Raw genomic sequence first — 70,633 nt, forward strand, 5'->3', positions numbered from 1 at the left:
TACTGCAAAGCTATGCACATGTAGAAATAGATGTTGGGTCCGGTACACAAAATGCTAGCGTGTGCATGGATCAGTGGGATGGATCTCGACTGGGCTTCAGTGGTGGAAGCTGAGCGGGTAACGGACTCAGATTGCTGCCTGTCAGCGCACTGGCCTTCCACACGCAGTTACGAGGGCCAAGTGGCAAATGGGCCCGAGGAGTGCAGGGAGACGTGGAAGCTTGGTGGAGAGGGATCTCCGGAGACAGCTGCACGGCACGAAAACAGCAGCGTTGGGTTTCGCACAGCCTGGAGAATATGTCAGGCCCTGATACTCATCACTCGGACATGTTATTTGCTTTAAACCTCCTCAAAGCCACCCAAGATGATTTTAACTCACTATTTATGTCAAAATGTACCTGCACTTTAGATTTTAGACCATTAATTATTTTTTTGAGCCACAAGATATTTTGTAATTTCATCTTACAGATGTTTAAGTATAAAATATAAATGCATTTGTGTGATATATAATTCAATACTGATATAATCTATTTGTGTTATTATATTATATATTGTTATCTTCCATAACCACTTAGCTGTTTCTGTCGGGTTATTTTGCTGTAAAAGATATTGGTAAACATGCTGATCTTCACATCTTTGCCACGTCACTTGTTTCAGGAACTGATCTGAATTTCCTATCACAGCAGGACTAAACGCTATGAATAGAAGTCATTTCTGAGAAGCTTGGGCATTGAAGAGCAGGCTTAGAGATTCCCTGCAGGATCCCACAGTCATGAAACAGCCAATCAGATCGGGAATTTTGTTATACGTGATTCCGGGGCATGTGCTGTTTTGGTGAAATGTTTTAAATGCCATTTAAGTGACTTGATTTCTGTTGGCTGTTCCTAGCGATGCACACCACGTGCATGGTACAGATTTGTGGTATTGACTGCACGACACGATGCTCCATTCGATGTAAAATGGATCACATCCCCGGCCTTGCGGCAGCTCCGAGGGAGCGGGTGGCGCTGTGCTGTCACGGGTTTGTCGAATCTCATCCTGCGTGCTGCCTTAATGGGGGCTGACGCCGTACCTGCCCGAGGAGCCGACGTCCTCGCCGCCATACCCCAGTGCGGCTTGGCAATGCTGTTCCACCGCCCACAGTGTGAAGTAAAACGGAGGAGCTGCCAGCTTTGCCCTGCCTGTTTGTGGGCATGTTCACTGTACCCTGCCGAGGAAGGTCACTATGCCCAGACACCCCCCGGGTACTGCCCCCCAAACTCCATTATTAGGCAACTGGCAACTTGTGGAATAACATGAGTTTCCATCTGAGCGGAAATTGACCCCCCGCCCCCCCACACCCCCCTTGGCATAGCAACAGGTGTTTTCGGGCTTATTTTAGAAGGGGGCTCTCATCCCTGCATGCCCCCTGCTCCCTCTTTAGATTTAATCACCAACCTTTACCCTACTTCTTTTTACACCCTTCTCTGTTTTTCTCAGTCGTTCCACCCTTTTCTCTATCCTCCCTTCCTGATTTCATTAAAGTTCTAGATTTCTCCCTTTGTCTGCTTTATCTAGGTTCAGTACGGTATTGTAGGTCATAAGTTTAAAATAAAAAAAACACAGATGGTCATGAATGTGTCGCCAGATTTTTGACAATTGAGTAACACTTTCTTGCAGCTTGACAGATGGTCAGTTCTGCATCTTACTGGGTATTACTGGAAACGGTCGATTCATATATTGTTCTAAAATGTGTCATAAATATAAAATGTTTACTGTTGATTTAGTCATATCATTGTACATAGTATACATTCTCACATCTGTTGATATTCTCATATCATATATTTATCACTAAACAGCATGGAAAACAATAATATAAAGAATAATGTAAAATAAAATGAATAAAATCCTACCAATTGTTATCTCAACTCTGGTGCCTCTGATTTTCTTTAGAAACCACACAAACTGAGTCCACCTGTGTGCAATAAATGTGTCCTACAGATATTCAGGTTCAAAGACACACATGTGCATTTTACCATAAATGGAAAATACCGTTGCAATCCAGGTTGTGGAACAAGTCAGACTCACAAAGTAAGTAATTTGGTAAGAACGTGGTAAGAATGTGGTAAGAACTAGCTAGAAAAGCCAAGAAAAACGGAATGACAGTTCTAAAGAATCTGTATTCTGTAACGAGAACAGTGGTAACAATTAAATACATGCCTTCACGGAGTAATCAAAAGCCACAAATGACAGTTAGTCAGAGCCAAGCCGGACAGTAACAGTGGAATCTACACTTGGATTAGACCAAAGATACTTGGCATTGACTCTAAGTTCTGTTTGGCAGAGGTATAAATGCCATAGCAACCATGCAACTTAGTGCAGCTAGCATGAGGTTTAGAGGGCAAAATGGTTGCAGCAAAGCACAGGGTATCCAGGAAGCAAATCTGCTGCACTCCACAATAGGCCTGGGACTTAGGAAAATATCCCGCTGTTCCAGCAGGACAATGACTCAAACAATCAGGAATGGCTTACAGATGACTGTTCCGGAGTGACCTAGTCCAATACGGGGGTGTAATTGATAACTGTTCCTCATCAGCTGTGGTAAAAATCTCCTACAAAGAATCATGGCTGTAATCTCCGTCAGTGGTACCAAATATTTGCTTAAAGGATCAACTACTCACATAATCTTTTTTTTTAACGGTCATTTACAATGTTGAGTAGAGGCTTGTTTTCTTTGACTTTGTTATGTTGATCAATGGTGGAAACGCCTAAAATAGGACATTATGATTCCATGTTGCAATAGAATGAAATGTGAGTCCAAAGGGGTTTAGCACCTTTTATAGCCATTAGACATGATGTTCCCAGTGTACAGTCCAGGGGCGAGTGGAATGGGGGGGTCTAATATGCTTCATTTTCACTCTGCGGGCCACGATGATGGAGCATACAATCTCTCAGCGGCAAACGACAAGTCAAAGGCTCCTGGCAAGTCTCCCAGATGTAGCCGTCAGAACCTGCTGAGATACCTTAAGTAATGCCAGTTTGGCCTTTGTGGGATTTGTGCTACATTCAACCAAAACATGCACTGAGGAGGCGTGCATGTCAGCCACCTGTAAGAAAGATCAGAATTACAGGCTTAAGTTTCGTCAAGTACGTTTCTGCACGAATGCTTTCCATGAACAGATACAGCAACTGCACGAAATACATGAACCATCATGGTTGATTAATGATGAACGAATATGGGATCAATTTGTAACTATCGCTTAGTTTCTGGTTAATTAATACATTAAGTAAGCATGAACTACTACATTATTTGTGCCTCCCAGTAAAGTGTTAGCAGACGTCATTGTGTGGACATCATGGTAGCTGCCTTCTGCTCTGAAGACAGGAATACAGGACAGACTTCAGCACACATATCTTGTCCTTCACCATCAGAATAGAAAACATGCATTAGAAATTTAGTTTTTTTGTGGGAATAAACTGAAATGTGAACTACAGCATGCACAATTTTGAGAGTGATTTTCTTAAGGTCGGCATGGTGGTCTCCCCACCCCCTCCGAGGGCTTTAGGATCCAGTCCCACCTTGAATTTGTGGGTGTGTAGATTGCAAGTTTCTTCTAAGTAGACGACCCTTCCACATGGTGGAAGTGAGGGGTGCAGCCCTCCCTCTGCGATCTGGAAAAACCACGTAGCGTTTTTCGGCTCCATTAGTCCGCTTGGCCAGCAAAGGGAAATGTTTCAGATCTAAATACAAATTAAAGTACTAAAAAGGCACAAAAAGATACGAGAAACACGTGCTAGAAAGATCGCTGCGAGAATCTGTTCCGTTCTTTATCACGTGAGAGGCTGGCAGAAACACGCTCGGCGTCCTCTAAACCGGCACTGCTCATACATTTCATGCATTTATGAGTCACTAAACTTATGTGTTCCGTCTCCGGCTTTTGCAAAACTCCCAAAAATGTTTACGTGTTACGCAGGCCACGCGAAGTATCAAAACCGTCACGGGCAAAGTTCTGATGCAACTGGGTCGACTGTACTCCAGTTTCCTCCCACAGCCCAAAAACATGCAGTTGGGTGGGGGGGTTCTGAATTGCGAATGCGCGTGCCCAGTGAAGACCTGGCAGCCCATTCAGGGTGTCCCCCGCCTTGTGCCCTCCGCTTCCTGGGACACAGGCCAGGTTCACTGTGACTCTGTACAAATTTTCCAAATTGCTGCAAGTAAGAATAACACCACAGCCAGTACTACAGAAAAAAAAAGAAGTTTATTTATTACCATGTATAGAAAATCAACCCATGGGGTTTCATAAAAAAATAACATTTTGCATTTTATTTATAAAATAAAAAATAAATTATCTGCCAGTATCATTAATTTGCCCAAATATGCGGGGGAAAAACAACGTCTTCTATATTTGTCCCAAAACTGAAATGTTCTCTACGAAAAGCCCATGGAATACAAATATCAAATATAAGCTGTTCATCCTACATCCCTAGATGCCAAATATAATAATCTCAAGGCAACTTTTAATTGTAAGAAATTTAGACTGGCATTCTTCCCTTTCTGATGTAAATAAACAGCGTATTAGTCATTTTTGTTCTACAGCTACTGGGTTTACAACTGTAACATCATGTAACATATCTTTCCAAATCAGTCCAAATCTTTGGAAGACTAGAAATGTCCTTCACACAGCATCACAGATAAGAAAGTGCATATATATTTTTAAGTCACAATAACTTTTACACACAAGTTTAAACCAAAGATGCATTGTGCTGTCTAAAAAAAGGACACAAAAATCAACATGCAATAAATTAACAAAAACTTTACATTTTCATAAAGTGTTTTTACTGCTTGTTTTCTTAAATGGTTTTAACAAAACCCTGAATCTTGCCAGAATGCAAGATTCACATGGAATGACTCAGTGGGCATTAACAGGGACAGGCAAGATAGAGAAGGCAAGGTTACAGTCTTCAGGCTTTGAGACATTTTTAAAAATTAAACACTGTTCTGCATGAAAATAAACTTTGAGGTATCAATATGGCAAGAAATTGCTTATGATCTACAGAGAAAGTCTTACGCTGCAGCTTTCGCTAACAAGATATATGTATGCCAACTCTGTCTCCACAAACAGAACTGTTAAAGCCCACCAATACTTCATATAAATGCACTGCTCTATCCTCGGCCTTTACAGGACGGTCACAGACATGGTCATCCCAAGACCACTCTGGCTATTCCAGTATACCAGCTTCCTCCTCTGTCCATCGGGAGCGACTCGGACCATCAGCACAATGCTCCCACTCTTGTGCCCAAACGTGACGGACTACTGCTGAAGTTCCAGGAGGATGCAGCAGTTCAGCAAACTTGCAGCAGACAGCCACTGGTGGGACGTTCCTCAGCAATCTATGGAAGGAGAAACATGGAAACCAAGTTAGGGCACATGCAGGATCTGCTAACGGGGAACCTCCTAAAGTGCGCATGCAGGATCTGCTAACGGGGAACCTCCTAAAGTGCGCATGCAGGATCTGCTAACGGGGAACCTCCTAAAGTGCGCATGCAGGATCTGCTAACGGGGAACCTCCTAAAGTGCGCATGCAGGATCTGCTAACGGGGAACCTCCTAAAGTGCGCATGCAGGATCTGCTAACGGGGAACCTCCTAAAGTGCTGCACGTACCTCAGAGTAAGCGGGTGGGGGGGCTAAGTGGACCCGCGGGGCGTGAATGAAGATAGGGCTGTCACTGCCGTCGTAGTCGTCCAGCAGGGGGACGAGGGGCGTGTCAAGCAACTCGTCACGGATGATGTCACTGTAGCTGGGTGGCTGGGAGGACATGGAGTGAGTACTGGCCCCCTGGCTGCTCATGCTGCTGCAACGGCTGCTGAAGCCACTGTAAGGGATGGTCCCGATGACCAGAGGTAACTCAAGGGACAGCTTGTCACTGCCGGGGATGTGGACGTAGATCTGAGGAACAGAAGCAGAGCGGCAATGTCAAAGACAGAAATCTGAAGTCTAATCTAGTACAGGAAATATATAGAGCTTCTCCACACAGCTGTCAACAGTTTCTTCGAAGGCACGGAATATGAGCTCACCATGAGGGTATACTCCACTCGGATGATGTCGCAGCCCAGGATGGAGGGCCTGATCTTGGGCACGCGGATGCTCTTTCCTTCCCAGGCATCACACATGCCAGAGATGATGTGGTTCCCCCGCACGGAGGATAGCTTCTGCCGCCAGACCTTGGTGCGCCCGTTGGCCTGGTACATGTGCTTGGCGATGATGGCGGCCTTGGGGATCACAATGCGTGAGCACGTGTTCTCAAACTTGGCATTGACGTTGATGTACTCGCCCTCGCAGAAGCCTCTGCGGTCTATCTTGGCCTGAAGGGCAACCTGTCCATCTGGAATGAACATGCAGGTCACCTTCTTTTCTTTCACACCACCTACGGGAGACTGCAGGAGGGAGAGAGGGACACACGTCACATGATATACCATGCATACTTCACACACTGTTTCATGTCTGTCATAACAACTAAGGAAGTCATCCAATATCTTTATCAAAGACACACAAAGTCTCACCAGGAGGTCAGGTGTGTTAATATCCAAGGGCTCTTCAACCTCAAATTCTTTTTTACACTCCAGGGAAGTTTGGGATGGTCTCTCCATTACAGCCTTCACATAATACTGAACAGAACCAAACTTCCCGTTGTAGGATGAAACCAAACTCCTGTAGGAACATGACAAGAGGACACACTGTATTTAACACTGACCCAGACAGAAAAACACAGTTCAATTACAGCTCTTGGTCAGATCTCAGTGATACCTACCCCTGTTGAGGAAGCTCAAATCCAAACATGAATTCGTATTTGTTTCCTGGTCTGAAAGTAACGGATCCATCTGTATCTATTGATGGAGAACAGAAGCATGTTTATTTGCACGTTTTCTATTCAGCTTTGCAAAGCATGAGTGAGTTAAGCTGGCTCTGTTGCTAAGCCAAGTTCCTAGGAAAAATTAGGCCAAAGAGTCCCCTCCATCCACTGCCAATTCCGTTGCTCGCAGTCCCCCCACTAGCACACATATATATACATGCGTAATGGCCAGTAACTGTATCCATTCTGGCAGCGTTCAAAATGCCATCTTCTATTCTTAACAGGTTTGATCGCATCCCAAAAGGCTTACCTCTGGGCTGGCCGTCCAGGTAGAGGGCTTCTTCGTATCTGAGGTAGTCGACCTCTTCCCGGCAGCGCTGTTTTCCTTTGGTATAGTCCACTTTAGCGCATCCGATGCCGAGGACTCTGACTGCCGAGACTTTGGTCACCTCGCACACCTCCACCACGATCCTCCCAGCCACTTTGTCCCCGCTCGAATAGCAGGACTTGCTAGCGTCGCTGAAAACGATCTCGAATGTCTTCACTTTCTTTGTCATGACAACCATAATTACCTTCAGTGAAATGTATGTAAATCTAAAAAGAGGAGAATTTTCAGACAACTCGTCTTTCACGGAACTTTATTTCTAGAAAATTGATGCCAGATAGTCTACTGCATTTGAATGGCGTTCTGGGGACTTTGTTTTGTTTTCTACGGTGATAATAAAACAAAAACAGTGCGTTTTTAAATGTTATCCCACTGCTACATGTGAACTCGCTTTGAACGCTGTAAACACCAGCGGTTTTTATATGCTCAGGCTCTTCCAGGGAACCATCGCGATTGTTGACCACTTTCAGCCGTGCATGTGCAGTTCGAATGCACGGTGTGGCTCGCCGCATGCACAGCGCTGCCATTGGCCAAAAGGCGTTGTTTGTGTCATTCTCGACCAATCTGCAGGCGAGTGCGGCGCGTGGACACCTCATGCCTGAAAACAAGCACGGGCTGGAATGTTACAATCAAAAGGAGGGGGTAGAAAGTCATTGCCAGCAAAGAAGGAGTAATAAATCAAGGAGTGCAGATTACCACGTGGCGAAAACTCTCCCCGTGATATGCTCCGGTTGGCAACTTCCCAGCTTCTTCAAAAACATCGCGTGCTTTTCGGAAGCGATCCAAAAAAAGCGGATGGATGTTATTGTTTGATTACCTATGAGGTGTGGATGCTGACCGCTATAGGAGAACTTCTTGTTTTAGGGCAGTTAGGAACAATTCGTTTTCTATGTACGATCTCACGAGATCTGCGCTTTTGGTCAAAACAAGCAACGTTTGTCTGGTGCGAACGATGGTCATGGGATAATAAGAAAGGCGAAATTATGACAGCTTCTTTTGGTACTTTTGAGTGGATAGCAATATGGGTAATCCAGAATACGCGCAAAAATCATTTGAAATGTTTGTTCTTTTAAGAAAATCTTGTCCCGTTCTTTTTCGAATAACGGCATTTCCCTCGGAATTATCATCTGCTGTGTATATTCGCCTGTGTACACAAATGCTTGACAATGCAAAGTTTAGAGATTCGTAAATGAAATGATTCCAGGGCTGCCAGCTTCGGTCAGCTGGCTGGCGTGAGACTTTCGAGGCACAACTGCACACTCATTTACGCATGTGTGTAACAGATTTATATCCTTGTAAATAGTCTGTAGGGTTTGCGAACTGCTTTTGATGTAGCTAATCTGAGCTTTATAATGGAATAATATAGATTTGCCGTAAGATTTCTTGCGTGAGCGTGAGAGTCTGAAAGCGTGACCGTCACATTTGGCAGCCAACACTGAACCCCCCTAAATCGGTAGAGACCTCAAACCTCCCCCCCCATGTTCAAGTCAAATTTACGCCCTTGGGAACACTGTCAACACAATGACAAAATTAAAACTAAAAATACCTCAAATTTATATTTTACTTGTATTGCAGCAATTAATTGACATCTTAAAGGAAAGTAATACTGTTTTTGAAGTTATAATGAAAGAATGTGTAATGTATAAGCCATATAATATTGTGTTTGCAGTAATAACTTTTACAATAAAAAAATTCTCTTTTAAAGATATGTTGTGAACGTCGTTATGGGCTCTCAGGCCACTATGCACTAGGGAGACTCATCGCATGTCTGCGGTGCAGGGAATTTTTGTGAGGACGCCCTCTAGTGCTCGGCCGTGGAAGGCTACAGATGAAATACGCTAAGATTGGTTCATTGCACTGTTGTCTTGTGGCAGGGTTCAGATCTAAACGTGTCTTTGTACTTTTCCTGCCAACTCAACATACGGAAAAGTCATAATAGACAAAACACTCTGTTGCCATTTATTAATAAACACAGACATATATAATATGCTTTTGAGTAAACTCATTTTAAAACTGGTCTCTCTTTTCACAGAATAATATAAATATTCTCATCAGCTATCACCAGAGTTTATTGGTATAATCGAAGTACATTTTATATAATATTTAGACATGGATGCTGAAAGTTTCAGTGAGTCACATCACATATATTGGATTTAGACACAGCCGTAGTTTCACCATTTACTGTGTCTCACAGGTAGATTGTGACCACAGAAGCCTAATAGACATAAACAATATCAAAACGATCCAGTACAGGTTCAAAATGATTCCCTGGGGGTTGAGGGCCAGACACAAAAGCCAGATTTATTCTGTATATACCAAAATTGCTTACATTTGTATAAAATCTTAAATACACACAAACATGCATAAAAGACGAGGCTGCAAAATGATACTGTACACACTTTATGTATTTACACCATCAAATGCTGTACTTTTGACACCTTTTTCACTCAAGGCCGAGTAAATCCAGAGGCAGAACTTTTCATTCCTGTGGCACTTAAAACTGCCATTCGGTCAAAAGGAACAGAGTCTACTTCACGTTGACCTTTTAAGATGCCCAAGGGCTGACCTGAGAACAGAGGCATGCTGTAGAAATACTGTGTGTACCTGTGTCCCAGCCTTACAGTGACTAAACTGCTACATATAATATGTACAATACTGTGAAAAAGTCTTAGGCAGGCAAAGAAAATGATGTTTAGATTATCCTCGTGTTGGTGTAAAGCTACGATATTATGCACTGTCAAAGGTCCGCTTAGCCATTTCAGAACCTCTGCTAAAATCACCCCAGTATTTGCAGTGACCGTCCAGTGCAGCCATGTATGTTTTGACTTGGCCACTAGCACACCTCATACAGCTAGTCAATCTGTCACAGACTTTTTAAACCAATTTATTTAATTATTTAATTGAGCCGTTGGTGAAATTTAACAAAATCGTGGAACGGCTGTGGTGCCCCTGAGGAGAGGTTTGGGAACTGAAGCGATGTTCATCTAGCCATCCAACTAGATATCAGTAACTCTTTAGAAAACAGAAGAAATTATTACTAGTTTTTATTGTGTTACTCTTAATTTGCACATGTTCTAATGTTAAACTATGTTTTTTGTTCTAAGCCAAAGTACACTTGCTACTCAGCTTTAAACATTTTTACAGCTTTAAACATTTCTTTGGACTGCCTAAGACTTTTGCACAGTACTGTACGCGACACAGAAACTACAGTTGAGACCTCGTGGACTTTTCTTAGGGAGCTTGAGCAAACTCCTGTTTCTTCTGCGTCTCCTTTTCTTGCACAAGCTCTCTGCTGTTCCCAAGGGACTGCAGGCAAATCTGCAATTCTCAAGTTTTTTTAACAGGACCAGAGTAGGTTGATCCATCCATCTTCCAACCATTTAACTAGTAGGGGGGGGGGGGGCAGGAACAGATCTTTGGCAGTGTAACAGTGGAGCACCCTGACTGAGATGCCTCACACTGGCAGTGTAGAGCAGTGGAGCACCCTGACTGAGATGCCTCACACTGGCAGTGTAGAGCAGTGGAGCACCCTGACTGAGATGCCTCACACTAAGCTGACTGCAAGTAACAATAATATTAATATTAATAAATAATACAAATGCAAAGAAGAAGAACAACAAAAATAGCTTTGATGAAATCTCTTGTTGGCAGAAAGTGGTGGAGGAAAAACCCTCTGCTAGCAAGTGAATTTGGTTTAGTGGGAGATTATGCACAACGCAAAGACAGCAGAGTTACCATGTTCCCCATGAAAACAGCCAGAGTGAGAGTCACTGAAATGGGACTCCGGTGTCTGTCAGCCCCACCGAGGAGCAGATGCACCTTCTCAGGGTTTGAGATCATGCTGCGGGCGTCCTCCAGCGCAGCCACAGCAGCGGCACTCGCGTTAAGGTCACCGGTCACCAGGAGGTCGAACAAGCACGCCTGGAAGTATATATCCTGTTTGGGGAGGAGGGCGGAGCAGTGGGCGTGTGCGGCTCCGGGTGCAGAGAGCTGGGGGGCCGGGAGCCGCTGGGAAGTGGGACAGCCCCAGACACACAGCTGCAGGTCCTGCTCTGACGTGAAGGAGTTTACGATGGCCAGGGGGGCGCGCACTGACAGGCCCAGCGAGCGCCCGCTCTGCCTGACCACCAGGGTGGTTCCGATGTGGGCGGCCCAGATCTCAGCGTGACGCCCGGGGTCCAGGCTGCTCACCTGCAGGCTGTGGTGACCCAGGCGCTCACCATCGCTCACCGAGCCGTCCACGAAGGCCAGCGGCACATTGTCCAGCTCAGCCTGGTAGATCTGCTGCTCGATGCACTCGCGCCAGTTCTTGAAGATGATGGTGATCTGTCGTGGGGGTTGGGGTGGGGGGGGGGTTTGATAAATCATTGTACAGATATTAACACGTCAAATCATTTCCACACATAAATGACGTGTCTGACACTTTTCCTCACTTGAAAAGAAACAGGTATTTTCTTCATGATGACACGTAAAATGTGTGTAGTTTTTTTTGTACCTATCAAAAGTGTGAGTATGTCTTCTATAAAGTAAGATTTTTCTTGTTTAAGGTCACATGTTTTTTCTGTAAATGCTTCAAAATGAAAATGTAATACCAAAGGACTACCACAACAGTATTCAGAAAAACTGAAAATCCTAATTCATTTAGCAAACCCTCTAAGTCCCATGCAGATGATGGGATTTGAACTAGCAATCAAAGGCAGAGCATCTTAACCACAGAGCCACTCGCTGCCACCACTCTCAGGTTTGGATTCCTCAAAACAGCCATCATTTGCCTTCACTGAAGCATCCAGTTAAGAATTTTCAGCTGGAAATCACTCTCTTCTGTCGGGTCCCTTACAGATAGGGGCATTAGGTTAACTGTCCTTCGCCATCATTCTTCACTAGATGGCTCTTGAGTCATTTAGAGGTGTATTTTGGTAATTATCTTACTGAAGAATAAAGACTGCTGTAATCCTGATGGAAAGGCATGCTATGATAACCAAGCTAGATGAGATTGCATTTGATTTAGCAATCTATCCATCAGTCCATCCATATATCCATTCATCCATCCATCCATCCATCTTCAAAGAACAGGTAACGAAAGCATAAAGTAATCAGTAAATGCCATCACAGCCCATCTCTTGGACCTAACCAGCACCAGTTCTTAAGTTGTTCCATATTTTCGAGGGCGGGTATTCAACTGGAAGGGGCAAGGGCTCCGCCTTGGTAAATTTCACCAAACAGGGGGGAGGGGTAAAGCAGTTTAAGGGCAGAGGAGGGTACCACACACCTTAGTGAGCGCTGTGGCGTACATCCTGCCTGCCATGGGGACGCTGGTGGCCTGGACATACAGGAACTCGTTATCCATCAAGGGCCAGGCGCCTTGCACAGCGCAGGTCTGGAAGTCATCCAGGAAGGTGCGCACGTGCGGGTCCCCAAACACGCCGCAGTGCAGGTACTCAGGGGGGCGGCCTTCCCGCAGCCGGAAGGTCCTCTCGTAGAGGCAGGCGTCCCCAGACAGAGGCGACTGCGGCGGGGGGCGGGGTTGAGCGGTGGGGCCACTCCTGGGGCAGTTGTGCTGCATGAGGAGGTCCTCGATGCCCTGCACGGCCGAGTGGTAGGCCAGGTCACCCCGACACGCCCGCGCCGTCCGACGGGTGCACAGGGCGTAGGAGCGCAGGGCGCTGCAGTAACCCGCGCTGCCTCCCTCTCGGCCTCCGTCAGGCCCGAGAGCAGCTACAAAGTCCGAGTTGCACCTCAGGATTCGACATTGGGCAGCGGCTGCGAAAAAGACAGCAGGGTCTGGTCATCTTAAGTTAAACTCACTCTCCATTTCCCAGCATCCACAGCAACACGGCCGGATCAGGCGTAGGCAACCTGGGCAGCTGTCTAACGACCTACTGGCACCGGGGGGCCCCACACAAGGTGATGGAAAAATATACATATATATTCTCAGTGACAAAAAAAAAGTTAAGCACCCAGAAGAAATGGTCCGATTTGGATTTCATTTGGTACACATGCAGACCCGTGATGGGGAAGAAAAATGATTAGATTTGCAAGGTGCTGGCAGGTCTAGTCACCGGACACAGAGGATTCCTCGTAGACACATTAGACAGCATTACCAGCACTTGTCGGAGTCTGATAGGGGCCGGATTGTGGGTTTGCATGAGGCTGGGTGGTCGTATCGTGCAGTTTCCTGGCATGTGGGGCATGCAGATGTCACAGTCGCCCCCTGTTGGATCCAGGGGGCATGTTAGGGCACCCACACATGTCATGAAGGTTCCGGTCACCCAAGACAGACCACACCAAGGGAGGATTGTCGCATTGTGCACCAAGCATTGCAGGACCCCATGACATCTGCGCCTGGCATCCGGACACAGGTATTGGACTCTCTACAGCACCGCGTGTCATCCCGCACAGTATCTCGACGACTAGCATCAGCTGGACTATGAGTTCACCATCCCATGCGTAGGCTGCCGTTAACACCAGCACAGAGACGGCTGCGTTTGGCGTGGTGCGGTAACCGGGAGGCATGGACTGATGACGAGTGGCGTCGTACCATGTTCAGCGATGAATCTCGGTTCTGCATTACCACGGGTGACCACTGTGTGCGTATGGCAGCACTGAGGGGAGAGGACCAATCCTGCCAATGTTGTGGAGAGACACACGGGCTATACTCTTATAAGAAACGATTATTAGCATCATGTTGGGGGGAGACATTGGCTATGATATCAGGTCATCTCTGGTAGTGATTCGGGGGACCCTGGGGGGGGGGGGGGGGGGGGGGGCACACCCTACTGACATGGGATCAGCAGTGTGCCCACACTGCCAACTCTGTTGTCTGTTTGATCTGATATTATAATCATTGCGATACAGTCACATGACCTTTCACCACGTGCAGATTCATTTCATTTCCACCACTACGTCTGGGCGCTTAACTTTTTTTGGACACCGAGTGTGTGTATATATATATATATATATATTTAAGGATAATTAAATAAAATTAAAGATAATAATAATAAAAACATACATCAAATTAAATTGTTTATGTCCAGGCAGAAAATAGTTACAGCGCATCCTCAGTCAGTGCTCAGGATCCAAATTCATCTGTATTCCTCTATTCATCTTTGCTTAATACAAATATGACAGGTAAAGGGGAGCAGAAAATATTGTTTGCCTAATGTTCTGTGGTGACTTAATCCAGCCCTGTACACTAACACTTGAAAAAGAATAAGAAAATGTAGTCATGAATCTCCAAGTTGATTTTCTATATTATTTTTATTCAGTTCCTCTCATAAGATTTCAAATGTTTACCTTGGGAACGGCACACGTGATCAAGCAGGAGTGTTCCAATGATAACCCACTTCCACGACAGCTGTGTGTCCCTATTACCGGCAGCTGGCTTCCCCATTCCCATCCATACAGATCCAGCCCGAGACGGTTACTAGCTCTCGCCGAAGAAAGCCTGCAAAATTGACGCAAAACGTCAATGAGCCAATTGTCCACAAGGGGGAGACAAACCCAGACGGAAACAAAGTCTCGGCAGGCTGATCTTTGCTCATGTTACCTAATACCATTTCACAGTATCCTTTTTCAGAAGTATTTATGCATTTCAAATCAAACAATTTAGTTTATTCATTAACTATCGTGATGTCTTGATTTAAAAATATCTATGAAAAAGGCCTTAGAAACAGTAATGGATAATTTCTTAAATGAATTCCTAAATAAATGAATATGGAGTTTTACCGTTAGTGTCTGTGCAGACGTGTGTCTGGGAGTTTCGCGGCCATCAACAGGACTCAGGCATCATCTCTTCATCCTCTTCACAGCGGGGAGGGCAGGGAGGAAGGCAGAGCGGAAACCAAAGGTCAGCGACACACATCCCCGCGTTTTGTTCCCAAACGATGTTGTAAATGATTCCATGGACAGCAGAAACATCAAGCTAGATTAGCCTTCAGCTATGGACTATTAAATGTATTATCTATTGTAAAAACTTCACAATTGGGTGTCATGGGGCATATTAGCTAAATGATTATATTCTGTGTAATACAATGTGCAGGATTACAAAATAAACAATAAATAGTAAAAATAAATTATAAATCAGGATTCAGTATATAGAACTGTTTTTTGTGCAAAAGATATAATTGGGAACTTAACATCATAACTTATTTGAAAATATCAGTGTCTAAACATTTTTTATCAGTAGATCATATACAGAGTCATGTGACATGCGCAATTTGCCTGTGAACGTCTTTCCATTCTGAAGGCCCTGGCGTGCAGTCACTAGGAATCAAGGAAACCCAACGAGCTCACCTCCCACAACACAACATATCAACCACACTTCATGCAGTCCACTCCAAGGTTCTCGAAACCACGCGAGATGCCAGCTGTCTCCATATATGTTTCTTCAGGATTCAGCAATACAAGGTAAGTGAATTTCCAGCACAATGGATGGATTTGGGAAGGGATAGTAATTTTGCAATTTGGACTCTCTCCCTGTCTGTTTGCCGAACTGCAAAATGCAAACAAAAAGCCGAAAGTGGGCACACCGCTCGACTCTGGTGCTCAGTGTCATCCCTCTTTGTTTTTCATGGACTGTTCTGTGAAAGTCAACATTACATAGCAAAAAACTGCGGTAATGCGGACTATTTAGATTTCAGTAAGTTGCATGGAAAAGGTACAGTCAGGTCTTACGGAGCTCGCAAGACAAGAAAAAACTGTTCAGAAAAATCGAATATGAAAGACTCCATCGGTTCTCGGATAATCCTTCCTTTCAGTGACAGTGACTACATAGACAGACGGCCGTGCGTTGCTGAATTGACAGGAATGCCAGTGAGCCTTGAATCAACAGCAGCATCCTGTAGGGCTGTCCTTAGGTCCAATGTGTTTACATATGACCTATATTCCACTTTACAGAAACTAAGCCCATGTATTAGCGAAAGCTACCTTCGGTAGCAGAGTTGCAGGGCAGAAATAGTGGACTCTAAATATATTCCTTTAGCCAGACACCCCCCCAGGCCAGCCCCTCCCCACCATGTGTTCTGGTCTGAAATACTTTCTACTCGTATGGCAGAGAGATGGACTCTGGGGTTAGGGAGGCAACCCAGTGAAGGTATCGGCATGCATGGAGACATCCTTAGAGTGTCATTTTTCCATTGTCCAGTTACAGATCCTCAGAACCACTCCTTAATGGTTTCCATCAGCATACAGAAACATCTCCCAGCTGGAATGTAACTGTTTGTCACTGGTGCAGAAGGGAGTTTGATATTGGGGGAGGGGGCGTTGGAGATGCAGGGCATAACTTAATAATTTAATTGCAAAAGTCTGTTTCCTAATGGGATGAATGAAGCTGAATTAAATACTGGGGGGTACACGCCCCCCCCCCCCCGGGTTCCAATACCCCTGATCATACACATGCCATACAGCAGATATGCCCACTGTTTGCAGGCATGTGAGGTGGCCCGGAATGCGCGGAATGCAGGTGTGACAACACCTCAGACTGACACATACATTTGTCACCCTTGGTACCGCTGTTAAAAACAGGTGACACCTCCCAACCATATCAGACAATACGGACACCCTACGTCCCCCCAGCTGACTGCTGAGCCGCTGACAATGATGTCATATATAAAGTATAACTGTACTTTTAGAGCCTTTACACTCATACCCCCCCCCCCCCCCAGGATGCCACATGCAAATTCACCCCCCCTGCCATCAATCAGTCATGATTTGCCATACTTGCTGACACGCGTGAGGAGGGATATGCAGTGACATTACAATGAGGTTGGACACGCGTGAAGCAGGGATCTGTTTACTGCCTGTCTCACATGTCCAAGTCCTGTCTACATGCCAGTACTGAAAAACAAAACAAAGAAACGGTTTCACTGACCTGATCAATATGACTTACTCTCCGTGACCGAAATGAATCCTAATTAGGAATCAAATCAATTTTTCCAGGACTTCCAGGACTGTGATCTCCACAGCAAATAATATTTTGGAAAATATAAACTGATTTAAATGTACTTTCAATACCTTCCGTCTTCTACAGTCTATTTAGTCCAGATCATAAATGATTATTTGCATCTAATTAGTGCATCCATTTTTTTTAACAAGGGGAAATGACTTTTTTATTTATCCTAGTAATTTAATTTAGATCAGGTAAACAAGAATCATCCCACAAATAGTAATTCTCTGGGCCCAATATATCAAAGGATGCTTAAAGTTATAAAATAATTTTTATTCTACAACTTTTCATTGTATCTCAGCCCTCGCATGACTCACGAAGAATAACACAATCTGCTTCCCTCGTAAAAACCAGCCATTCAATGGAAACTGGTCCAATCAGTGAAGTATTGGTACCTAAAATGGTCAGGAAATGTTTCTTTTAACTGGATCCGTAGACGTTGCATCTTTCCTAAGGCAGTAATACTCACCTTTAGAATATTTTCTCTAACAATAAAAATGTTAATTCGACACCACTACAATTTGCCGCATTTAAACGGTTAGTCTTTTACTGTGAATATATGACATCGTCAAAATACTTGAACTATATAGCAGGCAGCAAGTAAGTAAGCAGTATATATATGAACTATAAATGAAAAAAGAAGAATGCAGAGAGTGTTAGTTCCTCTATGAACCAGAGTCACTTAAAACGCTACGCATGGGTAGTTGGATGGAAAGTTCATGATGCCGTAACGGCATGTTTCTAAAATAAAAACAGGCAAGATAACGGAGTGGTTTTATACCAATTTTTAGACAACTAATACAAAACATACCTTAACTGCATTAAATGTAAGGCTTTCATCCAATTTGCCCACAGCTGATCTCGGAGGCAGATCACGTGACACCCAGAACAGCGTAATAATCAGGTTTTTGTCGTCATTTTCTCTTAGTTAAATCTAGGGAGTGAATGAAAATCACACACGTAGTTCACATTTTGCTCTTACCTCAGTAAAGAAACAGATCCGATAACCAGTCTGCACTTCTCGTTTGTTTACGACTGGAAAATGACAGAATTCCTATAGGGCAGCCGATCTTAACAGGCAGACGCGCAACACGCAAAGAACGATCATTCAGATGGTAACACAGGTGTCAGTCACAAATCGGACCTTTTCACCAGCCGTTTTCTCCCCCCCACCACTCCCCGACACCGGCTCTCAAATGACTGAGATTTTTGACAGAGTACTTCTACGAGGGGTATAAATCAGCCTCAGCGGACACCTGCTGCTCCAGCAACTGCTCACATGCGCACACACTCGCAAAGAGGAGCTATTTTAAGCTGTCAGAGTGACAGACCCTGTGCTATTTGCACCTCCTTGTTGTCAGTATATTTTCTTATATACATGACCGCACATGCTGAGTGTCCAGCTTTTAGCCGATAACGGGAATTTCTGAAAAAAAAATCTTTATAGTCAAAAACTTAACAGACTGTCTTATTTCCTGGTGTCAAACGCCTACAAAACAATCGAAATGTAGATTCATGTTACAAATTCCTCTTCGTGCCTTTTCGGCACTGTCTGTGCAAACAAATGAGAAAATCAGGAAGGTCAAGAACACACAAGCAGTGTTTGTTCTGTTATCAGTACGGATGCTAATTGGATTTGTCAGGAAAACTACAAAAGCACGTGTAGCTCGTCCTGTGGTTGGTCGGTGTCAGTGGGCTGTTACTTTTATCTATTTAAAGCCGAAACTCCTTCAGTATAGTAGCAATGTGGACGTTGCATAAATTTGTATAATTAAATGCCAATTGTTAATAAAACAATATTACTGGGCTACACAATAACATCAACAATATTAATAATTAATGATTACATCTTAATGTAAATGCATAATTAAAATGTATTTTTAGCAAGTCACATGTGTTATTAAGCAGCCCACACTTTTATTTGTTAAGATTGAATGACCATATCGATTTTAAGTGTCCACCACTATCTATTGTTACGAAAAGCTTCTTCAAAATTATTTCTGGTGGAGATTCTATTGGAGATTCCAAGAGTTACTTTACAGTCCATACACACAGACTACAGACCCGTCGTCATATGATGTATGTTTTTATATTGTAATTTCCCGAGCTTATTCAAATCACAGTTCTTTGTATCTATATATTTTTTATTCCTAGTAAAATTTTACAGTCTATTTATTTAACAATAACTAAGATTCTTCAAATAATATGTTTCATTTATATTGTTGGCATTAATGAGATTTAAAGTGCATGTGAAACCTGTCGACACGGAATATTCAATAACAGCAAATTGCAAAGTTTGATTCACGATTCTTGCTACTAGATCGAGGTTCATTTGTCGAAAGCTGGAATTATATATACTTGTACCAAATGACAACTAGTGATATCAGAAACCGCGAGTATTATCTTCCCCGTTAACTGTAATTAGGAAAAATCCGTCCTGGTGAAACGCTGAAAATGGCAAAACAAGCAAAACGGCCATTATATTAGGCTAAATATATCTAGATTTGAGAGGGTTTTTTTGTGTATCATCACACAAATTTTATTGGTTTTTGGTTAAAGCCGTGGCCTAAATAAAAAAAAGCCCCTTAATTATTAGCAACTTGCGGAGGTTGTGTTTGCGTGAGGAATTAGCCGAGATGCGAGACGCTCAGATACCTGTAATTCACCGGGGAAACGACAGATGGACCTAAAACTTAATTAAAAGTCGGAAGAACAATTTTATATTGAGAAGTCCAACAAATAACATTTTGCGTATCATTTTTAAAAAGTTTATATTCGCAATTACTATATAGCTTAATGTTTTATTTCATTTAAGATAATGTCACTGGCCCACTGGTAATAATTTCTCCCACGTCTGCTCCATATTGTTGATCTACAGTATTGAATGTTCTAAAAAAAAAAAAAGAAGTAGTGCGCTCGCGAGATTACGTCAAAATGGAATGTGGCAGGGCGCTATTGTTTTCATTTAAACAACTCATTTCGGTGGAAATAAAATAATAATTTTGTTTATAAGTGTTTAATTAACACGTTGCAAGTTGGTTTGGTGCAACAAAGTTGCAGACACGTAAAGCAAATAATATTTAAATGTATTGTAGGATGAACCGCGGGAAATGCCCGGGAATCATAGTCCTTTTAAGAGGGGCACCGTGCATGCATCAGTAAGCATTACATTGTGGCCTTTGTTTATTGTGGCAGCGGGGGCGGAGCCCACCGCCGACCAGGCAGAAGCTATTCAGAACGAGGGGTCTATTGTGAGGAAGATTTGGGAAAAGCGAGGAACGCTGTGTCCTCTGTGCTGCAGATTGCCTTGCTGGTCTGGTGCAAGTGCTGGAGTATGGCAAGACAAGTTAACTATAAAGGGAGCCAGATTGATAACGTCCGATTTTTCGTTTTGGCAATTTAGAGGCAGATTTGCAAAGTTCACGCTTCTCTTTTTACCTCTTACATTGCACTTGAGTATCACACGAGCAACGGGTAGCTGTGCTCATAAATGGACGATAGTGGAAGGGTAATTAGTTTAAGGTAAGTGCTAAATGGCTGCATAAACTTTTTAGTCAATGCCTATTAAATCAACAGCAAACTGAAGGAAAGACTGGCTGAAGCACGCGCGCGCCTTTATGAAAACCGATGTGCCCAATTATTATATGGGACGTATTGATAATTTCTACTAGATGTTTTGTCGCTTGTATAATAGTCTGTGGTTTGGACTTTTACTGTGTTGTATTCTTTGCAAAGTTTAGAATTCTCTTTAGAGAATTTTCTTGTCATACTCAACAGATTACTGGTGTCGCTAGGAGACCGTTTCCGTAGAAACAGTTTAATGTCGCTGAGTTATTCATTAGCTTGCTCATGTTTGTTCTGGGAGAGGAATACGAAAGTGTACTACACCACCAGAAAACATTTACGCGTCTTTCTGGAAATATCACAAATAATAGTAATAATAAACAAAAAACTGTTGTTATATTGAGCTCGATAAAAAAAAATTACTTGGGAAGTTGGTAGATGAATCAGGAGTATAGATATCTATATATCAATAGGCGAATGTATAAAGCATGCACAGTAAAATAACACTTAGAAGGTTCTTGTTGATTCTGTTTGACTGCAGGTACCAGTTGATGCTGTTTTTCGTAACGTACTTTCATGATTCTTATTACGCACATCCACATTGTGACCCATGTGCTACGATTTGTCTTTCCTAGCAGGGAGGTGCCTCTCAGTGGCTGCGCCTTGGGAATCATGGGAAGGATGGAGTCTGGCTGTTTCTGGATGCTTCCGTGGCTCTTTCTGCTCTACTCTCCCAGGGCCAGGCAGGTGCGGGACGCAGTGCATTGTTGTACCATCTCCTCCCAATATTGCACTCGTCCCGGCCTCCCGGACCTTTGGGAAACCCCTTCACCTCTGCAGGGGTGAAGAAGGGCAACTTTTTTTTTCTTTTTTTTTTGAGACGTTTCCTGGAACACCTGCCATGAAACGAGTGGTTTGAATAGCAGAACTGAGGAGTCATTACGTCATTGTGGGGGGGGGGGGGGGGGCACAGATGGTTCAGTCCTGTAAACAAGTGAATTGAATGAACTTTTGCAGTTCGTTTATTTAATAATCCGATTTTAACATAGATTGGACAGTAAGTCAGGTATGGTTTTAAATTCAGGATCTGTTTATCTATTACAGTATGAAGTGGTTCTCAATTAAACAGGTAACACAGGAAAACGTTGCACATAAAGTAAAAAAAAGAACAACAACAAACTATATCATCATGTAATGTAGAATGCAGTGTAGACAATGTTAAATTTGGTTTAGTAAACGTACCAATGATATGCTACTAGGATATCATTGAGACTGTTTTAGCACAGAAATTATAGCCATAATTATTTTGTCTTGATGAAGACGGATTATTATCGTAGGATGAATGCAAACTTAATAGTGCAGTAAATATGTTTTTAAATCCATTATGATTATCATCATTTCTCTTAGGAGGCCGTTTCCATGATCTGAGAAACACTAATGCTGTCCAGTTCCAACGTCCCACAAAGCAACAGGTATTTGTTTCATTGTGATCCTACGCTGTTGTGGACAGGCACCGTCAGGCTAGTCCAGCAAACTCATCAATAACTGTGGGTGATTCTGCCAACTCCCACTGTCCCTGTGTGACTGCTGGTTGGCAGACTGCCACAGCTGTGGGCCTCTGCCAGCTCCACCAGAGCTCTTCTCTGTGGCCTTCAAACCCTGGATGAGGTGACTGGGCTTTACGGGTAACTGTGGAATCAGTCCGGAACAGAAGGTGCCTTTTGGGGTCTTAGTCCTAATGATCTCCAATGAGAAATACAAAAATGGCATACATACATTTTTCTGCTGTTACAGGAAGCAGATTATCTGAACATTGAACATTCTTTTCCCTGTAGATTTCATCCTATAAACAACCTGGGGCAGAATTTCCTAATCCTGTCTGGGGCAACTACTAAAAATTCTGTTTTTTTCTTTCCAAAACCACTCCTTTATCTTTAAAAATAGTGTAAATAAAATTTGACCTATATGTCACTTTTGATTGACTTTGGGATTGTGACATATGTGTGTTTCTGCCAGCTAAGTATATTATCTGGCTAATTTTTGGCCCTCAAATAATAAAAAAAAAACAATTAAAATGCCGTCTAAATGGGACAGCATAGTGGTGTGGTGGTCAGCGCTGCTGCCGTACGCCTGTGAGACCTGGGTTTGAGTCTCCACCAGAGTTCTGTGTGTAGAGTTTGCATGTTGTTCTTGTGTTGTTGGGTTTCCACAGTTTAAAAACATGCTGAGAGTAATTGGAGTTACCAGAGTGTATATTGTGAGTGTATATTGTGAGTGTATATTGTGAGTGTATGATGTGAGTGTATGATGTGAGTGTATGATGTGAGTGTATGATGTCAGTGTATGATGTCAGTGTATATTGTGAGTGTATGATGTCAGTGTATATTGTGAGTGTATGATGTCAGTGTATATTGTGAGTGTATGATGTCAGTGTATGATGTCAGTGTGCCCTGCAATGGGTTATCGTCCCCATCCTGGGTTGTTCCCTGCCTTGTGCCTGTAGGCTCCAGACCCCTTGTGACCCCAAATAGGACAAGCAGTTACAGAAAATGGATGGATGGATGGATACAGCCTAAATATGATCAGCTGCACTCTGACATTGAGCAAATATAATTAATCACTTTGTTTTCTTTAAAAAAAAAAATGTAGTATTCAAAAGGAAGAACAAATAAAAGAGGTAATATCAGCTTCCAAGATGGATCCTGAGGTTCAGGGTGAAAGAAACTCACATCCAAGTTAACTGTGGAACTCAGATCAGATATGGTGCTTATGTGGTGTTTTGCAGGCATGCTGACCAAAGACGTTTTTCTTTCTTTCTACAGCTGTTTGTGCATGTAAAGTATCACTTCTCACTGTGCATTTGCTAAAGGGCGGCCAGAATGTAAGAAACTTGATACCAAACTTGCAGTTAGTTATTGTATTTATCTGCCTGGATGTTGGTAAATTAAAAGAGAATAATCTAGAACATAATCCACTCTATGAACTTTTTGTCAATGACATGCGATTTATACAATGAGTATAGCATCACATTGTAGTTTTACATTAAAAACTCCAGTTCAGAAATGGTCCTACTGGTTATTGGGGCTTTATTTCATATTTGATTATTAGCTGATGACTCACAAGCTTAAATACAGAATGCATGTGCACCAAAATTCATAAAAATATATCAAACTACAGCAACAGACGGGATCAACTGGACAATGTGTATTTGTATGTTTTATCTTGACTTTCAAAATAAATGCATATTTAATATTTTAAAGCACTTCTTTATGTAATTTTTAACTACTCAACATTTATACAAAGCAATTCCTGAAGTTATTTTAGAACCATCAGCCGGAACCATACTCTTCATTTCCAGAAACATGCTAGCTTATATCTTTGCATTTATCTGTTTGTTTATTGGTAGAGCTGAGATGAAAGAGACAACCTGACTGGGAGTTAAAACTCAAATAAGTTACTTTGTTTTAGTGGCGTCAGAATGACAGCACCCCATTATCTGTATGGTCACGCTGAGCTATGCGTGTGCGCTGGCCACACACACGCACCTGGACTCCCAGAAACAGACAAATATCCAAAAAATGTTCTGCTAATCGGGTGTGCGCAGTGCTACCTTCACATCGTGGCCACGCAGCCTGAGGAAATGCCTGTAATTTTCCAGTCATTCTGTCCTTTTCCATACCACACCCAGTACAGTGAGCCTAGAGTCTCTGTTATAAAACAAGGCTAAGGACACCCCTACATCCCAGGGCACACGTTACATACATAATTATCTATTTAATTCAGCTGTTACCATTCAGAACAACAGATGAGTCTGCTTACAAAGGGTCTGGTTTCCGTCCCAAGTAACACACACACACACAAACGCACACAGCAGTTGGCAGAGACACAAGTTGTGCTGCGGTCTCTGGGTCAACACTCTTTGTCTTCTGATTCACGCTCCTCACACCATGAGGTTCATCTGCACTTGTTGGCGGTAGTGATTGAAGTCATCTGGCAGAGTGTCTGGTGAAAAAAGACAGGTTTGGGAGTTCTAGTTAGATCGAGATTAACGGGCTGACAGGTTAAGTCCAGGGGAAGCCAAGTGACAGGGGGAGGTTGTGTGTACGTGCGTCATGTACCGTTGCAGCGATAGCGCAGGTTAGACCAGATGACGTTCTCCTGTGAGAAGCAGAACACACCCAGACGTCCTCCCCTCATGGAAGTGTCAAAGACGACACCAGAGTCCGCCACCAGTACTGGTCCCTCGTACAGCTTCACCCTGTGTAGCACCAGCAGAACAGACTTCAAGACGTTACACGGCCACTAACGGGAGTTTTCATGGTTGACCATCAGATGCAGTGCATACTTGCCAGGCTGGACACATGGATACCCAATCAAGGCCTTGACATTCAGCAAGGCATTATGGGAATAGTGACTCCCACTAGCTGTCTTTGGAAGAGAGGGCCCGGGGATAGCAGACCTTCGGAGTATGTGGGCCGCACTCGGAAAACACCGTCCCGCGATGACGCAATGCTAGGAGGGGGGCGGTACCGGCCGCGCTGGAGCTCCGCTGCGGCTGTTCACCCCTCTTTGCAGAATACAAAGCAGGTGCCTTTCTGTTGCCGTCTCAAAGGGCCTCGTTGCCTCGACAAAGGCCTGGCTCACAGCTCCGCTCGCCCCAGTGGGGACCCCCCCTCTTTCTCTACATGCTAATGGGAAGAATGTGGAAGAGGCTCCTCTCAGGGAAAAAGGGACAGCTCACCGTGTTCGAGTAAAAAGAATCCGTTTTTGAAATCTGAAGGGCAGCCATGCTTTTAGTTCTGCCTCGTAGCCCCATAATGTCGGTCTCTTTCGTGATTGACTTATGTTTTTCTTCATCCAGCATCCATCTCTACTGGAATTATTTATACTCTGTCTTGGATGGATAAACTTCTTAAGATTTGAGCCTCTTATAAGGAATGCCCTCATAGGGCTTTATCTCGACCTACAGCTGCCTTTCCTGTCCATCTTCACTTTCCCCGTGTTTTTTCTTATTGCCTGTTTCTCTTGCTTCCAGATGCTCCTTCACCATCTTCCCTGCTCTTGATCTCCCCCCTCTTCGTTTTCCTCTCCCTCTCAGACCCCCCACTCTGCAGTAGTTTCCTCTGGATCTGCATATGAACGGGTGCCCAGAAAATTCCTGCCAAGGATTTGGTCGACATAGCAACAAGGACAATAGGTGATCTGGGGGCCAGGCGTCTGTAAAGTCACAGAGGTTTAATCCCCCCCCCCCAAAAGAAAATAAATAAATTAATTAATTATATTAAATTTTGGGAGCAGTTCCTGCACATAATTATCCTGTTTTGCCACCCAATGTCCTCGATTGCATCAATTTTTCAGACCCTGAATTTAGCAAAACTTAGGCTAGCAATGTCAATAAGAATCATAGCGTGCTTCACACTGCAGTTACACTTTTCCATTTCCCCACAAACAGTTACTGCTGCCGCAACAGGCAAGTCTGCAGTGCAACCTACAGTGAGTTCACATTGTTCCCTGTGAAGAAGCAAGGCCCCAGTTATCCAGGCAACCTTGAAATAAAGGAACACGAACATAACAAAGCGTGAAAAGGCATTCTTGTGTTTTTTTTTGTCCAGAATGAAGTAACGCATTTATACAAAACTTATTTTCAATATGATCTTATTTTTTAAAATTGAAGAGTTCCAACTGAATGGAGGAGAACGCTTCCAATATCTGGATGGCAATGAGGGTTGGGCTTACCGGATGGGGGTTGGGCTTATCGGATGGGGGTTGGGCTTACCGGATGGAGGTTGGTCTTATCGGATGGGGGTTGGGCTTACCGGATGGGGGTTGGGCTTATCGGATGGGGGTTGGGCTTACCGGATGGAGGTTGGGCTTATCGGATGGGGGTTGGGCTTATCGGATGGGGGTTGGGCTTACCGGATGGGGGTTGGGCTTACCGGATGGGGGTTGGGCTTATCGGATGGGGGTTGGGCTTATCGGGTGGGGGTTGGGCTTATCGGATGGGGGTTGGGCTTACCGGATGGGGGTTGGGCTTATCGGATGGGGGTTGGGCTTATCGGATGGGGGTTGGGCTTATCGGATGGGGGTTGGGCTTACCGGATGTACCCCACCTGGGGCCGGTGACTGAGATGCCAGCGGTATGAAGTCTTGTCCTTCCACCCCACGTTTCGGGGGTCCTTCCACAGCAGCTTGACCTCGCCCGACGTGTCCCCTGTGTTCCACAGGGCATTGCGCAGGAACTCCCCTGGGCCGGTCCGCGACTTCACCGCCTGGGTCAAGATAGTCGTAAACATCACCAAACAGCTGTCGGAGTGACCTGCTGTCACACGTTCACTCAGAAGCCATCTGTGTCCAATTTAAATTAAGAGCAGGTGTACAGCTGGCCATACATATCAGTTTCACATGTGGACAGCAGGTGTACAGGGACAAAATGACAGCTAAGATAGCCAAAAAAACTGACAATTCAGGGTAAAACTGAATGGGCCCACTGAACAGCAATAATAACATTAGTGACAGGGTTTGAGCTGTCTATACTGGAGACCTAGATATCTCAATATCAAGTTTCATGGATGTTTCTGAGAATTCTGTTAATTCTAAATTGAGTGACTGCTCTCATACTTTGCAGAAGAGTAGTGCTTTACTTAGAGTCATCATTGATTATGGGCATAACACAGGTAACACAGGTACAGGTATTATGACAACAGACACTGGCTAACAGGTGGCCACCTTGAGCTGCAGTCCCGGCTCGGCTGTTGCCTTGAAGGGCACCGACTGCCAGTAGACCTGCTCCGTCTGCTTCCACATGACCACGTAGAAGCTGGAGGAGTCCTGGTAGCCAAAGATGAAGCCGGCGTAGTCGTCGTCCGTCACCGTGTTGATGTGGAAGGTGCCCTCGAAGTCTACTCCATTGAAGGCCGTGTAGCCTGGGCAGAGGGAAGAAGCAGAGATTAACCAGGGGCCTCGGTGATTGGAGAACCAGTACAGATGAAGGTGACAAGGACCAAAAGATGATGTAGGGTTAGAGAAGTTAGCACAGACGTACCCACAGCCAAACCAGGGTCACTGTTCATGGTCTGTACGATCTCCATACCCTAGAACCAAGAGTGGACAATCAGTAACAGACATTCTAATTCATCTGCTTCGCCCTTTTTTAAAAGCAAAAGAATTTGAGGTACAGAACAGGAAGTGGTGACCTCTCACCTGATTGAGCACCACCCAGTTGGGGTCGATCTGGACGTCTCCTTCAGGGTCCAGGATGACCGTCTGATAAGCTCTGAAGTCGGTCAGCGTGACCTCCGCACTCTCCGGGCACACGTCGACGAGATCCATCACGGTGTCGTTGTCAAAGTCATTCTCACATACATCTCCAACCCCATTACCTGGTGAGATGAACAGTAAACATCCAGACTGTACATGTACAATATTAACTGAACTATTCATATAATATCTACAATATAGTCACGTCTTTAACAACAACCTGGCCAAACAGTGTTTAGCATACAGTTTATTAATAGTTTATTACTTGTTTATTGGCTTGCTTTGGCCAGTACAATATTCTATATTCGATTAATACAATATAATATAATACTTTACAGAACGTCATGAAGGTGTTTTGCTGCTTTTGGTTCAAAATGCAATAAAACATAATGTAAATCTGTCTGAAAGAAGCATAACCAGCCATTTCATACGCCTACAGATTAATATGCAAATGAAGGTTTACCATCCGAATCCTTCTGATTGGGATTGGGAATAAGCCGGCAATTGTCCGGTCCAGGACCTTCAAAGTCCGGGATCCCATCATTGTCATCATCGTCGTCACAATCGTCACCGATGCCATCATTGTCAGAGTCAAGCTGTGACCCGTTGGGGATGTCTGGACAGTTATCTCGCGAGTCTTGGTGACCATCCCCGTCTCTTTATGGGTAGAAACAAGCCAGTCACAACACGACTACTGTCATGTGACCACATTCTCACGTAGCCATGGCAACAGGTATCAAACAGGTGTCAAGGCTCTGCACCACATTATGGTTTAGTCTTAACTTGATCTGTTTGTACAGTGACCTGGGACAGAGTGTATGTGTCTCTATTTAAGGAAAATACCGAAAGCCACACACCTCCACTGAGTTCAATAAAAATTCAAGGGCCATAAAGCATTCAGTTTTGTGTAAGAGAACCTGTGAGCAGTCCAGTCGACCATCTGTTGAGAAGCAGAGTGTGTGTGTGAATGAGTGAATGAGCTGTGTGTGTGTGTGTGTGTGTGTGGTCCAAGTATACATTACATTGTGAGGACCAAATATACACTATGTAATAAAAACCTGTTATTTTGACATTGTAGGGGGCATGTTTTCAATGACTGCAATCAAGAAACTAAAAATGGCAATAGACTTGTATTCTGTTCGGTTACTTATGATTAAGGTTAGGGCTGGGTAGGGGTTAAGGTTGTCATAGTTAGCGTTAGCATTTTTCCCATTGAAATGAATGAGCGGTCCCCATAAGGATATGTTTACCCTACATGTGTGTGTGTGTGTGTGTGTGTGTGTGTGAGAGTCAGCTTGGACAAATGGAACAGGTGTGCTGCCATGTGGCACACAGACTTACTTGTCTTGGTTGGTGTCACAGACGTCTCCCACCAAGTCATTGTCTATATCTGTCTGAGGAGAGAGAGGCGCCAGACAATGTTCAAAACAGGGCCCTTAAATTCCTGTCATGAGAAACTCATCCCATCTTTCTTTCACTTCATTGTTAGTTGTAATGTTACTGAATAATGCTGAGTCGTATTCCGTTGTTAGATCAAATGTGATTTGTCATGTTATACTGCTGTTTAGTTACTTCCTAACATTAATCTGTGCTCTAGTTCTGCACTATATATCTGTAGAGGCTGAGAAAGGCCCCCTTTCAGGAAATAAATGTGTGTGATGCATTACAATGAGAGGTATGATGCATTACAATGAGATGTGTGATGCATTACAGTGAGAGGTATAATGCATTACAGTGAGAGGTGTAATACATTACAGTGAGAGGTATGATGCATTACAGTGAGGGGTATAATGCATTACAGTGAGAGGTATAATAATATAATACATTACAGTGAGAGGTATGATGCATTACAGTGAGAGGTGTAATACATTACAGTGAGAGGTATAATACATTACAGTGAGAGGTATAACACTATAATACATTACAGTGAGAGCTATGATGCATTACAGTGAGAGGTATGATGCATTACAGTGAGAGGTATAATACATTACAGTGAGAGGTATGATGCATTACAGTGAGAGGTATAATGCATTACAGTGAGAGGTATAATACATTACAGTGAGAGGTATAACACTATAATACATTACAGTGAGAGCTATGATGCATTACAGTGAGAGGTATGATGCATTACAGTGAGAGGTATAATACATTACAGTGAGAGGTATGATGCATTACAGTGAGAGGTATGATGCATTACAGTGAGAGGTATAATACATTACAGTGAGAGGTATGATGCATTACAGTGAGAGGTATAATACATTACAGTGAGAGGTATGATGCATTACAGTGAGAGGTATAATGCATTACAGTGAGAGGTATAATGCATTACAGTGAGAGGTATAATACATTTAATGACCGTGAATGATTGATCTAAAAAAACTGATCTATATACAGTACTGCAGTCCCTAATATAAGTTAATAACTGGTTCATACCTTTGGTAAATAGCCATATTTAGGCAATGCAAATGGGAATCCATCTTCATGGATTTAAGAGTCTACAGTATCTGCACACCACACTGTCTGTTCTCACCAGCAGTGTTCACAGCGCCCCCCCCCCCCCCAGCCACTCCCCCCTGACCTGCATGGGGTTACTGATTTCGGGGCAGCTGTCACAGGCATCGCCGACCCCATCGCCATCCCGATCTGTCTGCATAGGGTTGGGGACCTTGGGGCAGTTGTCCAGCACGTTGGGGATGCCTGACAGAGAGGGGCAGAGAGGGGTGGAGATTCCTTGAAGGGTGTGTGGGGGGGGGGGGGGTTTAAAGGGGAAGCGACAGAGCAGGAGACTCTTACCATCTCCATCGATGTCATTGTCACATGCGTCACCCTCGCCATTGTTGTCCGTGTCTTTCTGGTCGATATTGGGAACATTGGGGCAATTATCGCAGGCGTCACCAAAAGAGTCCGTGTCAGTGTTCTGCTGGTCTTTGTTGGCCACAAGCCGGCAGTTGTCCTGTAAAGACAGAGATAAGCAGGTACTGACACTAACGAAAACCAGACAAGATGTGCACATCACGCTACAACCAGTCCTCGTTTAGTGGCTAAGTTCCATTCCAACAGCCAGGGCGTTAAGCAAAATGGTTGCTGAGGGAAAATCACGGTAGCCTAGGCGTGAGAGCGACCGTGCCTACGACTTTACTTCAGCCCTCCATACATTTTAAAAACATTTTGTACATTCTGCTTGAAAGATCTCTCTCTGGCGTGCATTGTTGTTAGGTGTACAAAATTTGGTCGTGGATTTGTTGGAAAATTATATTTTTATTCCCATCGTATTCGCGGATGGACACTAACGAAGGTAGTCGTTAAAGAAGGAGTTGTTGTGTTCACTTGATTTTTGCATTATACAGTTCTATGAATTAACGATAGGACAGAATAAAGATAAAATAAAGATAAAAATCTCTTTATTGCCGGGGTACATATACAACAAAACTCTGGGTCAGGACGGACACAGACACCTCCACGTTCTTGATTCCATCCCCATCGGCATCGTCGTCACACTGGTCCCCAATACCGTCATTGTCTGCATCCTCCTGCCCAGAGTTGGGTGTGTAAACACAGTTGTCCTGTTAGGGGAACACGAGGAATGTTAAAAGAGTAACGAACTTCCTCATGACTGTGTCAAGAGACCCACCACACACCACTATGGGCCTCCAGAGTGTGCATCGAGCAGGTAGGTGTGAGGGAACGAGGGCTTGACACACCGCTTTGCAGTGCTTGTCGTTGTCTATGCAGGGCAGATTCTCATCCGGGTAGCCGTCGATGTCGATGTCTGGGCCACAGGTGTTGCCATTCCCAGCCCAGCCCACATTGCACTGGATGAGGGAGGAAAAACTTGCGTTCATTACCAGCATGTAGCTAACCACGTGGCCGTAAGTGTCCCACCACGCCACACACACAGGGCCGTGTCATGTGGTACACGCTAATGCTAGCCCCTCCCCCACTCGAAGGCTCATCACTGGCTCGATTTAAATAGCATACCAGCGCACCCCCCACTCACCGCACAGAACACATCCCCATTCCTCTCAATGATGCAGTGCGCATTGACATCACAGGGGTTGAAGCTCAACGTGGCACAAGACCTCCGAGGGAGGCAGCCGGCCGTCTGGTTCCCCACAAAGCCCGCTCTGCAGTGCCCGCACTTGAAGGAGCCCTTGGGTGTGAACAGGAATACAGGGAGACAGACAGAGTAAGAGGAAGGCAACAAGCAAAGCTTCTGACACTCCGCAGTTACCCTCTCTAATCACACCATTTATTTCTGACACTGCAGATTGCTGGTGGGAGTTCTACTTACGCAATAATGTGTAAGGGCAGAGCAAAGAATGATTGGTTTGAAGAGATAACCAGTCAGATTGTAGAGGAGGTGGGTCCAAGCAACTAGGCAGGATCAACCAATCAGATGTCTTGGTCCCGCCTCCTCTAGCTGCTTACACCCACCTCCTCTACAATCCGATTGGTTATAACCAATCATTTTTTGTTCTGCCCTCAGAACATTTTTGTGCAAGTAAAACTCCCACGATCCTGCAGTTCCACCCCATATTTTTAGAAACTAAAGGATACAAAAACAGAAGGTAGAAATTTGAGCCACCTTTGATTTATCAAACAGTGTCGCAAGAACTCACCACTGTGTTGGTGCACACAGAGTTGGGGGCACAAGCGTTGTCCACCTCAACACACTCATCGATGTCTCTGCACTCCTACAGCAATCCGAAGGCACAAAGTCACAGATTCACCTGCTTTTCATGGTTTAAAAGTCTGCGTTACACCTTGCGAACAACAGTCATGTGATAATATGTGCAGCCAATGTCGAGATGCTCATCTATACTACAGGTGAGCATGTATGTCTGTAACTAAGCCAGCATGAATGTGGTTAAACAGACATGTTACAGAAGGATCTCTGGAGTGTGTGTGAGAGCCTGCACTCGTGCTCCTTACTTGCTTTTTACTTTTGGCGTACTCCACGCCTACTCCGCTCAGAGGTGGTCCCGCAAACCCGGGGGGGCAGGGCTCACAGGAGAAGCCTTTGGCTGTGTTGACGCACCCCAAGGGCAGAAAACACGGCTGTGCAAGAGCACACTGTGGGAGGGACAACAGCTTTTTCACACGAGCTGGTCTGGTGCTCGGGCCACAGCTGCACATCAGTCATAGTGGCCGCATGCAAATACGCCCACCCAGATGAACTGCAGCTGACTGAACAGAAGGAGCTTGACCTAAGGGACTTTATACAGGTGAAGATGGTACCTCATCAATATCCTGGCAGTGAGTTCCATTGCCGGTCATGCCCTCGGGGCAGGGCCCACAGCGGTACCCTGGGAACTGCGCGGACTCCATGCAGGACACGCCTTTGTAACACGGGTTGGGTGAGCAGCGGGATCGGGGGTCATGGAAGCCTGAGGATGACCCAGATTTCACTCTCCGCACAAGCCCACCCCGCCTTACTTCTGCCAAGGGCGTTGTGTTACATACAGCTATGTTGACTAGAGAAGGCGCATGCAATGGACGTCAAAGACGTGTCAAGAAACTGCTCACCGCACACTTGACACTCCAGTATGGTGTTCCTGATCAAAGCCATCTCCTTCACCTACACAGAAGCATGAAGGTCAAGGAGGGTCACACAGGTGTATGTATGGACACACACACACAGCCATACAAACACACACAGACATACAAACATGGCAAGAAGAACAAACACACACCCAGCAAAAACCTCTCTCAGATGGTCAAAAATCATCTACCATACTCGTGTTCCTCAGGGCATTCCACAATGTCACTCTCTGTTTCCCATCTCCCAGTCCTTTACCTGTTCTCTAATGTCCTGCCGTAACTCCCCCAGAATCTGGTTGAAGATAATTAGCTGCCCAATCAGAGCCTTTGTGTGGTCACCTGACAGGACGGCCAAGTGACATATCACACAATTGATTTGTACACAGAAAACACAGTGTTGGAAAAAGAGGGCAATGTTACATTTTTGATAAGCAGGGGACTTATAAGGTAGCTACTCACCAAGAACAGAGTTCACTTCTCCTGTCACTGAAATAGGATTGAGGCACATACATGACTTCTATACACGACATAAATAACATCATATTAATGGTTAGTTTGACGTTATACGCAGCGCTCACAGAAAGTCTTGGGACATTTGCTTAATTATGTCAGAATGTTGCAAATGTATTGGTTTTATAACAAAAGTCCATTGACAAGTAACGTTTAACGTATTTACACATATCTTCAGTACAAACATTTTCTTTTTTATTGAATTTAAATTTTTTGACTGACTCATTAAGCTCTGTCTTGCCATTTTGCTATTAAACTATGCAGTTATAGTCACTGGTTCCCAAAAGGATACTAAACACAAATGTTTGGTGTTTTATGGTATTGCAGAGATGTTACTAATTAAAAAGCACTCAACTTTTTAAACTCAGAATAGCTCTTTCAGAACTATAATTTGGGTTTCAATTTATTACTACTTGAAATGAATGCTTGACTTAAAACTAGTAGTTGTTTCTAATGCGAAATATATATTTGTAAAAAGAATGTAGTAATGGTTTTTGTTTTAAAGCCAATAAATTTGCAATATTTTTACTGAATTAAACAAATGTCCCAAGACTTTCTGTGAGCACTGCATGTAATCAGACGAAACCATTAACATGTAATAAAAATGATAGCATATAAAAATCATATAATTAGGAATTCTAAAGGAAAATCTTTAGAAGTTTTGTAGTGTAGTGTAAAACAACAGCAAACCAAATCAGTAAAAAATTAAATAAAATACGTATTTTTGGGGAGCTGAAAAATTACAGCCACGCAATGAGTAACTGAATATGTAATTATGAATCATAATCTAATATTATAACTGAAATAGTAGATTATTAAATGCTTTACCGTTAACCCAAGTTTTTCCCAGCTTTGACCACAACAACGACAATTCGCTAGGGCGACACCGAGGTACGTCTCTGTTCAGTAGATATACATACGTGCTATACTACTACGTCGCCACAAGATGGGGGTGTTGGAGAGTACAAATAACGATCTATAAGCCCCGAGATAATCGCGACTTGTAAAGTATTATTTACTGACCGCAGAAAATGTCCCTATCTGAACAAAGTATGCCTCTCCTCTTTCATGTTCATCATATATCAATATATAAACTTAACGTTGTGTAATTTTGGCTACCACGCTATGTTTACAAAACTGGCTAAGTTTGCTTGTTACTGGCTTAACAGGAAGAGAGTGATTACACACCACATAAAACTTTATTCAGCTTGGCCTACTAAATCCCTCTTAATCAATGCCAATAAAGAGCTTTGTACACTATATGGTTGACCCGAATTTACGTGACGAGTAAATTTTGACAATAGTGACATTAAAGACCGTATATATAAAAATGGCTGATTACCTGTGTTGTGCAAAGAGGAGGAATCACCCTGGAAGGGGCAGTCAGTCAGAACGCCAGCTTTGGCTACAGACCCCCCCACAGCCAATTTCAGAGACTCTACGGCACCCTGAAATGTCACAGAGTTACGTCTGATGAAAAACAGATTAATGGTTTGACAAATAGACTGATAATTTGCAATCCTGTTGTAAATCCAGTACAATTTAAGCAAAGGAGAGTGCAGTGTATTTTCCTTACAAAACTGGCTAGTTCTGAAGAAATAATGAGAATGTAACACTTTATGACACTTAAGCACAAGGATACTTTGCTCGTGTAAGTTTAACTTATATAAAAATGTCAGAAGGAAAAATGAATCTAACCAATTAGATTGTAGAGAAGGTAGGTTCAAGCAACTAGAGATGGTGGAACCAAGACCCGCCTCCTGTAGTTGCTTGGGCTCACCTTCTCTGCAATCCGATTGGTTATCTCTGAACCAATCATTTTTCCTGCTCTCCTCAGAACATTTTTTTTTGTGTAAGTAAAACTCCCATGAGCAGATACTTTGAACCACAATATTTATCTATTAAAAATGGATACACAAAGTAAATTCAAGAGAACTTAGTGTACATCACCTGCAGCCTAGCATATGCCTTGTGCCCATTACGAATATCCACAAGCTCTGGGTCAGCCGGCAACTGCACCAAGGGGGGTAGACCCTGGCTGGAATCGGCCAATCGGCAGTTGATGTATAACTCTAATTGGAGGTTGTCCCTGCGGAGTCCTGCTACGCGCAGTATGACGGACTGGGTCCGTCCGTCTGCCAGGTTGGCGTTCTGGAGGTTGACAGTATGGAGTTTCCCGTCCTCCCGCACGTAACGCACGAGAACTGGAAGACAAGGGGCAATTGAAAGATGGAAGATGAAGAAGGGAGGGTGTGAGGAGGGAGAGAAAACAGGAGAGAAGCCTCCAGGGAATGGGGGTGAAGGTCAACACATCTACAGCGTGTTTCCTGAATGTTCCGGTCATTGAATATTCTCTTTATTAGGTTCTTGCTTTGTTAGTTCTGGGTGTTTATCTCCTGCCATAATTGTTAGCTGTCTATTCTCATGGTGTCTCCATCAGTAACAAGCTGTGCAAAACAAAATTTCTTCTGGCCTTGGCTGCATGATCGTAAAGAGTCTGAATCTGATTCCAAGTGCATGAGTGAATTCCCTGTAATAGCCTGGCATCCCATCCAGTGCGGGCCCTGGTTTGTGCCCTGTGTTTCCCAGAAAAGGTTCCAGGTTTACAGTGACCCTGCACAGGACAAACATTTGAGGATGGATATGAAATAACTGAGAAGATCCCCCCCCGAACACAGCGCCAGTCCCGAGTTCCGCACCTTTGTTGATCTTCCCCATGATGGCTACCTCCAGGTACTTCTTGTTGTCCTGCTTGTTGTAGAGGCCCAGCAGGACGCCCCCCAGCTTCGGCGGCAGGCGGAAGGTGGAGGCGACGTACATGTCGCTGACGGTACCGAGGGCCGTGGTCACCTTCCCCACCGCCGCTGTGATCTGCTTGGCATCCTGCAGCGTCAGCACGTCGATCACTGGGCAACAAGACAGAGCAAGGATGTGGGGGGTGAGGGAGCGAGGATGAGAGCCGGGGGTGGGGGGGGGGGGCGGATGCCAAAGGTAGACAAGGCAGGAGCGAGAACAACATTGGCACGGGGTGCTCCAGGAAGGTGTGTGGCTCAGTGTCTCATAATTCTGTGCCCGTCATCGGAAGGTCGTCAGTTCAAAGCCCTGGTTGGCAGACTAATTTCACTTTTGGGCCCTAGAGCAGGACCCCCGTCGCCCCAGGGACTGACTGACCCAGATGTCTCGGTTGTACATTACTTAAGACAAAAGCATCTGCTAAACAAATGTAATTGCAATGGAGAAGGACAACATTCACGATGAACATAGAATGTCAATCACAACAATGGAGGGAAAGAGTCCTACGAACCTAAGATTTCCTTAGTAAAAATAACTCAATATTTATACCAATCATTATCACTCACTATGATCTATATTGGTTAAAGGAGCCCATTTCAGGATAATTAAAAGTTTAATATTGTTGATGACTGTTTATACTGTCAAATACTGCTTCTTAAGTTGGAGGTTGCAGTTCCACACACAAAAATGATTTGCGCATTAATTGCATGGTGCAATGTTTAAAAAATTCCAGACACTTTGCCTTAGGCTATGAGAGGCAGCCTTTGTGTTTTTGTTTACTTACCTTCTCCCCGTGTCCCAAACCGCCACACTTGACTGGACAAGGAAAGAAAAAAAAATGCACCGGCAGGCAATTACGCTGTTTTCCTACTGTGTTGTTTTTGCATGCGCAATAAACCTAAGCCATAAGTTTTCTTTCCATAATATCCTTCCACATACTTTCACATGAACAGAACGGTTTCCATCACGTAAATTAGGTCCCTGTGTGCAAATGAAGCTGAGCTATTCAGCACACTCTCAGGCACTTATAAAAAATGTACAGAAGGAGAATCACACTTAAAAAAGAAAAGAAAAGAAAAGAGCTCCTAAAATACAGGGCTGCTCTGACCAACTGACGGTAGCACATACATGTATAATTACACGATCATAGACTGAATTCTAAAACTATCAACCGACATTATCAAACTTTTTTTAGAACATCAAATACTAGCCCAAAATTTTATTCATTACTACCTTTTGTAGCTGTGTTGCTCTGCCAGTTTGTTGTACGTGGATGAACACTAGCTGCAGTTTAACTGCAGTATTGATTAATACCATTCATACAGCTGGACTGGTAATATTGCACCATTTTCTGACAGGAAACAACAAGAAGAAGATTCACTTAGACTGAAACTGCTTGAGTCTTTAGAGAAAAGACTCACCTTTTACTTAAAGTTTTTACTAGTTGTTTCTGAAGACATAATCAGCTGTAAACTGTAAATAACTAGCCTCCCTTCAGGGGACTTCGTTTCCGACACCCTAACAAGCACTGACCACCAAGTGACTGAATCACCTTCTCAAACGACTGGATTCATTTTGCTTTTAACTCATTAAAAAGCAGCTACCTGCCATCCTTCATCAAAGTCATGCGGGCTCTTTCCCGCCAGTTCCCTTCCTCATCCATGTGTTACTCTTCATTTTAAGCCCCGCCTCCACGTTTAAGCCCCGCCTCCACTGGAACATTAGCATCCGCTCCCACATCGCTGCTCATTCATAAGTCCCGAACTCCCACACTGGTGCTGGCAGTAAGTCACCCAGACAGAAGCTGGAGATTAAAAAGTTCCCCGTAAGTAAGAACAACCAGACAGGGGAGTCCCAGAGCACTCTGTGACATTCCAACGGACCTGCGTTTTCCTCTCCTACGGCAGAATTCCCCTGGTCCTCGGGGACACACAGACAGTCCACGTTCTCGGGAGCAAAAATGTGGACGGTCTGGCAGGGAGCTGGGAGGGAGCAAAAACATGGGCCGACTGTGGGTCTCTAAGGACCGGATTGGGAAACACTGTCATTTTGCACACCATACACTTTTGGGGTGTAATTGCTGGATGCTACCATGGCGATGCAAGCGGAAAATGAGAAGGAAAAAGTCAGTGAAGTGACGTACTGGGTTCTGGTGGAAGTCAGGCCAAGGGCCTTGAGTAACTGATTCATCCACAGCCTGCGAATAGTCATTCAGATTAATGGTACATAAGACAAACTGAAAGAACTGGGGGCAAAATACTTCTCTCCTTAGCCTGATACACAAAAGTCACATTGGGGATGCTTGTTGAATAACGTTAAAGGCTGCGACATCTCAAAATCCCGTTAAAGTAAAATGGAATAAAGTGATCCTTATTAATTCATGAATAACACAAAAATATCCGTCATACTCTTAAGCGGGGTATCAATAACGCACATCCATCAGCCCGCACCCGCCAGCAGCGACAGATCTGCTCGTTGAATGTTACTGCGCTCGGAGAACATCAGATCAGGCTCGTGCCTCCGGCCCCTGAATGCGCGTTTAGAGAGTTTAGACACATTACCAGATGGAATCACTCATGCTCTGCTATGGGCCCTTCGCGGCTGTAAAACTGCACCTCCGGTCTGTTGTACGCATGTAAATGACGCTGAGGCTGCGGGCAAAAATCCACGGCTTAAATATTATCACACATCACTCGGAAAAGTCGATAAAGGGATGCTCCACCCTTTAGATATCAGCATCCTCTTGGGCTCAATAAAATTCTATCAATCATCCATCTCTATGACCATTCATGATTCATTTGATTGCACCATCCAATTCAAATAATTGTTACGTTAGTGTTTGTTTTGTAAAGGATAAGGTATTATGATTCTTTTATGAAGTGTTAAATTGTCAAATTAAGCTCGTCTTTGAGGATGCTCAAACTTGCGATCCTGTGTATCTTGTGTAAACCCTTAGTTCCACTTCATTCGCACTTTAAGCGTTATTCAGATGTCAATACAGCCGAGCTGATAGGAAAAGATCCCTGGCCCGTGCAGCGCATGACAAAGGCGAGCTACAAAGGCGCATCCCCTTCCAGCAGCCGACCTGCATTGTCGCAGAAGTTAATTCTTAACTCCGTGCACAATGCTTAGCTTTGTAGTTTTACAACAGCACGTCCAGACGCAAGAGTGGGCATCCTTTAGAAAGACGCTTTCCTCAGCTCATAATCTTCAGTTCCATAACATACGGAGCTTATTATTTACCGTAGCTTGTAGATAATGTACCGTTTACTAAACTACCATTTTTTGAAATCCAAACGTGCTTAATTAAATACAATTTGAAAAAAAAAGTATATTTTTGCATCAAACATTTAGGCTATTCGGACAGGACAATAGAAATCATATGTTAAAATGCTTAGATCACAATTGATGTATTTCATATTACCTTGCATCTCCTGAAAATTGGACGATTCGGAAAAGCCGGTATATACCAACGCGGAGAGTGTAAATAAGAGAGTCAGTATTCGCACAGCACCCATGTTCCAAGAAGCGGTGCGCGCAAGTCTGCCAGGAGTATCCTGCTCTTCTGATGCTAAAGGAAGAAGAAAGTGCCGTCGTGACTGCGGATTTCAAATCCCAAATGTGGCTGACAAGTAGCTTTGCAGACTCTGAAGTGGCGCTCTGACCCGGGTTCAAGAGACAACAGGGAGCACTGGCTCTCGCGCCGCACGCCTCCCAGGAATGCTGCCCTCTCCCTCCGAGTGGAAGTGATCCTTCGAGCGAGGGAGCTCACAGGGAACACATTTACTTTTAAATGGAAAATATGGGGGAAAACACACCGATCTGGTTTATAACCATACGAATATGTATGTTTGCGGTACGGACCAAAAAGGAAAGGAATTCTCGACCAGTTCTTGCTATAAAACGGACTTTGACAACGGTGCGAAATTACAGCATTAATGGAAAACAAACTCACTTTAACGCACCTTCGGTTTCGACAAGAAAATTTGTCCTCTGCGACAAAAGCATGGGCTACATTTTTGTGGGTTGTCTGCGCGTCAGTTTGAGAGAATGTATTAATTATTGGGAACTGATTAAAAAAGGGTGCATCACTGAAAAGAACTTTGTGGTATTGCGCTTGTGTTTAGAGAAACGACTTCGAGTTAACACTATTAAAATTAATAAAAACTATATACCCAACATTATTGTGCTCATATGGTTAGCAGATTAATGTCAACATTGTTTTGGGAGAGTTAAAAAATGGTCTACTGTTAGTTATACGGAAAACTAATGTCAGTGCTCATAAAATCGACGACTACTCAGATACATCAACATACTTTCTGTTAAAAGACTGAAAAATACAGATGACCTCAGCACGGAAAACTGCAGTGACCAGAGTCAGATCCACAGTGAAATTTGAGCCCTTAAACTTAGCTGCACTCTTCTCTGGAGTCTAGCTTCTCTTTTCAGTCTAGCTTCCCTCCTCTGGAGAAGTCATAATAGTCTATTTTTCCAAATACCGACATGAAACGGGTCAGAGCAACACGCAGTAACCGTGTAATACTACCAAGAACAAGAGCGGCTGTTAGATATCCGCTTATTTACAATGACAGCGTTAATATTGTGCGTGATCTCCGGACAGTAATATTATACTGTTTGCAAAATTAGAACAAATTGTAAGGACAAACATACGAATATTTTTGTGTTTGTATTTTCCTTTCAGAAAACGGCACGATTATAAAGGAACTTATCAGTCTTAACGTTTTCCATCCTACTCAATCGGTCCGTTTTGCGTCCTTTTTCAGTTTTTGGATACAAAAAAATCATTCAAGGTTCATAATTTTGACAGGAAAGTATGAACAAACTGCAAACACAAAGCCAGATTCTCATTCTAGCCTCTGACTGTTTTTTATTAAGTAAAATAAATAACTCCTTACTTATTAGTGTCGTATAAAAAGCATATTCCCTCATACAGTATGGCTCCGAATAGGCCTACTCTGCATGCATGGAAAATGTGGGAAATCTCAGTAAAGGATTTTTCTCCCAAACAGAAATTCTTGTAAGATCATTTTCGGGGTCATTAAACCTGGCCCCAAGAGGCCCCATTGAAGTTGCAGGGAATTCATTTAATCAGCATGCGGCCGCAAAAGCTGTGAAACGATGACTTTTCACTGTTTGTAGCAACAGTGAAACACCGCAACAAAACAAAACTGTTGATTGTATTTTTTTTTTTTTTCGCAACTGTCTAATCATGGCATCTCCAAGGCTAAGATGCAATGGTGGACTGGGGGTAGGGATGGGGACTGGAACGACCACCCCTCTTGGTGTTCCAAGGCTGAAAAAACAATGTTAAAATGTCCTCTAGAGTGGCAAAAACACCACCACTCTCTGCCCTTCACAGGAAAAAAATGACTGAGTGCCTTTTGGAGTGCCTGGGACTATGAGTCCTATAGAGCAGCAGTTCTCAACCTCCTTCACCGCGACCCAATCTTTACCAGGCCAGCTCAGTCGCGACCCTATATCAAGAATAGGTTTAAATTAACGCTATGATCAAGTGTGCAGTGCACTCTGCAATTTATGCCAATCAATGCCTATCGCAGAAATCTGATTGGATGTGCCTGTGAATTTTAAATTAAACATCTGTGGTTTGGCTTCTTGGATTGGATGAGTGTTCATTAGTTTTGCACTAAGCATTTGCAGACCCAAGACCTGTTTATATAGGTTAATTCTAGGATTGGGGCTGGGAAATCTGATAGTGGATCAGCATAGGAGCTTGCTGGTTTACATTGGTCTAAGCTATGGGTGTCAGACTCCAGTCCTGGAGGGTCGGGGGTTTTTGGGTTTCCCCCCATTACACACACTTGCACCTCCTTGTGCTAATTACCACACAGCTCTTGAGTTGAATCATTTGTGGTTAAGTGTTCTAATTCATGCCCTTCCAGTAGAGGAAATGTGATGCAGTGCTGTATGGGGTGTCTCTATATGTGTTAGAATGTGGGGAATTATCCTAATGGATGCCCTTGCAGTGGATAAAATGTGATGCAGTGCTGTATAGGGTGTCCCTATATGTGTTAGAATGTGGGGAATTATCCTAATGGATGCCCTTCCAGTGGATAAAATGTGATGCAGTGCTGTATAGGGTGTCCCTGTGTGTGTTAGAATGTGGGGAATTGTCCCAATGGATGCCCTTCCAGTGGATAAAATGTGGTGCAGTGCTGTATAGGGTGTCCCTATATGTGTTAGAATGTGGGGAATTATCCTAATGGATGCCCTTCCAGTGGATAAAATGTGATGCAGTGCTGTATAGGGTGTCCCTATGTGTGTTAGAATGTGGGGAATTATCCTAATGGATGCCCTTCCAGTGGATAAAATGTGGTGCAGTGCTGTATAGGGTGTCCCTATATGTGTTAGAATGTGGGGAATTATCCTAATGGATGCCTTTCCAGTGGATAAAATGTGATGCAGTGCTGTATAGGGTGTCCCTGTGTGTGTTAGAATGTGGGGAATTATCCTAATGGATGCCCTTCCAGTGGATAAAATGTGGTGCAGTGCTGTATAGGGTGTCCCTATATGTGTTAGAATGTGGGGAATTATCCTAATGGATGCCCTTCCAGTGGATAAAATGTGATGCAGTGCTGTATAGGGTGTCCCTATGTGTGTTAGAATGTGGGGAATTATCCTAATGGATGCCCTTCCAGTGGATAAAATGTGGTGCAGTGCTGTATAGGGTGTCCCTATATGTGTTAGAATGTGGGGAATTATCCTAATGGATGCCCTTCCAGTGGATAAAATGTGATGCAGTGCTGTATAGGGTGTCCCTATGTGTGTTAGAATGTGGGGAATTATCCTAATGGATGCCCTTCCAGTGGATAAAATGTGATGCAGTGCTGTATAGGGTGTCCCTGTGTGTGTTAGAATGTGGGGAATTATCCTAATGGATGCCCTTCCAGTGGATAAAATGTGATGCAGTGCTGTATAGGGTGTCCCTATGTGTGTTAGAATGTGGGGAATTATCCTAATGGATGCCCTTCCAGTGGATAAAATGTGATGCAGTGCTGTATAGGGTGTCCCTGTGTGTGTTAGAATGTGGGGAATTATCCTAATGGATGCCCTTCCAGTGGATAAAATGTGATGCAGTGCTGTATAGGGTGTCCCTGTGTGTGTTAGAATGTGGGGAATTATCCTAATGGATGCCCTTCCAGTGGATAAAATGTGGTGCAGTGCTGTATGGGGTGACATGATGATGTGCCCTTGTAATGGAGAGAAAAAATCTCTCTAATTGGTGCCCGTCAAGTAAAGAAAATGAGATGCAGTTCCCCCTGCGAGAAGATTACATTCACTAATGTGGGGGTGGATTTTTGGCAACTGCTAATCAAAAACCCAGAGTCTGTAACCGCGGAGATGCCACCGAAGTGGCAGTATTACAGGGGTGGCATGATAAACTCAGACTGAGGCTTCTGTTTGGATTCATTTGAAAACTGCCATCTGAAATTAAGATCCCTTACTCTGCCTACCAAAGCATAAACCATGTCCCAAAATCACTGTTTTATGCTTTACAAAACAATTAAGTCGATTTCAATTTCTGCTTGTTCTAGGCACCATTGCATTGAGAACGTTATTTTCCCACAATGCATTTCCAGTAGTTATCCTTGATTGCTTTTCCCACAATGTCTCTCTGCATAATCAGTTCAAATTAAAACTGACCACATAACGTATAAACCTTACATTTTGAAACTATTGCCTTTAACAGAAATACAGTTGAGAGAGATAAAAAGACTTATGCAATAAATGAGGTCAATGCAATCACTCTTTGATGTTCTGTGAAGTATATATATTTAGTTAGTGTTATTGCCATTTATCGTTATGTTTTAGCGAACGCACCTTAAGTAGGACTTCAAATTCTTTGGCTTCTCATCCCCTTCCAGAAGGTCCTCCACAAAAAGTGAAAGTGGTGGAAGGTTGATGTTTATTTAGAAAAAGTATCTATATTCAATTAAACCAGCTGCTCTCCCTGCATGTCAGGGGTTAATGTTACTGGGAGATGTTTCGTGAGGAAAATTCCCTCCACAAATCAAAACCAAGTTTGGTTCCAACGCAAAGGAAGTTAGTTATGAAAGTTTGGAAGACTAAGAGGAACTGTTACTTGTAGGAAATGCACTTCAGGCCACTGAGAAACCATTTAGTTTTGTATACATAGTATAGGCAGGTGACAGAATTTTTCCCAGGAAATTGAGAATTATAATCTTTTTAAAACCATTCAGGTAGCTACAATTTTACGAAGCCTTGTTTTGTTTCAAAGCAAATCCCAAGACTTATGTTCAACATGCTGTTGGCCAACAAACAAAAAACCAAGTGTGAAAACTCAAGTGTGCGAGACGTGGTCCAGTCGTTCTGCTTTTAATAACCAGAAACCCACATACTTGTTCCCTCATGAAATCTAACAAAGCATTTCATACGGCTTAAAAACAAGACCTAAAGACAGAAGGCTTACGCATCAATTTATAATGAGACCACCCAGGTGACTCTTGACCGAGATACGCAGTTGCTTTACAGAAAGCTTAGCCTCCGCTAAACCCCGAAAACACTTGCCAGCAAATGGGAGATGGACAATGACGACCAACGCCCTGATCCACTTACGATTACTGTGCATTGAAGTACCAATGAGACTTCACTAGCCATGGGGGGGGAAACACAATAAAATGCCAACGTCCTTCAAGTTCTTCAGTCCATCCAGCACAAGTTAATGCATGACATCTCCTGGTGCTCATTTCACCAGCCCGCACCTTCACGTGGTCCTGAGAGCCTAGCGCCATTTTCGATCTTCAACACATTCTGAACTCCCTCTTAGTCGTCGTCCTCCTCTTCATGGGCGCCCACCCCATGTCTCTCGGAGCTGTCCAGGGCCCCCTGCGGGCGCACATGCTGGATGGAGAGGATGCCCGTCAGAAGAGCGTAGCTCAGCATGGCACCCAGTGCCACCAACACCGACAGCACTTGGTTGCGCCTCTTGTGGGGCTCGTTGTCAAAGTCGCTGCTCTCTGGCTGGCTGGAGAACTTGCGACCAGGAGTATCTGACATAAACACCAGAGTTAAAAAGAGGGTCATCATTACAGTCATCCATCCATCCCTCCATGTCCCAACTGATTATAGAGTGGAGGGTCATGTGGGGGACTGGACCTTATTCCAAGTAGCACAAAACACAATGCAGGTGAAGAGTCTGGACAGAAGGTCAGCCCATCATAGGACACATGCATTCAGGAGTGGCGAGATCTCCTCTACATTTCCCACTTTGATCATAACAACAGACCCCTAAAAACTCCATGCATCTTCACATAGGTTAACTCTCCATGAGATCTGAACCACTCACCTTCTCCCTCGCTAGGAAAATAGAGGGTCAAGATGTTGGAGCAGAAGTTGGAGAGGTTGTCCATGGACTTCAGGTGCTGCTGTAGCTTAGCATTGGGCAGCTTCATCTTGAGCAGTGGTGCCAAGTGACCAAACACATGGGCATCCAGAGAAGAGGGGCTATAGGTATGACACAGAAAACAAACAAAACAAAAAAAAAAAAACACGTAATGGAATGAGTATTTACATGAAACCACTTTGTGGTATTACATAATTTTATGCAACAAGTTTCAATTTTGTGAGTTCAGACAGACTGGAATTTGGGTATGATATGGTATGATGGTGCGTGATGTTTGGTCGGTTTGCCTGACTTACGAATCCCCAAAGAAAAATTTATGTGAAGCCAAGCGCTGAGAGAGAAGGTCCATACATTCCAGAGCATCTCGATAAAGCTGGAGAAACAGAGAGTAATATCAGACGTGCACACGCACACGCACACGCACACGCACACGCACACGCACACACACACACACACGTGTTTCTATTTACTGCTCATGCCTTTCCCTTGGGTAACATCACAACATGCTTATTACGGTACTAACAAAATTCTGCAGCACAACAGTAATGCTTGTCAAACACACACTAATTAAACCCCTTCAAAGTTACTCAAGTCATCTCCACAATTCACGCCTTGGGGCATGTTCTTATATAAAGACTTGGAAATGCATACATTATATCCCTTCATGTTGGTAGGGGGCCACATGTGGTGGATGTATTTAATGTAACGTTAAAATCCAAGACTGAAAATAACATTCTGGTGACCTTCATAATCCATAGCACATCCTACAAAAGATGAACTAAGTTAAACTACTACAGTGTTGGCTTGAGAACATTTCTGGTCTTAAGTACTTCTTCCTGGAGTTACTCAATGAGCTGAGAATTCTCTAGAAAAATGGTGACACCACTAAGGGTATAACCACTCTAAACAACAATACAAGAACTTGAGTTTCTTCTTTGGAGCACAGTCTGTTACTGATACTGTTCGAGTTTGAAGGGTCTTGACTCTTTTTCTATGGAAGGACCAACATCATGGAATGCCATTTGTTCAGGAAGAACAGCACTGCTGTGAATTCCGCAATGCAACCCTCATACAACAGCTGCCAGGAGAACCTCCACTGTCCGAGCAGCAAGATCAAACAGCCGTTTGCCCCACTGGTACCTCAGAGGGCATCGCTGCCCCTAAATATTCCTCACCTCTTTCTCGGTCTCATCACCAGGCTCCAATCGCGAGTCGCCCCTCACCAGCCGAAGTCGGTCCAGCTGCCTGCTCTGCATGCGGCCGGGAAGGAAGAAGTTCAGCGGGAAGGGGATGTTCTCGCCATGCCACCGCCGCGTAACGTCCACATAGTTTTTGGGGTCCACCCATAGAGTGTAGATCTGAGCACAAAGAGAGGGGCCAGTTTGGGGATGGGACACAAGTTCACCTTGCACTAATCGCCATTGTCTTTCACATTTGAAAACACCTGAATTTGTCAATTCATCCAAGATCAGAATTTGTTGCCGTTTTAGAAAGGACCTCAGAAAGGATTTCTCAACTACACCGTTACGAAGGTTCAAGGTTGTTCTATCATCATCTGTATGCTGACAGTCAGGAGTTTTTTAACATTCTACATTTTAGCATCTTTGGGTAAACTTCAACCAATGAGCTTATTGTAAACACTCTGTCAGAACTCTTTGAAGAAGGTGGACGATGAAGGTTAGTTTAACGTGATGACACAGTCTGCACAACCACCTCTCATGAGTTTGCTTCTCAGTAATATATTACACTGTGTTTCTATTTCCTCCTGGAGATCTTCCAGAAGATACCACTACATTTTTTGTGTGGCTCAATGAATTTCATCACCGCTTTTTTGTTTAAACTGAACAGCCTTTGTTTCTCCTCCACGTTATGGCCCCCCCACGCCCATCGAGTATGACTACCTGTGGATACGCCCCTCCCCCACCCCGCACTTACAACCACCCCAAAGTTCTTCTCACCAATGCTGGCAGGAGCTTCTCCTCCAACAGCGAGATGAAGGCCAGGGCGTCAGCCCCTTCTTTGGCAGATAAGTCATAGTCTGCATTATATTTCTGCAAAAGGACATAAGGAGCCAATCAGAATCCATGAAGAAGCACAACGCATCATCTCAGGCTTCCTAAGCTGAAAAGGCATTAAAATTATACACATAGATGTTCCATTACACTTTTAATAATTCCACTAATAATTCCCAAATGGAACTCATTCGGAGACCAATAGGAACCACCGAGCAGCTTTTAGTTACAAGAGACATCAACCAGCTAACAGCAAGGAAATCTACAGGACACGCTTCCATATAAGTGGGTCTGTCAGTGTATAAGACAACAGAAGCTATCTACTGTCAAGTGGCCAACCAGAACAATCCCAGAGTGTTTTGAAAAGGATCCAGAACGCTAGTGCTCTAAACCGGGTCGGGAAACACCGGCCCCTTCGGGGAACGACCCTAACCACAATCATACGAAGGAATTTCATGGAAATTCTGCCGCTCAGAGATCATAAGGCCTGGAACCCTAACTGGAAATGGAACGTCTCGTGGATCCCATCCCCCTCCTCAGGGCTACTGCAGAGGGCCTTTCCCTCTTTGTGTCCTCATCTGCTTCGACGGACCACTTTTCCAAAGCAATTATCAGTCTTCGCTGTGGTTTGAAGCCCCGCCCCCCCCGGTTCCCCTTCCCACAGACTCCGTCCTTGGCTGAGGCGGGTACACTAACTATCTGTGCTGATAGCTTCCATCTGGGCATCAGCTGTCGCGTGCATTTACTTCTAGGGAATGTGGTGAACCGGGAAGTGAAGAAAGCAAAAAGGAACATCTTGCTTTTACCGGCTGGAACAGACTCACCCCCCCCCCCCCCCAGGGATCTCGGCAGCTGTCACACCTAAACTTCGCGGGCTGTTCAGATACAACGTGCCGTTCGGAGGGAGAGCGAGTCACCTGCTTCTTCAGCTGGATGATGATCTTGCTGGGCTGGGACAGGCTTCCTTCCTCTGGAGTTTTCAGGGCAGGCAAAGAACCTGTCAGAGAGACACGCCGACACATGACAGGGGCCCGCAGCCGAAAAGCGTCTTTACACTGCGAATCATCCTCACGCGCACGAAGGATGATGCATTACATAACAGAGGAGGGATTAAGTATGATGTGGAACGCTGGTGTTACCTGTAGGGCTTCTCCAGGGGTTGGCGATCTTGTGGACTTTAAGAGGAGCACCAGCAAACTTGGCATAGGCCTAGAATGAAGGCATCTGACACTCACTCAACAGCAAACTCAGAGAAAACATCCCAGCATTACGTACAGAGAGTGCAATTTCTGAGAGTGCATATTTCACTTAAATGACCAACCAGTTTTGGCTGGTCAATAAAACCCATCTACTCCAAAACAAGAAGCATAAAAAGGCATTTTTTGTCAAATTTCATATTCACTAACACAGTGTGTGGAAGGGGTTGGGGGCGGGGCGCTGGTGCGATGACACCGCAGAGGCCCTGCTGGGGGCAGCTCCGTCAAGCAAGGTGGACGAGCCGCCCCCCAGACTCAACAGAAACAGACAGAAAGGCCTGGGAATCATACGCATTTTCCAGGGAACTCCTCAATTATGACAGACCTCGGGGGGGGGGGGGGGGGGAAGGAAGTGTGCAAAGGCGGTAATGAGAAGCAGCTAGCGCAAAGCGATTTTCCGATCGCCAGAGATTCCGGAAGGCAGTCTGGGTCATAAACCATCCGCGACAGGAGTCCTGCTCTCACTGCCCTCCCTCCCGCCATAGTCTGTCCACAGCAGCCTGGACGCCCCAGATGAGTCAGAGAATCTGATTAAGAAATATCTCTTGTTAAAAAGATTCTTAACACAGACTTGGAAACTCAAGCACATGCCCAGCATACAGCTGAAGAGCTTGGATAAATGTGAGTCTGCATCTTTGTTGGGGGGTCCATTCACTGTCCCACAAAACAAAAAAAAGCTTCTCTTCCCCTGGCAGGATTTTCCCCCAGATTGAAGTGAGACCCAATGTCACCTTTATTCCCGCCAAGTGATTCATCTGACCCAAAGCAGTGCCTTTTCCCAAACACAGGACAGACGGAGAGATCCTCCCTGTTCCAAACCCCATCCATTCGGCAGGCCGGCAGACAGCAGACAGAATGGTAGTGCGGAGACTTTTGTTCCACTGGGCCCATGCAGATCCATCAATGTGAAAACACATTCATTATTTTTCTTACCAAATTCTCAACAGAGCCCGAGAACACACACCATTCACACCTACAGACAGCTTGGTAACTCCGGTTCTCCTTAGTATGTTTTTGGACTGCGGGGGGGAAACCGGAGAACCTCGAGGAAACCCCCAGACAACACAGAGAGAACATGCAGACTCCACACACGGAACCGGGCCGGAGACACGGACCCTGACCACAGCGGCATGAAGCAACAGTACTGACTGCAAGAGGAAAGTGCATTAATTACTAAGTGACATCACAAAGGTGAAAGGGATGACTCTGGCTGTTGTGGAAGTGTCGGTCCACCCAGAGCAAATAGGGGCACAGCAGCATCCAGAGAGACAAACATCGAGTCCTGCAACAAATGTACAGCGGGCAAACAGAGAGGAGGAGCCCGCTGTCCAGGAGAAGGTCCATACCGCGCCCAGAAAGGTGCCAGCTGGAACAGCAAGCCTCCTGTGAGCCAGCATACAGGGGGGGGGGGGGGGATGCCAGCATGCCAGAGCAGGAATGAATGGAGTGTTGTCTCACAGAAGTCACAGGAGAGAGAAAAAGCGGTTCAGCTGAATGGACAGTCTGCCTTTTGGTGGCTAAGACAAGGACCGAGTTAAAAATAAACCAGAACAGTCAAAGCCATTGAAATAATCAGATGACAATGAAGTTTCCAGTTCACAGATGACCCGATTCTGCATGATCCTGTCAAGGTGGCGATTTGACTTATGCATTGTACGTGTGTCGTCTGTATTGTGTCTGTGGCAACACTGCACTACTGAAATTCAGACAAACTACTGTACAGTATTTAGCACATAACTTGCACTTGCTCCTCTGTGTTGTGTATCTTTGTTTTGTATTTATTCTCTGTCTGCGTTATGCTCCAGTCGTTAGCCGTCTATTGCCATGGTGTGTCAACAAACATTTCCGCCGGCCTTGGTCTTTTGACAATAAAGATTCCGATTCTGATCCTAAGCTGGCTGTACCTGTAGAGCCAACCAGGCTGCTGTGCTAATGGCCCACAGAACTCCTAACAGATGCAGGACATTTACCAGTAAGAAGCAGCCAGTTCCCAGTAGCGGCGGGAAAGGGCGGTTCGCCGTTTAGCAAGCAGACGCACGGAAAACAACGTTCAGATCGATCAAATGTGCTGGCCTTCGCCAAATCAGGCCGGACCAGAAGGCAGGAAAGACTGTTCTGCATTCATGGAACATAAGAGATCATTTCTTCCAGAATGTTCATCCACGACCCACGTCACATACAGTGAGGTGCGGCGAGGGATTGAGAACACCACGTCCGATCAATCGAAGGCACTCTGTAAAGCTTAAAAGGTGTTCATAAAAGAGATGAATGGAAATGCTTAGTAAGATACACCACTTTTATAGTGGGGGTCCACAATTTTTTGAAGGGTCCTATCATTTCCGTGATGTGGAAAATGCAGACAGAATCAGGGAATCTAGGCAAGAAAATGGTATTTAATTTGGAAATTATGTGGAAGTGCAGGAAAAAGACAGAAGCAGTGGAGCAAAAATTGAGCAGATTTTTGTATCTCAGTTACATTTACGCCCGTCATCTACAGCCCTGGCGATTATTATGCCTGTGAGAATGAATCGCATTGTGATATGGTGCAGCCCTAATCTGTGGAGACCCAGAACCCAGAGGAAACTCCATGACGACACGGGGAGAACATGCAAACGACACACGTGTAGATCCGGGGGTTGCCAGAGAAGCGAGGTGACTGCGCTAGGCACTGCCCCTCCATGCCACCTTTAAGCTATATGAACAGAACACACATAATCATTCTCTGGGGCAATTTAGAGGCCCCCCAACAATTAGACTAGGTTCATGTATGTGGACTGTGGAAGGAGACTGAATTACCCAAAGGAAAACCAAACGACATGAGGAGAACATGCAAACGACACACAGACAGCAGAGGCAGATTCGAACCCCCAACCCTGCACAGTTTCTCAATGTGAAACACTGAGCCGCACCGTCATTCCTCGATATTATGACTGGGCAAATTTTACAAAGTGCAAAAGTGCCCTATTTTCATGCATTTCAAAGCAAATGAAGAAACTCCACAATTTATATAAGATAAACATCACTCTGCTCTGGAGAAGAGATGAACCTCTTCCAAACAAGATGGAAACAAACAAGCTGAAATGTTTAATAAACAGGATTTACTAGACGATTGCATTATTTGCTACTGCACAAATATTTTGCTCATACAGGGAAATACAACATGGTTTTTCCACAGAAACAATCATTTTTCTTTGGTTAGCCACAATATCTCAGCTATAATTGTAATATTAAATAACAGTCTTTCCCCGTTAGTTCCTTTACACTTATTCTCCAATACAATAACATTTATACAACTATTTTAGCTAATAAACTGATTATTGTTTGAGAGACACTTGATTAAAAGCAATGGTTTTTAATGGCCAAGACACATTTATTGAGTCACAGTAAACAAAGGTACTTGAAGCTAAGCTGTGATAGTATTACGGAAACATGATAAATTGAAGTATTTTCGTTTGGCAAATTTTATCGTAAAGGACGCCAAAATTAAAAAAACCGGAATAGTTGCTTTCGAAAATACCTCAAACCACAGCATGATGTCTGGATGGCATGAAAAGCGTGATACTCCACAAGCCAACTTAAAGCTATAGTAAAGAGTCTGACTTCTACCGTTTCCAAAGAAGCACTAAATCCCTGGTCAGCAAAAAGCGTCAGGCTCCTTTAAATGTTACTGCTGCTCCACGGGTCTTATGGACAGGGGAACAAGGGGGACATTCAGGGGTAATTTCTCAGGACTCCATGACCCCTTTGACCTTTAACACTATCTACAGGTGGGTAATGCCCAAAATAAAGGAAGTGATTAAAGTGTGATTCCAATGGCCTCTTTCTACACAAGGCCACATTAGCCACACCCACCCTCACATTAAAAGGTGTTTGATGGACTTGGATGCAGTTTCCGTGATTTTTATTTTTATTTTTTTGCACATTGGCATAGAAGGAAACGCTGCACATGGGCAATGATTTTGCGTAATCATTATTTCAGTTAAAAAGCAACATTTAAATCATTTATCAGTGACAAATGCGGTTTTAAACTATACAATTGCAGAATGTCTCTCAAAAAACTAAACGTTGCAAATTTTTCCACAATTATAAACGTTCACGTGTCAAGTTGCGGCACTGGAAATTCTGAAACCAGTCTGGGAGTTTATTGCATTGAGCATTTATACCAACGGTAAATTTTGCAGCAACATTCAGTAGGCCTACTCCAGATGAAAACGAAAACATGGATTAAACTCAGGTCGTAGATATGGCATGTTTCAATCACATGACTTAAGGTTTCTCATCTGCTATAAATTATTATTGTTTAAGTAAGCACAGCATCGTGCTGGGGAAAAGAAAAAAAAAGTGAGATTCCGACATGATCCGACATCCATGCATACAAAACTTCGAGTAAAAGCCACACAGGCCTGTCTGACATCGTAGTTTGAAAAGAGCTGACATGCCCTGAAGCTGTTTCCACAGGGGGAGTTTGGGGGTTGGGAGTGAACCACTGAAAAGTTACAATGATGAAGAAACTTGTACAGCAGTTCTGAGAGGGTGAATGGTGATGAAACGCGGAGCTGGGGCAGCATTGCCAAACAGCCAGTGGCAAATGAGCTCATCTGAAGGCGAACGTGTAAATGCACATCCACAGCGCTCACCCCCTGAATGGAAAGGATGATGCCGCACTCCACCATACACATGCCTGCCTGCATGTGCATGCACACCTTTCACTAAAACCCCAATAATGACCTTTCTGAAGGACGCCCCCACTGAAAAAAGGACCCGACTGTAGTGAAAGTACTATCCTGATAGAGCATCGCTGGACCAGGTATTAAACTTACCAGTAAAATGGGCTCCTTTGCAGTTTCGATTATGAAAAAAAGTGAACCAGTCCGAGTGAGAGTCATTACAGGAAGCTATGCATTTTTCCTACAGCTATAAGTATATCAATTTATATATTTTTTTAACCTACTCATTTCCTGTACGCAATGTATCATCATCAGGGACATACAGAAAGACATACAATCAGAACAAAGGAGAATGTCTAGAAAACTGACCTGTAGTCGGTCTGCAAGCAGAAAAACAATGAAATACCATTTCTGTGCTCAGGCAACACATTTGAAAATTTAGCCAAATATCAAAGGTAATGCTCACACTTTTATATATTTATATTAAACTTAATTTATGTATGTGTTAACATTGCTAAAAATTGCACCGAAACTAATGACTTTCAAGATATTTCAAAATTCAGATTATTAGCTTTAGAGACCTTATATTGGAATTTAATGGTTGTCTTCTACATGTCGAGATACTGGCACCTCAAGTAAATTAAATTTTAAAAGAAACCACTGTGAAAACAAGGTGGGAAATTACCATTTTTAAATGATTAATTTTAATAGGTTTGACGTCCCTGAATAAATAAAATTCTGATCTTTCCAATCCTAGGAACCAACGGGCTTGTGACAGTATATAACCAGTATGGAATACCACGGGACACTCAAACACAGAGCGTTCATGCAAGAACATTTGGCCACTGTTCCAGAAAGCAGTGCATGTGGGCGGCATGTCTTGAAACCATATTAAAACACGACACCTGACTCTGCCGAAGCCGCATTTTGAAAACATAACCCTAGAGGTGTGCAAGGTGATTACTCTCATTATAGACAAGTTAATACAAGAAAATGCACACGCTATTCCCTAGATATGCTTACAGATTCTCTAACTGCCAGCAATTCTCGACTTATTCTGGCTGCCCTTCTGTAGTGTCATCAGAAGGTTCTTCTGTCACCTCGCCCCAGTAGTGTTACGGCTTGGATAATAATTTTCTGTTACTAATTCACTTGGCATTACCGGAAAACTATTAATAGTATTTTCAGTATATCACGATAGTTAAAAGTCGTTATGAGTAACAGAAAAGGAACTGCAAAAAAAAAAAAAAAAAATAGGCGCGTAATGTACAGATGAATACATACTCATGTGGAAATGGAGTCTAAACAAGAAAAACTATTTAATAAAGCTAGTTTAGGCAACCCTAGATTGGTTGACTTAGAAACTGTGTAGTCGAAGTTCAAAATGCTGATGATCATCTTCAGCTATCAGTGAAGTAATTGAGGCACGAGGTGACCCTTCATCTGAGAATCGTCAGGTATACATCTAGTAGCGTGGAAAATAATATACACGGTGATACAATATAGCGTTCGATACAACGAGACTAGCACTGGTGATGTTTTTCAGACGCGTACTTTTTAACTTACCAATACTGTTAAGCACTCCGTATTAACGGAGGGCAAGCCCCAGCCGCCTTTCCAGCAGAACAGCTCCAAGGGGGCAGCCATCTTGCTATGACAGCGTGAACTTTCACACGGAAATGCTTCCGAGAAGAACTACAGCGCATGCGTGTTTCCTTAGCAACGGCAGCCAGATCTCTGCGATTGTTAAAATTAAGGGTTAAAATATACTATTTCTAGCTAGCTTTGCAAATATGTGATACATGAGTTTATATAGATATAATAATTTAAAAAAACGTTTATTGAAATAACACATCGGGATAAACTGGATAATGTACAGTTAAGGCAACCCAGAAAAGTTTTCATATTTGACACTAAGCTCTTGAATGAATTGAACTGAATTGAATTGAATTGGATTGAGACCAGAAAATCAAAACAAATCCCACATCTTTATTTTTTTGTAAATGGCCTTAAAACATAAATTCTCCTGCCTGCAGAAGAGCAACCCAAAATGCATAGCAAAACAAGCCAGTGGCTTTTGTTTCTTCACATGTATCTATTTGGTAGAGGCTATGTCTAAAGCATTTACAAATGGGACTTAGTGTCAGACGTAGACTCAGCAGGCATCTAGCATCCCTAGAGTCAGGGTTAAGGTCCACAGTCAAGGGTGATACTACCATGCCAGTCTGAACCCACAACCTTCCAGACACAGGTATGAATCCCTACCCACCTGAACTACATACCACCCCTCAGCTACTGTGATAAATAATTGTTGCAATAAACACTTGTTTTCTGTTGTCTTTATATTGCCAAATACCCCATGCTGGCTATTATTTTTCAGCAGTCAGACCACAGATTTTTTTTCATCAGAGAACAACAAAGACAGTGGCATGCAAGTCATTTTTCCCCATATGTTTTCTTGCAGATATGATTAATCTGTATTTAACTGGGGCTTGGTGGAGACAGGAAATAACTATGCAGATCAAAGAAAGCATACTCATAGACTGAGCTTCTGCTCAGATGTAGGCCAGTGCCCTGTATGACATCACTTTCCCACATCCACTTCCTCATCCTCATATCATAGGAATAACAGAAACATGGATGAGTGACAATGATGGAGGAGAATCCATAGGGCCTGGATAGGCAAGAATGGAGGTGGTGATGCAGTGCATGTACAAGAAAACCTGCAGGCAAGGGGGCTCACTGATTAAAATACAGCTAGAGAAGCTACATGGTTAAAAGTAGATGCTAAAAACTCAAATAGCCTAATTGTTGGTGTTTGTGATAGAGCACATAATGTAGTTACAGAGAAAAACAGAACATTATACAGTGCTATCGGGATTATAAGTAATAAAAATGATGTGATAGTTATGGGTGATTTTAATTTACCTGGGGTTTACTACTGAAATTAGGAATGAAGTTAAGAGGACCATATTCAAAAAAAGGAGACAGAAGTAATCCATCAAACTAAAGGCCAATTAGTTTAACTTGCATAACTGGAAAAGTAAAGGAAGCTATAATCCAAGTGAAAATGGTAGATTACCTGGATTCAAATAACATTCTGAGGGATAGACAACGTGGATTTAGGAGAGGTAGATCCTGTTTAACTAATCTACTGGAGTTCTTTGAGGAAGCTACAAGAGAAATCGATCACAAAAAGACCTACGATGTGATCTACTTAGATTTCCAGAAGGCCTTTGTTGTCCCCCAAAAACGGCTGCTGCTTAAGCTCAAAGCTGCAGGGATTTTAGGAACTGTGGCAGCTTGGATCGAAAACTGGTTAACAGACAGAAAGCAGTGGGTTCAATTTTAGGACCACTACTATTCCTAATTTACATTAACGATTTTGACACCAATATATACAGTGAACTGGTTAAATCTGCAGACGACACCAAGGTGGGCGGGGTAGCAGATACTGAACTAGCAGCACAGAGGCTACAATGGGATCTTGATTTAATTAGTGACTGGGCTGATACCTGGCAGATGAAATTTAACACAGATAAATGTAAGGTAATCCATGCAGGGAGCAGAAATATAGAGTACAGATATTTTATGGATTCCACTGAAATAAAGGTAGCTGATTATGAGAAAGACCTTGGTGTGTATGTTGATGCTTCCATGTCCCACTCTCACCAGTGTGGGGAAGCAATTAAAAAGGCCAGTAGGATGTTGGGGTATATCTCTAGGTGTGTGGAGTTTAAGTCAAGGGAGGTGATGCTAAGATCCTTGGTAAGACCCCACCTAGAATATTGTGTGCAGGTTTGGTCACCATACCTTAAAAAGGACATTGCTGCCTTGGAAAAGGTTCAACGTAGGGCTACAAGAACGATTCCTGGTCTTAGAGGAATGTCTTATGAGGAGAGATTAGCTGAGCTGAATCTGTTCAGCCTCGAGCAAAGGAGACTAAGGGCGGGACATGATCCAGGTATATGAGATTCCAACAGGTATGGAAGCTGTTCAACCAAATAGTTACTTCAATATTAGTTCAAGAACAAGAACTCGTGGCCATAGATGGAAATTAGTGGGAGAAAATTTTAAGCTGGATTTGAGAAAGCACTTCTTTACACAGCGCGTAGAGTATGGAATAGTCTTCCTGTTAGTGTAGTGCAAGCTAAAACATTGGGTTCCATTAAATCAGAGCTACATAAGGTTTTAACAACTTTAAGCTTTTAGCTGAATTCTCACCAAATGGACTTGATGGGACAAATGCCCCCCTCTCGTTTATACGTTTCTTATTTTCTTTTGTTCAATGCTGAAATAATAGTTTCACCCTCCCGTAGCTCACAAACAGTGCCAGTGAGAGTCCTACATCTGGCAACTGATAAACTATCATTTGTGTATAAGTCAGAACATATGACAGCTATTCTAGGAAATTTCCAGGTAATACAAAAAGACTCTGAAAATCCCCTCATACAAGATAAACACTAAAGCGAGCCTACCTGCAAACACCTGTAAAACAAGTCCTTCAGCCTTGTATCTTGCGGGTGATTGGCCTTTAAAATAATGCAAATATGCATAAAAATGTGTACTGTCTTGATACATGAAGCCAATGTGGAAGTTTTAAGTTCCACATTTACACAAATCTTTTTTTTATGTCAGTACAAAAAATAGACATAAACACTGCATAACACAGACTAGTAAATTAAGACCTCTTTTAAAATTTGGGGGCCAAGCACAGAACTATGAATAAACATCAGATCGTCTTCAGCGATCCAATTAATATATATTCAGTTGAAAAAAGGAATAATTCAATACAATCCCAACTGATGTAGGAAGGGAAGAAGTCATGTCCGCGAAAATGTCTCGTGAAAGATCAATGAGAACTGCGTAAAATGTCAGAGAAAATCGCAGGCATCACAGGAAAAAATGAATATTGCATAAATCCCAGAGCGCAAAATACATTAACAGATGTCTTCTCATCACCGCTGGGTGGCACTGTCATCTTTTGAATTTGATATAAAATGACTGTGGTACCATTGCAATGTGAAAATAAGAAATAAAGAAAGAGGAAAAAGATGTTTTTTTTTCCATAGAACTGTCAAGTATAAGGAGAGCTAAATCAAACTAAATAAGGTTCTTACATTAGGTTTACTCCCGATATAATGGAAAACACGGATCAAACTCAGGTCGTAGATACTGGCACATTTCAATTGAGGCGTTACACCCGTTATCCATCCATCTATTTTCCAAACCGCTTATCTTTTAAAAGTCCGTTATAAAAAATAGTAATACATTTATTTATCGATTTCAAGGGTGTATTGTTTTCTGTGGTTTGAAATGGTGTTTTTTTGTAAATAATATAATGTGATTATTATCAAGGGTGTTTCTAGTTATTGAAAAGATAACGAGCTAAGTCATGTTTAACGGGAATTTCACATTTTTTAAGGAAGGTTGGCATTGGGGCTAGCCCCGAGTGATTGGACCTAACGACGCCCATGATAACGATGATTATTATTATTATTATTATTATTATTATGATTATTATTATTGTAGTTGTTGGTATATACATATTTAATGACTGACCAAGAAAGCTTACTCTTTGACATACTATCAAAAGGCCTGTATGATTGACTGTTTTGTGTTGCCCTTTGAAAGCGTGGTCCCGCCCTGTGATACACCTGTCCGAGTTCCGCACACCGGCCCGCGCTATCGGCTGATAAAAGTCGCGTTCATTCCTATTGTGGTTTCACGCTATACTTTGTCGCGTTATAAGAAATCCGCCGTTACTTCACTCAGTGGATGTTAGATATTATTTTACTTAACTGGATGAACTTATTCTTTTGAAATTAGATTTTGATTCATTTAATTTTTTTTCCTGAAAGCATAAAAACATTTTGTATGATTCAAAATGGTTCAGCCACTTCTTTGGAGGACAATACTTTGCTTCGTGATATATGCCAGTTTAGGTAAGAATGCATATTATTATTATTATTATTATTATTATTATTATTATTATTATTATTAATGTCGTTTTTGTTTCTGTTGGTATGATTTTACAAATTGTGAACCACCATAATTTTCCGTTCTTATAATCCTAGTCGCGTATCACAAAAAGACGACAATCTGAAAACAAATGCCTTGTGTTACTTCTCTTGAATTTCTTACAATGGATCTTTGTTTTCCTGTAACTGATCCTCTAAGATTAATTAAGAAAACTTTTAAAATTATTACACAAAATCCCATCCACCCCAAAGGAAACATCTGTTTAAAATTTCTGTATACATGAATTGACTCATGAATATTTTATCTTTTGGGTCTTTGATGTGGGCTAAAATCTAGGAAACTGGTGCCTGTTCTTCGTGTCCTTTTATAATGTTATGGTTTAGTGTAAATTTGAATTAGAGACAGCTCCAAACTGACCGTTTAATTGCATGCAATATTTTGTATAGTGTTGTATTGTTTGTATTGTTTAGATCTATTTAGATCGTATTGAGGATTTTGAGATATTTAACATTAAATGCATATCACCAATTTTTTTGAAACACAAATGCAAAACAGTGAACAACTGTGTACAACTGTACTCTATCATTAATAATTTACACTTTAAATATCTTTCTGGTAGCTTCTGGAAAACTGTGTTCAGGCTTGATTAGTGCATAATGAAGTGTTAATCATGTATTTCTGGAACAGTTACTGGATCATAAAAGTCAGGAAAAAATTAGTTTACATTTAAAGTTTTTTTTTTCTTTTTTAGGTGCATGTCAAGTGAACAATACTTTTGAAAGTAATTTTACACAGAGCACCACAAATTTCCCAACCATTCATCCTTCAAACAGTTTTACAGACAATACCACTATTTCCACATCTAGTCATTCTACAGAACGTTATACAGAAAGTTCTACATACAGTTCTATACACAGTATCACAGATTCCCCAACCAGTCATACTCCAGACGGTTCTATACACAATATCACAGATTCCCCAACCAGTCATACTCCAGACGGTTCTATACACAATATCACAGATTCCCCAACCAGTCATACTCCAGACGGTTCTATACACAATATCACAGATTCCCCAACCAGTCATACTCCAGACGGTTCTATACACAATATCACAGATTCCCCAACCAGTCATACTCCAGACGGTTCTATACACAATATCACAGATTCCCCAACCAGTCATACTCCAGACGGTTCTATACACAATATCACAGATTCCCCAACCAGTCATCCTTCAAACAGTTCTACAGACAATACCACTGATTCCCAAATCAGTCATGCTCCAGACAGTTCTGCAAACAATATCACTACTTCATCAACCAGTCATCCTACAGACAGGTCTATTAGTAATACCACCTATTCTACAATTAATCATTCAACAGACAATTCCGCAGACAATACCACAGAAATTAATACTTCTGCAGACAATTCTACAAACAATACCACTCATTCCCCGCAACATTTTACTACAACCAGTTCATCTAAAACAACTGTTGTTTCTCCAGTCAGTATCGCTCCAACAGAAGTTGATAATACAACACATCCACCAACCCATAACACTACTAAACCTATAGAAGTTCTACCAACAGTTCCATCATCAGCTCATACAACTCAACAGCCTGGACAAAGCATAACAAGTAAACAAGTAAATACTATAATATCAACACAAAATGATACATCTCCCCATATTAATCTTGGATCCACTAGTTATCCAAGTAGCAAGATAACTCCACATATCGTGCCGGGCACGAGTAACTCATCCGGGAGGCCAGATGGTGAACCTACAGGTACACAAGGGCCGGAAAACACTCTGGAAACACACGCCGGTAACCATGGAGTAACAAACATTAACTCAACAAGTTCAACATCTGCTGCTAATAGTGGAGGGGTCCCGGGCTGGGCCATAGCCCTCCTGGTACTGGTCTGCATAGCGGTTCTGCTTCTCTTCATTGTCATCATTCTGTTGGTGAGTCAAACTTCACAACCAAACCCGTCTGTCACGAGTATACACCTGGTTAGGGGTGTCTTTAGTATGATAGTGTAAGAGGGAAAGGTTATAGAAGAAATAATGATGTCAGTGATAGTAGAGGCTTATAGTCTTTCCTGAAGTTTGTTTGTTGATTATTGTTGCTTTTTCTCTCCCATCAGCTGGTTATCTGCTGCTACAGATGGAAACACTACGGCTACCTGGATGTTTCTGGAGATCCAATACCATATAGCCACATCAACCACGGGACAGACATTCCTATGCACTCCACTCACAGCCACTACGAGGCGCCCAATGGGAAGCCAAATGTAAGTGTGGAGACTTATGATGTCATTTGTTGTGTTGTTGCACTTCCCTAAAAGGTAAAGATAGTGAGATTAGTATTTGACTGCAAAATAATATGTCAGAATCGGCTTGCATTGACGGGCAGCTGATTTACAACTGAATGAAAAGACATTTCATGACAGTGGCTGGCATTTAATACTTAAGCCCAGCCCTTGGGCTGTGGATGCATTCTCATCAGATTGTCTAAATTATCTTGTAATGACTCGATTGACTCAATAGAAGAAAATTACATGAATGACATAAACAATCTTTGCATCTCCAATTTTACTTAGTTATATGTATTTTTTCTTAGCAGACATGTCAGTTGTCATAAAGTATATACTCTACTCTTTAATACAACCATTAATACAACTAAATAGTTACTGACCCATTTAGGTGAAGTATCTTATGACAAGTGATCTAGTTACCTGTAACGGTGTCACTTAATTAAATTACAAAATAAATGTAATTGTAATCCATTACAGTTACTGAGGAAAAAATGTGCAATTAAATTACAGTTATTAATCAAAATGTTGGTGATTACAAAGGAGGTACATCTGAATATATTCTTTTCAGTATATATAGAATAAAACATTCATTTAGTTGCTTTGCATCTTTTTCCCATGTAGAAATGCCTTTTTCTGGCATATTTCCAGACAACACGGGTCAACAGAGCCGTTGGGTTTTTCAGTTTAATTGCCCAGTTTAAAACATTTGTTAGAAAAAAATAATCAAAAAGTAATCAAGGTTAATAACTTACATTAGTATGGCATTTTTCACAGAGTAATAGTAATGTGTAACCTGTTATATATATTTCAAAAGTAATCTTCCCAACACTGCTTACAACAACAGTGTGTTTTATCCTGGATGTAATTGTGCAAAGCAAAAATATCACCCCCCCCCCCAGTGCTCGTTTTGGCACATTATTGCAGCTTATATCAGCATTGCCAACTTTGGTCAACTGGCTGGAGTGAGATCTTCTATTCGAGACCTGGCAGCTCACACATGTACACACATTTACATGCATGTAACAGTGTAATAACCTTGTAAATAGTCTGTAGGGTTTGCAAACTGACCCAACATTATTCATATATCTGATTTTAGGGTTAGAGTGGAATAATATAGACTTTCCTTAAGATTATTTGCGTGAGTGTGAGAGTCTGAAGAGAGGTCACGCCAGATGACCAATCTTGTTGTATATTATTATTATTATTATTATTATTATAGAGGAAAAAAGAAAAGCATAACAACCTGGATGGCTTGGTACCCTTTGAGCAGACAGAACCCAATTTACTGTTAGATCTTCAGGAGCTTTTAGCCGTAATTGCCTTCGGCTCCCTGGACCAGTCTGGGATGGCTAAAATTGAGTAGTGAGTGAAGCCACTTGCCAAGCACCCCCCCCCCCCCATACACACACACACACACAGACACACAGACACAGAGACAAAATCCGGTGGCACATTTTCTATTGAGGGGACCGGGGTGGCGGTTATGGCCCCTGTGCCTGAACTGGGGCGGTTACAGTTACTGAGAATCCCAGTTTCTCTGTCTGTTCATAGACGTCCCTTTGTACCGTGTCGGCTTTTAGGGGGAAACCTGAGGCGTGGGAAACACAAGCCTTCAGCAGAGACACTAAGCTCTACCCCTTATTCCTGCACTCTGTTCATGTCTGCACTGATACTCTCCCTTCCGCAGCAAACGAAATGGGGACACATCCATTTCTCCATGTTTTGTCCGGAAGCTTTTATGTTGCTGTAACATGTTATGGTTTTTTTCCAGTTGTGCTATACTGGATACTAAATTCTACACCCAATAATTGCAGCATTATCACACTGACAGGCTGCCAAATGGTATTTCTCCTCTGAATTATATCTTCAGTTGTGTGGTTTGTCTAGTTTGCATCTTTTTGTGTTGAGGGTTTGCCTGCAGAGATGGAAAATGAAGGACAGGAAAAGGCCCTGCAGGTTAAGCACTGCCATGCCCCAAAAAGCTAACAAAGAGAGCATTGATAAAGTAAATAAAAACGCATAATCCCCACAATGAGGCTGTAACCTCAGCTACTAATACTGAATGTAGGACGATGAAAGGAAGCTTTTTAATTAAACTGCGTATGCTTCTGCAACACTGTGTATACTTAAGCAACATAAATATTAATTTTATTTCATCATGAAAGATGATTTTTCCCTTATAATATTCGCAGTTTACACAAAACAGGATGTTATGTCCTTGAAAGGTTATCTGAAAAGTACATTTAAGTAAATATTTTCTAGTTCTAATTTAAAATCAAAAGCAACCCTAATTCTAAAATATTTTTCAATTAATTAATATGCAATAAAACTCATTTCTGTGTCACCATTCGGCAGATTTTGTTATCGGGGAGTCCTATCCCCCCAAACTCCACCCCAAATCTTAAAGACAATAAGCATTTCAATATTTTTGCTTGACTTGCAAGGAAGATTTAGATATAGACAATCAGAACTGTAAAAAAAGAAAGATTTTGACCCTGTAAATGAGTGCCACATCCATGTTTGAGGTCTCATAAATCTGCACATCTTTTAATGATTTATCCAGTATTGGGTCACCTGGAAAATATGCCAGACAGAATCCCAGTCCATTGCATCAGGTAGCTGAGCGGCCCCTACCTTGTCTGGACTTTCCTAACTGCTTATCTGATATGTGTTGGTAACACTCAATATTTTCATCCCGGTCAGGACAACCCCGAGGCCCCAAGAAGAAACCGAACAGGAACATATGTAATGCATAAGTGAAACTGGGAATGAGGCTGCTATGGTAAGATCCATGTGATTTCGGTGAAGGATCTGCCCTTTATGGTGTTCAAGGATCTGATGCCATGTGACATTAAAGCGCACATAGCAAATGCCAAAAGAAACATGTCAGATATAAATATTTATTAAATTGCTCGGATAGTATGTTTAAAGGTATGACTTTTTTGGTACACAAGAAACTTTACTAGCAGCATCCTAGTAACTTAAATAACATGCATACAGACGTAACTCAAAAATCAACATAGTACAGACTGACCCGCATACAAAGTAACCCGACATGAACAAATACTGTGTGGGAGCTGCCTTTATACAGGCAGCCCTATATTAAATATACAGCACGGTGCAAAAGTCTTAAGCAGTCAAAGAAAATGCTTAAAGCGATTTATCTGGGTAGTTTATCTGGGTAGTAAATATATATATTTGCCCAGAATAAAAAAAACTATTTAACATCAGAATTTATGCATATCAAGAGTAACACAATAAAAATTAGCAGTCATTTCTTCCTTTCTCTGAAAAGTCACTGATATCTTGTTGGATGAACATCGATTCAGTTCCCAAACCTCTCTTACGGGGAACCTCAGCCTTTCCATGTATTCGTCAGATTTTATCACAAGCTCACTCACTTAATGAATTTAAATACTTTAGAAAGTCAGTGAGGTACTGATTAGCCAAACGAGGTGTGATAGCGGTCGAGTCAAAAAATACATGTATTGAATGGCTGCTGCAAATAATATGGTGACTGTAGGTCAGGTTTTGAAATGGTTAAGCTGATACATTTCGACAGACATACTGTAATAACAAAGTTTTACACCAGCATGAAGCTCATTTAAACGTCTTTTTTTATGACTGCCTAAGACATTTCCGCTGTACTGTATATGTGGGTGTTCACTGAGAAATAAATAATATCAAAAAGTAGGTTCTTTACACAGCCTAATTAGTAGCCTCTGGAATTAGGGTGTCACGACGCGGCAAGAAGGCGAGCAGGGAAGCAGGAGAGCGAGCCGAACTGACGGGTAATCAGGGGTTTTAATGGTCAAAAGACAGACAGGTAGGGACATCTACGGACACTACAATGACTAATCTGGGGAAGACTGACTGAGACTCAGACTAAATAGACAAGACAAGGCAAAAGGAATAGGCAACAGGTGATGACAATCAGGCAAAAACAGGAGGTAACAAGGTGGGCGTGGCACACATAAGGATCGTACGGAGCTGGGCGTGACATAGGGCTACGGTCAGTAGATTTTATCGTCCTGATCCTTCTCTCACGCTTTCATCTTCATTGGGTCTGGTCATCATTTAAAAGCCAACACGACCTTATCACACAATTCTATATAACGACGCCTCAGTGCAGCACCAAAGAATATGCTATTCATGCCTGTGGTTGGGACCTCTGGAAAAATCCAGAAATACTCAGAAGCAATGCAAACATTTTGATATTCAAATCTCCCTTCCATGTTTTTGGTCAACAAACACATTTTCCTTTTCACCAGATGTTGAGGTGCTGAATGGAAAGTTATGAAGCCGCACAGCAAGAGAGCAGGATTACATCCGCAGTGACACACACATGTATGGGACCCTGTGATTTCCTCAGTGCAAGTGACAACCACAAGGCCAAATCTGTTTCACGTGTATTTTTTTGATTACCATCAAGTCCTTTTCCCTTAGTGTTGCATTTAACAAACAACCAGAAAAATGCTCCCGTCCATCATGTACAACCAATACTGTCGTTCTGTAACATACATCATCTGGTGGCAAAGGAGTGCTGATTGGTACCATTAAAGCCCAAACATGTCACAGAACAACATGTATGGGTGAAGGTGATGTTTCAAAATTGTGGAGCTTGGCTCTGACTGCCAAAGACATGTGTTCAATATTAATTATTTATTATATTTTCAGTGACTGTAGGACCCACATATTTCCTGGTCAGGAAGTGAATGTGCAGTAAATGGCATAGCTTACAGTACCTATGTAAATATAATTCAGCATGGAATATAATTTATGAATTGTAAATTGAAGCAATTTTACACTTATTAAGGTCATGGTGCACTTACACGTTTTTATTCTGTTTTCATAGTTTAAGTAATTTTAAACATAATTAGCTTTTATCCATGTAAATGGCAAATCACCCCTAAAATATTGTAATTGTTGTCCACTGTGTACGGTTGTTAATTTTCTTTTTTTCTAGATGTTTACTCAAAGCATTTAATCACAGGCAAGATCCTTTTTATGTATATTACTACATCATTTGGAATCTAAAATAAAGCAACATCGTTTTTAACTTTTAACTGGCTCATAAGCTTGTGACAAATGCAAACCAGCCAGAGCGAAGTGGATTTTGAAGAGGGAGTTAATGTTCGGCGTTTGTTTGTTGTTTGTTTCATTTTGGTTTTTTTTTGCATTTAGTGGTTTTGTTTGCCTCAAACACAACGCAGGCTCAGTGCAACCAGGCCTAGAAACGGAGGGGTTGCAGTTGTACCAGAACTGTGATACGCTCAGTGATTCACGCTTAAAGTGCCACAGTCATGCCACTCCATCACAAATTGGCAATACGCAAACTATCGCGTTAAAATTTAACCTGAAAACAGACAACTTGCCAAAAACAGCGTGGCATGGGGTCAGCATGGTGGTGCACTGGTTGGGCACTGTTGTCTCAAACCTCTAGGACCAGGGTTTGATTCTCCATCATGGCTCCATGTATGTGGAGTTTGCATGGTTTTCCCCGTATCCTCGTGAGGTTTTATCCATGTACTCCTGGATTCACCCCCACAGCCCAAAAACAGGAAAAAGTGAATTGGAGTTCCCAAGTTGCCCGTATGTGTGAGTGTGTGTGTGTGAGTGTGAGTGTGTGTGTATTGGTCTGTGTGTGTGTGTGAGTGTGTGTGTATTGGTCTGTGTGTGAGTGTGTGTGTGTGAGTGTGTGTGTGTGAGTGTGAGTGTGTGTGTATTGGTCTGTGTGTGTGTGTGAGTGTGTGTGTGTGAGTGTGTGTGTGTGAGTGTGAGTGTGTGTGTATTGGTCTGTGTGTGTGTGTGAGTGTGTGTGTGTGAGTGTGTGTGTGTGAGTGTGTGTGTATTGGTCTGTGTGTGTGTGTGAGTGTGTGTGTGTGAGTGTGTGTGTGTGAGTGTGTGTGTATTGGTCTGTGTGTGTGTGTGAGTGTGTGTGTGTGAGTGTGTGTGTGTGAGTGTGAGTGTGTGTGTATTGGTCAGTGTGTGTGTGTGAGTGTGAGTGTGTGTGTATTGGTCAGTGTGTGTGTGTGCGTGTGAGTGTGTGTGTATTGGTCAGTGTGTGTGTGTGCGTGTGAGTGTGTGTGTATTGGTCAGTGTGTGTGTGTGCGTGTGAGTGTGTGTGTATTGGTCAGTGTGTGTGTGTGCGTGTGCCCTGCAATGGGTTGGCTGTTAACTCCAAATAGTGGGGTGATTTGAGGAGAGATATTGAAATGATTAAGCTGACACACTCCCACAGACATAACATCATCGTTTCACCCACGCATACTGTGACTCAGTGTGGATCACACCCTCACATTACTTTCCAACAGTCCACGCCCTCTGATAGGGCAGCTGAGCCTTCTAATTGACCGCTAACTGCAAAAGGAAGAAACTAGGCACTCAACACCACCCGGTTCCAGCTGCATGCCATCATATACATTTAACAATGTTGAATAAGGAAAAACTTTATAGAAATCATAACTTTGTGCCATAACATTTTTTTTTTTAGTTTTTTTCCAAGGAAAACATTGCTTGCTTGGCCGTCTGTAAAGGTGCCAGTGTGAAACAAGGGCAATCACTTAATTGGCATTATAAGAGAAATACATCCCCCCACAGACAAACAGGAAGTTTGTCATTGTACGTACGCCAGGCAACTGTCATTAACGTTACCTTGACGACCAGCAGGTAGCCCCGAAAGGCCGTCCGTTCACTGCTCTCACCAGTGTAAATTCAAACAATGTCCATGGCAACACACACAGTCGAGCATCCCGGAGGCAGCTTCTGATGTCTGCAGGGACCACGCCTTCGTGCGGCTCGAGCCGTTGGACTGAGCTCGATAAGGAATGATGACAAACAACAGTCTCTTAGTAACAGATTTGTGTCTGTTTGAACTCCTAGTGCTTTCTATGACTTGTTTGCTTTTTAAGACTTTTTGGTGTTGCTCCTTTTGTTGAAATTCAAATTGTTTAAATTCAATTTAAAATGCATATAAAAGCAATTAAAGCAGGGGCAGATTGACTTATATGGGGGCCGTAGGTTGACATGAGTGTTGCCAGGTGATTATGAGTTAACTAACCGATCCACTTTTCCAGAGATGGGGTGGTGCCCTGATGTTTGCTGAGCCTCTAAGCTACAGCCAACGCATTAATCCACCACCAATAAACATGAGCAAAGAAGCTCCTCACAATGATCTGCTCAACAAACCAACAGACATAAGAAATATATTTTAATTTCAGATGAGTTTGCATGCAATTTGTGTGAAGAACTTGCAGACTTGGGTGCGACTGCTGACTCTAATTTGATGTGGGAGACTTTCCGTGATGAGACCCTGAAGGTTGCCGAGGGCTGTGTTGGTGTTGCCAGTGTTCCCAGAAGGAGGTGTTTCATCTCGCAGAGCACATTGGATATTATCGAGAGGAGTCACAGCGCTCGACTTGGTGGCAACTCAGACTGTACCGAGAACTGAGAAGGACGGCTGTGAGGGCTCTGAGGGCAGATTAGGAGGCGTTTGTTAGACAAATCTGTGAGCAGGTGACACACCATCTGTGGTCTAGTGACTTACGTCCTGCTTACAGAGGAATCAAAGCATTACGCACATCTGAATCTGTTCCTTGAGGAAATGGGCATCATCCCAACTGACTGGAAAATGGGACTCGTAGTCCCTATCTGGAAAGGGAAGGGTGATTGGGTGGATTGCGGCAACTACAGGGGGATGACACTGCTCTCAGTGCCGGGTAAAGTCCTGGCTATGCTTGTATGGACTGGGTGTTGGGCAGGGTCGTGGGGTCCAGCAGCTGTGGGGCATCCATTGGTGAATAAAGATTTACTGATTTTGACTTTGCCGACGATGCTGTGATCTTAGTGGAGTCAATGGAGGCTCTGATTGGGGCTCTCGAGAGACTGAGTGAGGAGTCTGAGTGTCTGGGATTGCGGGTGTCCTGAATAAAGACCAAGATCCAGGGATTTAATGACTTCTTAGGCACAGCCATGTGTAGTGTGTCTGTCTGCGGGGAGAATGTCGACCTTGTCCAGAGATATATCAACCTCGGCTGTGACATTCATGTCTCTGGTGACTCTTCCTATGAAGTCGACAGACGGGTTGGAAGAACATGGGGGGTTGGAAAGGGGTGTGTGGCGTTCCCGATATCAGCAAGAGGGCGAAGGTCCGAGTCTTTACAGTCCTGGTG

General features: G+C 43.1%; 4 protein-coding genes, 2 long non-coding RNA genes and 1 other non-coding gene across 10 annotated transcripts; 2 read left to right on the plus strand and 5 right to left on the minus strand.

Moving 5' to 3' along the window:
• Positions 1–1,731: 1,731 nt before the first annotated feature.
• On the minus strand, positions 1,732–4,022 carry LOC111838460 (uncharacterized). Its single transcript, XR_002836879.2, has 2 exons — positions 3,558–4,022; positions 1,732–3,085 (listed from the first exon to the last, which is right to left on the minus strand). It is a non-coding gene; the product is annotated as an uncharacterized lncRNA (long non-coding RNA).
• A 196-nt stretch (positions 4,023–4,218) lies between these two features.
• On the minus strand, positions 4,219–7,664 carry txnipb (thioredoxin interacting protein b). Its single transcript, XM_023801517.2, has 6 exons — positions 7,142–7,664; positions 6,790–6,865; positions 6,542–6,689; positions 6,056–6,415; positions 5,643–5,927; positions 4,219–5,370 (listed from the first exon to the last, which is right to left on the minus strand). The coding sequence occupies exons 1-6, from the start codon at positions 7,395–7,397 to the stop codon at positions 5,323–5,325; spliced, it is 1,173 nt and encodes a 390-aa protein (XP_023657285.1). The 5' UTR covers positions 7,398–7,664; the 3' UTR covers positions 4,219–5,322.
• A 1,488-nt stretch (positions 7,665–9,152) lies between these two features.
• hjv (hemojuvelin BMP co-receptor) lies at positions 9,153–18,530 on the minus strand. 2 transcript variants are annotated; one of them, XM_023801420.2, is made up of 5 exons: positions 18,142–18,530; positions 14,942–15,016; positions 14,510–14,660; positions 12,486–12,976; positions 9,153–11,542 (listed from the first exon to the last, which is right to left on the minus strand). In XM_023801420.2, exons 3-5 carry the CDS (start codon positions 14,610–14,612, stop codon positions 10,922–10,924), a joined length of 1,215 nt encoding a protein of 404 aa, XP_023657188.2. In that variant the 5' UTR covers positions 14,613–14,660; positions 14,942–15,016; positions 18,142–18,530; the 3' UTR covers positions 9,153–10,921. The 2 variants fall into 2 exon arrangements, with proteins under 2 accessions (XP_023657188.2, XP_023657189.2); XM_023801421.2 differs by lacking the exon at positions 18,142–18,530 and adding an exon at positions 15,509–15,530.
• A 1,899-nt stretch (positions 18,531–20,429) lies between these two features.
• LOC111838463 (uncharacterized) lies at positions 20,430–23,790 on the plus strand. Of its 2 annotated transcripts, XR_002836881.2 has the most exons (3): positions 20,438–20,681; positions 21,359–22,195; positions 23,227–23,790. It is a non-coding gene; the product is annotated as an uncharacterized lncRNA (long non-coding RNA). The 2 variants fall into 2 exon arrangements; XR_011992897.1 differs by having other exon boundaries at positions 20,430–20,681; positions 21,359–23,790.
• A 2-nt stretch (positions 23,791–23,792) lies between these two features.
• Positions 23,793–40,579, minus strand: thbs3a (thrombospondin 3a). 2 transcript variants are annotated; one of them, XM_023801472.2, is made up of 23 exons: positions 40,249–40,579; positions 36,731–36,937; positions 35,982–36,235; positions 35,374–35,479; positions 33,981–34,007; positions 33,778–33,860; positions 33,507–33,558; positions 33,219–33,367; positions 32,913–33,053; positions 32,600–32,674; positions 31,978–32,130; positions 31,682–31,792; positions 31,436–31,543; positions 30,774–30,933; positions 30,559–30,677; positions 29,322–29,374; positions 28,444–28,637; positions 27,924–28,102; positions 27,766–27,814; positions 27,450–27,646; positions 26,820–26,992; positions 24,842–24,981; positions 23,793–24,725 (listed from the first exon to the last, which is right to left on the minus strand). In XM_023801472.2, exons 1-23 carry the CDS (start codon positions 40,340–40,342, stop codon positions 24,664–24,666), a joined length of 2,886 nt encoding a protein of 961 aa, XP_023657240.2. In that variant the 5' UTR covers positions 40,343–40,579; the 3' UTR covers positions 23,793–24,663. The 2 variants fall into 2 exon arrangements, with proteins under 2 accessions (XP_023657240.2, XP_023657241.2); XM_023801473.2 differs by lacking the exon at positions 33,981–34,007.
• Positions 40,580–45,184: 4,605 nt separating this feature from the next.
• Positions 45,185–55,854, minus strand: mtx1a (metaxin 1a). The gene is made up of 8 exons (XM_023801498.2): positions 55,729–55,854; positions 49,379–49,448; positions 49,157–49,236; positions 48,186–48,278; positions 47,403–47,585; positions 46,524–46,600; positions 46,171–46,328; positions 45,185–45,874 (listed from the first exon to the last, which is right to left on the minus strand). Exons 1-8 carry the CDS (start codon positions 55,807–55,809, stop codon positions 45,648–45,650), a joined length of 969 nt encoding a protein of 322 aa, XP_023657266.1. The 5' UTR covers positions 55,810–55,854; the 3' UTR covers positions 45,185–45,647.
• Positions 55,855–59,808: 3,954 nt separating this feature from the next.
• Positions 59,809–67,521, plus strand: LOC111838458 (uncharacterized). The gene is made up of 5 exons (XR_011992789.1): positions 59,809–60,107; positions 60,896–62,109; positions 62,292–62,438; positions 65,166–65,244; positions 66,734–67,521. It is a non-coding gene; the product is annotated as an uncharacterized protein (transcript).
• Positions 67,522–70,633: the final 3,112 nt, after the last annotated feature.

This window comes from Paramormyrops kingsleyae, chromosome 9, assembly GCF_048594095.1.
Source record: "Paramormyrops kingsleyae isolate MSU_618 chromosome 9, PKINGS_0.4, whole genome shotgun sequence".
NCBI lineage: Eukaryota > Metazoa > Chordata > Actinopteri > Osteoglossiformes > Mormyridae > Paramormyrops > Paramormyrops kingsleyae.

What these genes read in the sequence shown, in the direction of transcription:
- txnipb (XM_023801517.2), bottom strand. Translation starts at nt 7,397, where the DNA reads ATGGTTGTCATGACAAAGAAAGTGAAGACATTCGAGATCGTTTTCAGC. An exon ending in CCTGGACGGCCAGCCCAGAG is followed by an intron (nt 6,866 to 7,141) that starts GTAAGCCTTTTG and finishes CTCCATCAATAG; the next exon opens with ATACAGATGGATCCGTTACT. An exon ending in TTTGAGCTTCCTCAACAGGG is followed by an intron (nt 6,690 to 6,789) that starts GTAGGTATCACT and finishes ATGTTCCTACAG; the next exon opens with GAGTTTGGTTTCATCCTACA.
- hjv (XM_023801420.2), bottom strand. Translation starts at nt 14,612, where the DNA reads ATGGGAATGGGGAAGCCAGCTGCCGGTAATAGGGACACACAGCTGTCG. An exon ending in TCACGTGTGCCGTTCCCAAG is followed by an intron (nt 12,977 to 14,509) that starts GTAAACATTTGA and finishes TCTTTTTCGCAG; the next exon opens with CCGCTGCCCAATGTCGAATC. An exon ending in ACGCCACAGCGCTCACTAAG is followed by an intron (nt 11,543 to 12,485) that starts GTGTGTGGTACC and finishes CCCCCACGACAG; the next exon opens with ATCACCATCATCTTCAAGAA.
- thbs3a (XM_023801472.2), bottom strand. Translation starts at nt 40,342, where the DNA reads ATGGGTGCTGTGCGAATACTGACTCTCTTATTTACACTCTCCGCGTTG. An exon ending in CCCCAGGTGGGGTACATCCG is followed by an intron (nt 24,982 to 26,819) that starts GTAAGCCCAACC and finishes GGTGCTACACAG; the next exon opens with GGTGAAGCTGTACGAGGGAC. An exon ending in CCTGCGCTATCGCTGCAACG is followed by an intron (nt 24,726 to 24,841) that starts GTACATGACGCA and finishes TTTTTTCACCAG; the next exon opens with ACACTCTGCCAGATGACTTC.
- mtx1a (XM_023801498.2), bottom strand. Translation starts at nt 55,809, where the DNA reads ATGGCTGCCCCCTTGGAGCTGTTCTGCTGGAAAGGCGGCTGGGGCTTG. An exon ending in CCCCTGGAGAAGCCCTACAG is followed by an intron (nt 49,237 to 49,378) that starts GTAACACCAGCG and finishes TCTCTCTGACAG; the next exon opens with GTTCTTTGCCTGCCCTGAAA. An exon ending in TTTTCCTAGCGAGGGAGAAG is followed by an intron (nt 45,875 to 46,170) that starts GTGAGTGGTTCA and finishes TGTTTATGTCAG; the next exon opens with ATACTCCTGGTCGCAAGTTC.